The sequence below is a fragment of the Empidonax traillii genome, unplaced genomic scaffold (genome assembly GCF_003031625.1).
Source record: "Empidonax traillii isolate 1590-97213 ecotype Southwest subspecies unplaced genomic scaffold, ASM303162v1 scaffold172:size1107868, whole genome shotgun sequence".
Classification (NCBI taxonomy): domain Eukaryota; kingdom Metazoa; phylum Chordata; class Aves; order Passeriformes; family Tyrannidae; genus Empidonax; species Empidonax traillii.
Genome location: NW_020955365.1, coordinates 952566 through 1023364, shown reverse-complemented (window position 1 = coordinate 1023364; position 70799 = coordinate 952566). Strand labels below are relative to the sequence as shown.

Below are 70799 nucleotides of genomic sequence, written 5' to 3'. Positions count from 1 at the left end.
AGGGCCATGATCCATATCTATGTGTCCCTCACCTAGTACCCAGCTCATGCTAGGAAGGCTTCAGCAGAGTTGCTGAGCACTACAGTAAGGGGAAAAAACCCTATCAGCTCTGCAACAGAGCAGGGTTCCAAACCTAGGTTGCCTGGAGTATCAATTAACTGGACTCACCAATCTGGACAGCCCTTTTCAAGCTTGCTCCTGTGTTTCAGGATGGAAGTTAGTCAGCAACCACATGGTCTATGGCTTAGGAAGAGATTTCTCAATATGACAAACAAGTGCTTTTTAGAACAACTAGTTCTACAGCACATGAGAAAACAAGATTTTATTTTTACTTTTTCGTTTAGTCCTAAGTAATACCTTGGAACTGATCCAAGAGGCAAGTATAATTGAGCCATTAAGTAAGAGTGTCCAAGTATCCACAATCTAATTAAAGTCAACAACCTCATGGAATAAATCGTGCTGAAAACTAGCATACTGACACTAAGCTTTAGAAAGAGAGATGTTTTTTAAACACAGAAGCTAGTCAAAAGACTATAATATAAAAATAAACAGAACACATTTCAGGCATTTAAAGAACTTGATATACATATCTGAATGTGTGTTAGTTCTGGCAGCAAACTTACTCAGCTACCCAAAATTAACCCTAAAACTAGTTCAAATGCTAGTTCAACCTGGGAAAGACACATTTCAAAAACAGATTTAAAAATTTCCAAAGGTTAAAAGAAAGGGGAAGCACATAAACAGGATAGTTTCACAGCAGTCAAACATTATTTGCAAAATAACTGAAATGATTAGTTTCCATTTCCTTGGTGGGATGGGGAGAAGAGAGTAATTTCATAACAGGTAAGTGCTGGGGATGGGGAAAAAAGTTAATTTTTATAAAAAGTAAGTGCTGGGGGTTTTCCTCAAAAATATTTAAACACATATATTTGAAATCTGTCTTGACCTTTCCCCTGAGAAAATTTTTGCCTCCAGCATTACAACTTTTTGCAAAAATAAAAGTTTCCAATGTGAAAATACGCATTGGTTCTAACAAAGTGAATCCATGTGTAGTCTTAGGAGTGCTGTAAAAACTACCATCTAAGCTTACAGATAGTGTCAGTCTCCTGTGGGTGGGGAAGGTTCCCATACCAGCTCACAGCTATTTTCTTTCCTGCTTCCTCCAATATTTTGGGCTAGGGTGCACTTTAGAAGCTCCCCTTTCCATCTTATGTAATGACTTCCAGGGACTTTCTCCTGCTCATGGATGTGGAGCACACCTGCAGCCTGAAGGGTGTCACTCAGGGCTCTGGGACAACTGGTCACTCAGGACCCCCCTGTCAAGGAGCAGAACTTAAAATAAATACCATAAATAGGCCCAGATCCTTCCTCCCTGAAGAAAGGCTGAGGGTGAGAGGACAATTCTTCTTCCACCTGCACTGGCCTACAGATTTTGGTCCTGTCTCCACATTAGTAATGATCATAAAAAGAAATTTACAGTTGGCGAGCTGTCAGGTTTGGCTGGTTGGTTGGTTGGTAAACTGGGGACTTGTTTGGCCACTGTATTATGTTGGTGGTGGCAAATGTTTCATCTACTGAAATTCAGAGGTTAGTATCCAGACACAACCTCACAGCCGTAGTCTGTGCAGTTGTGATCCTCGAAGTTACTCCTTGTAATCTATCAGACTTCCAAAAGAAGCCAAATATTGTAGAAAAGTCACAGTCTGGGTATGAATGCAGGAGTATTTGGAGTCAGCAGTACAGTCTAATGGAAGCTCATTGCTCTCCATTTCAGCTTGCTGCAAAAGAGTGGCTGAAGCCTTCAACTCCGATACTCAGCACCCTCCATGGGATGTCACCGAGTTACTTTAAAGACTGACTATCTCTGTTTGGCCAGGACTTCCCAGAACAGCTGTGTTTGGCTGAAACAATGAAAAAAGATTACTGGTAATAGGAAGTTCATGAGCATAGAAGACTAAAATTTCATAGAAGCCAGACCAAGGTTATTCAGTTCACTGAATAAAGTAACCAAAACATTAAGGACTAAGAGCTAACTCTGCTGCTTCCTCTGGCTTCACCCACACCCACCCACACATGTTCACATACACTGATCAGCATATTTCTCTTTTGGTCTGGAAAGGAAGGAAGACACAGGATAATGTTAATATTATTTGGACGTTGAAAACATTGGCAGAGGCTCTTGTGTAGGGCTTAAATAACCCATCTAAGTAACTAGAATTGCTTATATTTCAGGTACCCCATGAAAAACCTAGCAAGCAAAAAGTTCACACTTTGTATAAACAGAGCATGCTTCTGGGTTGTACTCTTATGGGAAAGGGGAGCAGAAATCTTTCTTCCTTTTCCATTCTCATTTCCTTTGCTTCACCACATGAACACAAAAATGTCCTGACCTGATTCATTCTTTGGGATCAGATGAGATTTACCCGCCTTATTTCCTGTACAGACATGCAGAGAGATAAGAAAGCAGCTGAGGTTTCACTCTTCTTATCCATCTGGTAAATAAAAAAAATAACAATAATGCCTCTTTTTTTTCAACACAAACTTTGATAGCATCTAAGATCCCAAATCTGCCTGCCCTTGTGAAGCCAAGATTGGACTGAAACATTTGTGTTTTGTCTGTCTTGAATGCAGGATGCCACTGAAATATTTACAAGCATCCCTCTAGTATTATATATGTTTATTTCTTCTATCTCGAGTTCAGTATCTAAAGGATCATAAATTTTGTCTCTAGTAAGTAAATAACTTTTTCTGTGACACATCAAGCCCCTGGTCTTGGCCTCTGTTGTCAATATCTGATAGAGTACAAAGGAATGCTAGGGGGTGGGGGGAAATGCACAACACCCAGCTAATTGTGAAATGCTGTTTGTGGCAAGAAGAAAGACATTCTTATTTCTTGAAGCATTAAATCTGACTACTCTTATCCTCCCATGCATAACTACAAATGATATTAACATTACTAACATAACAATGTAGTCAAACCATTCAACTTGATAACCTTCCTTAGCAATGAATTTCACACACTAATTATATGCTCTTTGGATATGTACTTATTGTTTGTTTGTATTAAACTTGACAACTGATTATTTTTATCTAGAAATTTTGTGTTCTCATTAAGCAGGAAAGAATTTTAAAAAGAGAAGGAAAGATAAAAGGAACTCAAGAAGCATTCGGACAACGCTTTCAGGCACATGGTGTGATTCCTCTGGTGTCCTGTGCAGGGCCAGGAGTTGGACTTGATGATCCTGATGAGTCCTTTCCAGCTCAGTATATTCTATGATTCTATGATAAATCAGATCTTTTAGATTAGTTTTTCCGTCTTCCTAAAATGGCACTGGACTCCAGAATTCACAACTTTGCCAGGGATCTTTGTCATTAGTGATCATAAACTCCTTTAAATTATAAAGGAAATAATAAAAAAATATAAATGGAGAACAAAGAAGAGTTCTGGGTGTGGAAGCACTAGGAAGGAAGGCATAAGAAGGGATATAACAAAAGCACATATTGATAGTACCTGGATTAGCAGATCACTAAAATCCCAGCAGAGCTCTTTCCATTTTGTCTCACTGGTTTTTTAGCCAGGCAGTGGGAGGAAATGCAGGACAAATGTACAAGAAAAAGAGTAAGACTCTAGTGCTGCTAGCATGAGGTGATGCTTTTGGATTCAACATTCTCCTTCACTTGCTTGGTCAAAGCTGGTTTGGAACTGCTCTGCTGAAATTACCTTTTTTCTCCACATTCATGATAAAGGATTTCATGTTAAGACTCAATACAGGTGCCAAAAATTACATAAAAATACAGAATCCTAGAAGCTGTATAGAGCTTCTTCCACAGTAGAATCTGTTTTTAAAGATTCTTGCCAACAAAGACACTTTTGTCCTTCCTGGGTTATAACTAATGTTTTCCTCTGTTCCAGTAATAGGATCTGCTTACAATACTTCCTGGCACCAACCAGATTGTATTTTTGGGGATTTCTCTTCTCACTGTCTCCCACCTACATCCATGCCTGCACTGGAAAATGTTATTGTACATTTATCAGCAAAATACACTGCATGAGTCAGATGTTGGGTACACAACCCTGCTGGCTGGCTAAGCCTAAGATTAATGACAATGTTGTTTAATACCATACATTTTCATACAGCAGAAAATGAATAAGAATCTCTGCTGTGCATCTATTATATACCAAACGTCTGTACACATCTGTAGAACACATCCTCCCTTATGTTACTTGGCCAACCATCTATCTGTCACTTCAGCTCTTTGAGATAGGCGTCTTCTTTCTTGATGCTCATTTCACTAGTGAACTGGAGGAGAAACTAGTGAACCTGCTGGAGGACCCAGTAGATAAAACAGCAGTACTGCACAATAAATAAAACATATTCACTAGCTCCTAAAAAGACTCTTGTCAATTTTGAGACCTGAAACGAACAGCCAACTCCAGTAAGGACTCCAGTAAGTCATTTCTTTAGAGTCACCTGGCACCTCATTAGGAGTAAGGTCCTGTGCGTGCAAAGTGCTGTACAAGCCCCAGAAGGGAGACGTGTGGTTACATACCTGTCCTCATCCCTCCATAGGAGAAGAGGCCTGTCTGGCAAGAACTACTTCCTCAGCCAAGGACCCTCTTATCACTGCTTGGCCTTCCCAAGCCTGGGGCTTGGTGCTGACAGATGATACACAGGTGTCCCAAGTTCACTCTGTTTTTCAGCCCCTGGAGCTCTTCTGTATTATCTGATCTCTCCTTAGCCCAGAATGATGCCATCATTCTAATGATGATCTGTGGTTGACCCCATCCACTATTGCAGGCACTGGATTGCTAAACAGAAATCTGCTGTCATTATAACTAATCTGGGGAGATCTTGAGTTAGCAAGAACATAATAATTTATCTCAGTGGGTTTACACTTTCGTAGAGGGACGCCATAAGTAAAACAGCAGAAGTGTTACAAGGAGTGTGTACTGCCACTAAAGAGAGATCTGCAAGGCTGGGGCGACAGCTGAGGGCTTGGCTGTAGCTCCTTCTCTCTTGCCTGACCAGGAGCACCCAAAATCTCAGATCAGGCTTCTATCTCCTCCATGCAACACACAGCACTGCAGCACAAAGCTGATCTGAAGTTGCTTCTGAGAAAAAGGTTCCTGCTGTCTTGCTGCTGAGGTTGTTTCCTGCCCATCCCTGTCTGCCTGGTGGTTGCTGTCCTTTATTCTTGCAATCTGCTGAATTCTGTGAGTTCCCTGAAAAGTTCCTGGGCCCCAGGAAGGGTTTCTTCTGCACTTCTATCCTGAAGCTACTCTTTGGGTGACACAAAACCCCACTCCCCAAGCTGATGTCCAACAATTGCAGTGAAGTGCCTAAGGAGATCAGGGAAAAGGGCACAGGGACTTTCTTGACAGCCACCACACTGGTATGACCTCTGTAAGCTAACTCATACATTTATGTCTGAACTGCACTTGATTTCAGCAGGCTTTGATTTTGGGGGGTAATTTAAGCTGCTAAATAGGAATAAAATAACAAAATACACTTGCAGGCCTGAACAGGTAGCAGAAGACACAGATTTCAGTTAAGCTATATCTAAATCCCCATATCAAGCTCTCCAAGGTATCAGAGGGAAAGGAACTGTATGCAGGACACTGAGGACTGGAAGCAGCATCAGAACCAGCTAAGGCCAGCTGCATTCCCAGGGTGGAAGAAAGAAGAACAGCCCCAGAAGTACCTTGTGTTTACAGCAAATCCAAAAGTAGGTGAACCTCCAGTTCAGCAGCTCTAGGCAAGGCAAAGATGCTAATTCCAGCCACAGGGACCAGCTCACTCACACCAGCCTCCAGAAAGATGTGACCATGACCTGCCTTCAGTTGTAGGATGTGATAGGGGCCTGCCCCCTCCGTCACACTGCATGACCCATCACCACTCACTTGAGCACTCCACTTGGCCAGTGGGACACACTATGACAGCAGCCCCATCCCATTCTCCAGGCTTTCTGTCCCCTTCACCACAGATATGGCACTGCCACCTCCCAAGTGCTCCAGGCCCTGCTTGGCCCTGGGGAAGAGCCTGCAGGAGGGTGCCATGGCCAGGAAAGCTTCACAGAGAGGCGTCCCAGCTGCTGGGGAGAGGGGCAGGGGGAACATGCACAACAAAGCTCAAATGAGAGAACAAAGCAGTTACCAATAGCAGCTGCATAACCAGTGAAGAAGCAAACTGAGGTCTTGATTCCCTGGGTCCCATTTCAGGACCCTAGTGTCTCCATTTTCCATTCGGGAGCATTTTAGGACAGATAACCTTGCCTTTCCTCCCAACCCTCTCCTTCTTGCTCTCACTGGGAGCTTTTGCTGCTTTTGTCAGTGACCTGGGAATGGGTTCCCTGGGAATTGGCTAAGTGGGTGGTGGGGCTGGGGGAAAAGCAGAGGGGGATGGTGCTTGTCCAGAAACAGACTCTCCTCCCACACATGTCGCCCATCTGTGGCATGTCTGTCGGTCACAGAGAAATTCACAGAGACAGATTTAATATATTAAATATAAATAAAGCAGCGCCAAGCCTTTGGCTGATCATCATGGCTAGAAATAGAAGCCAGCTACTTCAGGGGCTTTGGCTTTGCATGCTCGATGGATTCCCAGCATAAGGACAGATGTTCAGATGAACCTATCCCAAATCAAAGTAAACAATCCTACATGAATTTTCAAGAAGGGGCACTGAAGTGATCTGGAGAACACCAGTGCCATTCAAGGCAACCGGTAAGGAGCAAGGAGCAGCTCCCAAGCAGCTCATCCTGGGTGGGTTAAGGTCCCAGCAAGGATGTGAGGGCATGTTATGACAAAGACTACAGTACCCCTTGCATAACAAAGCTAATGATGCGGATTTTGAGATTTTCCCCCTCTGCCCAACACCTAGTCTAACAAAACCAGTAGTGCCTTAATACCTTAGAGACCACTGCCCTGCTGTGGGTGTGTCTGATCATTTGAAAGTGGGGGCAGGACAAGCAGACACACAAAGCACCTCATTTACATAGGAACAACCACAGAAATAATCCCACCCTATCTTGTAAAATGCTGGTAGAGCAGTTTCTCAAGTTTGAAATGTCCTGGATACAGTTATCTTTATTATTAAAAGAAGGGGTTTATGGTCCTAGATCAAAAGGCCAGGCTTGCCAAGAAGGACTCCTCTGAAATACCAGTTTCAAGATTCAGAAGGTGAACAGGGCCCCTAAGGCAAGGCAGTTAATCCATTTGCTTGTGTTGCTGAAGTCTTGCTTCATCACCACTCTGATGGAGAGTGCCTGGTGGGTTCTCTGTATTCCCTTTGCATGGGATTTTTGTTCTTTTTAAAAAGGAGTGCCTGGGGCAGGTGCAATGTGACATCCCCTGGGAGCACCAGCTTGGGACATAGCTGCCTACAGAGCATGGGATGGGGAAAAAGAGAAATAAAATCACACCAAGGTCAGAGAGCCCTGTCACTTGCACAGAGACAGGGAGCCAGCAGGGGGGAGGAGGGTGCACTTACAGCCAGCCCTACCCTGGAGATTGAGAGGGGACATGTGGAGTATCGTGTACCATTGAGAGTCTCCAAGCTATTGATGAGAAATCAAGACAGAAAGAAGACACCCTGGTTTGGGATACTGCAGACAAGCCTAATGGGATGATTCTTAGATCCCCTTATTCCTGCCTGCTCCTCTGTGGGAGTGGTGTTTCTTTGCAGAGTGCCTTGTGTCCCTGTGCGGTGGCCGTGAGTTATCAGGTCACAGCAGAGACACCAAAGATGTGCTGTTTCCATGCTAGGGACCTGCCAGATGGAAGCAGTTGGAAGAGACATTAACTGTGGCAGCATCTGGATTCCTGAAGGACAGAATGGGTCTGTGAGAAGAAGACTAACAAACATTTAAAGAGAGTTAATCATTTGATATAAGCATTACTACTTCAGTTGTAGCATGAGAAATAGCCTTTCACTTTAACAGTACCTTCCTTTCTGCTACTGTCTTGCCAAGACTAAAACGTACCAAGCAAAGGCTCATCCACATTTTTCTCTTGCCTGCTATAGATGTGTCTTGATTACGCAAAGATATCTTCTTAATATCTTCGTAATAAAATATTTTAAATAGAATAATATTCAAATATTTGCTAATTATTTAAAATAATATTAAAACATTTACCACGCAAATCCATCTACCTAATATCTGCCTAACATAATATTTTCTTTATTGCTAGGACCTCAACAGAGGAGAAAACCTGAAAATGTTGCTATAAGATGGGGTCTGAAATCCAGAATGCCCAGGGATCCAAGAAAGCATTATAACTGCTTTGGGAAAGCCACATGGAAAGGAAGCACATTCACCATCAGCCCCCAAAAGATTAGGCCAGTTTGTCCAGGAGGACAGGTCTCACTGGCAAGCTTCAGCTGTGCCAAACTGGAGCAAGCAAACAAGGCAGCCTTTGATACATGGTAAAAGACTGCCATTTCAACTTAAGAAAATAGCCACTGAGAGTCACAGGGAGATGGAGATGGTGAAGAGAAAGTGTGGCCATATGGCTAAAGTCCAGGAGATCTGAATGCAGAAGATCTGGGCTCTTTCTCCAGCTCTGCCCACAGGCTTCATCAACAGTCTGGGGTAAGTTACTGTCTGTCTCTTCTGTTTCTCAGCCAAAGAACAGAAAAATCTCGCCAAGAAAAATAAAGTCTTGACTGCAATAGGAAGTCATGATACATCCAGGATCAACACCCACAATTAATTCCAAAATGCCAAAGAATATTTAGAGCACAATAGATTTATGCTGAAAACATCACGTCTGTATTTTAAAACACAATCTTTCAGGCCCCTATTATTTAATGGATAAGAAAGCAGACTGAACATTTTTTCTTAGGGAGATTAATTTATTCCTTCCAGTGATTAGCAGCAACAAAACAAAAACCAGGAAAACTAAGATCTTGTCCTGATAGCTGATTAGCAGACCCAAAGATCTGGCATTTGTCTGCAGTTGCCCACATAGATAAAGGAACCAGCATTGGACTGCACCAATGCTATGTCTTCTGGTACCTATGGAAGCAACAATGGACTATCCCAGGCCTGTCTGAAAGGTACAGATAGTAATACTACCAATGCCTCAGTTATGAGATAAAAGGTATGAAAATGGCATGAAAAAGGCATAAAAGGCTGGTGATGTAGACATTATACAAAATACATGACATGGGTGGCATAGAGTCACACTAAGCCCCTAACAGGGTAATAAAATGTGGGCTCTGGCCTAGGAAGAGTGGGAGGTGGGACACATGAAGAATATATAATACTCATAAAACAGGGATAGGGAGAAACCTGGAGTGCACACACAACCCATGTGTTTAGGCTGGGAAGTGGAAGGGTCTGACTTTTCAACCTGTATGTGGACAGGATATGGGGTTCTGCAGGGGCTGCTGGGATCCACGGAGGATTCAACAGCCTGAGCCCTGGGGAACGTGTGGGGAGGAGAACACAGTGCCATTTGCAGCTGTGATACAGCGGGCAACTCTGCACAGTCGCCATATGTGGAGGCCTGGTGCAGGCAGAGATGCAGTTATCCATGTGCCTTTCCTCTAACCTGAAAAAATATGCTGCTTTACAGATCATGGAACTAACCTGCCGGCCTGGATTTAGGTACATTACAAGAGAAGGGAAAAATTCAAATGGGGGAACAAGAACTCTCTTATTCAATGTGCATCTTGTGGTTTTGCAGATTTTTCCACTGAGAATGTTCCTCTGAAGTTTCCTTAGTGACTGAGCCAAAATGGGTCAAAGAGGTATTTGATTCATAGCCCTAGGAAAAACACTTCTGTGTTCTCTTCTTCATCACTATCAGTTCTCTGTGGTACCAGTCCAGCACCTTACCTCACTGACCCTTACCTGTTGCTGGCCACATCCCCCCTTGGGCAAGTCTTTTACTTCTCTCAGATCAGCCTCTGGTTCTTCGTTACCCTCCTCTTTCACGGTCCTGCAAACCACTTCCCCAGTTGAATCCTTCAGACAATATTTCCTCCGCCTGTGTCAACAGTCCCAATTTCTTTGCCAGCCCGTGGGCTGCCATTAGTGGTACTGAGAGGAACCCATCCTGTCCGAAGGTGCAGCATGCCTAAGCCCTGTGATCTGTCCACCAGCAAGAGAGGATTTGTTTCTAATATTGCTACCCAGATTTACTGGTTCAACTTCCTTCCAGACAAACTCCAGTGGGCTCAGCAGTACAAGAGAGAAATGGATCTCCTGGAACAGGTCCAGCAGAGGGCAACAAAGATGATTAGGGGACTGGAGCATCTTTCTTAATGAGGAAAGGCTGAGGGAGCTGGACCTATTCAGCCTTGAAAAGAGATGATTGAGAGGGAACCTCATCCATGTCTGTAAGTATCTGAAGGGAGGGTATCAAGAGAGCAGGGCCAGGCTCTTCTTGGTGGTGCCAAGCAATAGGACAAGAGGCAATAGGCAGAAACCGGTGCACAGGAAGTTCCTTATACCTCAGTATAAGGAAGAACTTCTTCACTGTGCAGGTTGCCACACACTCAAAGAGATTGCCCAGAGAGGTTGTGGAGTCTCCCTCGCTAGAGATATCCAAGAACTCTTTGGATGCAATCCTGTGCCATGTGCTCTAGGATGACCCTGCCTGAGCAGGGAGGTTGGATCAGATCCACTGTGCTCCCTTCCAACCTTACCCATTCTGTAATTCTGTAAACAGAGGTGTCAAACAGTCAAGTTCTTCCTCCTTTTATTATAAGGACAACAGTTCCTACCATATCTTGCACTAAATCACCCCTATTTCCTCCCACTCCTGGGAACTCAGGCCCAGCTCAGTGTTGGAGTTATGTGCATGAGATGGGATCTGACTTCATCACCATAGAGTTCATGCTGTGACAAGTATTTCAGTAAATAGAAGAGAGATTTTAAAATTTTTTATTTAAAATTGGCAGGGCTCTGGTGCCTAGCAGAGTCCCTAGAAGAAAGGAAGAAGGTTTAGTCCTGCCTTGTGTTGGTGGTTGTTTTCTGCATGCATAAGGGAGGAGGGATACATGCCCTGGGAGATGTCTCTTCCCTTCATGCTGGCAGTCAGAGGGCTCTCAGCATCTCCCAGCTACTTTCAAGAGCAGGAACAATGCTGACCAGACAATGTACAGAAACCAGTGCCCACTTCTCTTCTTCAGTGTAGGTGCAAAGGTTGTTGTGGTCCTTCTCCTGTCAGACAGATTCCCTGCAGCTCAGTAGACACTCACAGCCAGATCCAGAACTCTGTGTGAAGTGGGACTGGAGCTGAGGGCAAACATGTTCATATTGAAAGTCTTGGTTCAACCTGCAGCAGATGGGGGCTAGTTCAGAGGTCTAAACCCCTTGTATTCAGCAATGTTCAGACTTTGGTTTGGGCCCACACTACACAAAAGGGAGAAAAATTCTATGCTGAAGCACAGGAGCGAGCAGAGATGGCAGCAAACAGTTGATGCACCACATGTATCCTGTTTAAGCCCCTCTTCCCCAAATAACCTTGCTCAAGCTGATGTTGAATATGATTTATATGAAGCTGGCAGTGTATGTATGCTGGAAAAGAGAGGAATAAAGCAACAGAGAGCTGAACTCTCTGTTGGACCCCGGGACAATTTCTGTGCATCTTGGGACAGAAGAGCAGCAATTCTCAGCACCAACTCATCTCTCAGGTCCCTTGCTGCCTGCTGACATACATGACCCAGCAGACTCCTGAGGGATGTGTATATCCAGAAGAGGTGCTGATGAAATCTGAATACTTCACAGGGAAACAGCCTGCCAATCAGTAGGAAATGCTGAGGAGAGGGCTGTAACATAAACATCTGCATCTCAAGGGCATTTGCAAGTGCCAAAGGGAACTGCCCAAGAGAGCCGAATGGTTCCACTAGGACCTGGCAGCTGGTTTCTGTCTGGGGAGTGTAGGAGTGGGGAGCACCACTGGGACCCACCCCTCACCTCTAAGCAACATTTACTTATTTTATGTCACACACAGCAGTTCAGGGGAATAAAACACAAAAATGTTAGTGCTCTAGCTGAACCTCTTTGTAATATTCTGCTTCTGGAGGCGTTCAAATCCTTTCTCAGCAAAGATGAATGTGAAGTTGCGTCATCCACAGTGCAACCCAATTCCCTGTTCCCTGGGGTGAAGACTCACATGCCTCTGCAGCCTCACTTTGCTGTTAGGCAGACTCAGCTGTTTTCTTAGGTATTTTGAATGTCCCTTGAATGCAGGTGAAGCTGCAGAGCTGAGGCTCTCACACAATACTGAGGGGAAAGGGAGCCTCCTTATCCTGCCCTCTGTCAGTGTGCATCTAGCAATTCCTCCCACTGAAAACCAAACCAGCCTCCCCAGACAGCTCAAAACATCTGGGCCATGTACACCACAAATACAAGTCAGAGATAACACAACTGGACCAAAAAAAACAAAAAAAAAAAAACCCAACAAACAAAAAACCACAAACAAACAAACAAATAAAATGAAACAACAAAGAAGAGATTGTCCCGTCCACATCATTGTGCCTCTGTTTTCTCCCTCAAATGGCCCATTGCAGTGGTTAAGCCCACCAAAGTTGCACTGTAGAAGCCTTTGAGCACAGGGATTAAGGTGACTACACTACCACCACATCTGTGCCCAGGGCATCCTATGTGCAGTACTCTAGGGCTGTCCATGCTGTGCAAGTCTACACAGAACAGCTGGAGGAGGAGGAGGAGGCCTTTCCTGTGGTGTCCTTGTGGCTCCCAAGGTTCTCAGCTAGGTGCAGAGTTCTGCAAGGTGCAGAGGGAATTAAACTCCCCAGTGTACCTAATGAAGCTCCTGAAAAATTATCTCTATAATTAGCTGTGTACACAGCAAACACAGTCACTGGGGACACTGCTCTTACTCCCAGGCTTGTTTGCAGAACCAGAGCTTCATTCATGTCCTGGTTTTTTTTCCCTCTAGCACTGAGGAAGAGTCACGTCGCTGTGCCCAATTCTTGCAGCTGTTGTGTTTACACAGGGCCAAGACATGTACCTCAGACACCTGTGCAACAGGCCAGTCCCCCCACGCTGTTTGGTCTGGACCACAGACGTGCATGACACTGGAAACATCTACAACGCCAGGACTCCTTGCAGATGTTTCCGCACAAGATCTTCCCTCTTTACCATACTGCAGAGAAAGGAATATAACCCTTCCCAGGGAGGAACAAACTATAGCCATAAAAAGCAGTAGTTTTCCAACTGAGGGAAAGTGAACAGGATTCTTGGCAGGAGATACAGCCCTGCATGTTCCAGGACTGGTACAAAACCAGGAATTCAAAATCATCATACACCACCGACATGGGGATTCTGGAATGCAGGTGTGAGTTTGCTCAGTTGTTATATGAATATTACATCTATGGGTCAAACTTTATGGCCTTCTGGCTCCAGCTGATGATAGTGACATCTCCACGTCTGGGACTACATGCTAGTGACAGAAGGTTGTGAAATGGCTGCTCAGAACAGGGGACAACTAAGTAAAACAATTTCATGGGCTGAAGGCATGTACTTCCACTTTTACCAGCCTAAAGAAAGAATCAGGATGTTATAGCTAAATGAATCATCCAAGTGGAAGACACAAGAGCTAACACGGCACTTGCCTCCCTGCTGTGGCAATCACAGTGTTGGGAAGTTACTTGGCATCCCTTCCAACTCCTGACTTCTCCCTCTGCCTTGGGGACCTGTGTTTCCTTCATATGCAAGAACAACTTCTTTCTGTTCTCAGTTCTTCACATTGGCCTAATCTCTGAGAAAGGGCTGAGGTTTCTCAGCTCTACCCCTCTTAGAACTCCCTGTCCCAGGCCTAGTCTCTCAAGCCTTGAGAGACACTGCAGTCACTATTTGACAGAAGCATCCATACTTCACGCCAAAGTATGAGGCAAGCCTACTGCATGCATCTAGTACAGCAGAACAAGGATGGCTCATACACCTCACCTGCAAAGTCCCCACTCCCTATATACCAGTACTGTGACCTCTGAGGAATATTTGAGGTCAATACACAGACATTAGCCTTTCCCTCCAATGTAGCGTGGAATATCCCGTCTTGCAAGGAAACTTTCTACTGCCCTTCTGCAACATCTTAGGCTTGTTCCTTTCTGCTGCACCATCTCAGAGCTGCTGTACCCAATGCTATTCTGATCCCAAACTTTCCTAGAAATCTCTCATCCTGGCAGAATTATCTATTGATGATAGGCCCAGTTCCATGGGGAATGATTTTTAGCAGCCAACCTCACTGGTTAGGCATTACAAGCCTAAGTTAAACTCAGAGAAAGTAGATTTTTTGAGCTTACTCATAAATACAGAGACTTCATCCTCAAATGAAAGACGAGTGAGAAATAACATATTTGAGTAAAAATTCAGGCTATTCACTTTCTGCTTTATTTAGTAAAATAAATGGAAAAGTTCATGTGACATCAAGCAACCAATCTGTTTGTAGTGTCTGGAAAGGCTGACAGTGGATCCCACCATATCATCAAAAGCTAAGAGAATGAGGGAAACAGATCCTTGGGAACTACTAGCTTTACCTCTGATATTGCCATTTTGCTAGGCCACTCTTTGTTCCAACAGAGTGGCATGGAAGCACACATTGTAAGGCAATACTAGAGGTACTGGAGTACTGAAAAGAAGTGAACTGGAGCCAATGAATGAGAAGAGAGAAGAGATTTCTGGAGAGGACAGATAGCATATATATACATAGAATGGTGATGGGAATATATGACCAACTTGGCTCAGGAATTGTCGAGCTGCAGGGTGAAGTGAACTCTTCATACACCACAGATTACTCTGGGCACAGTCATCCTGTTGGCTGAGAAAGAATCAGAGTTCCTCATTGAGGGGCTTCTCAGATTCGTCTTCTTTCTAAAGCACATTAGGGGCAAGAAATCAGTTTTGACATTACTCAGTTTCTCAGTACAGTGATAAAAGGAAAATAACTCAAATGCCTCCCTCTGCTGTCTGTGCCACTGCCCTATCTCATTTCAACTTCACAACACAAAACCTCTGTGCTAATTTTAACAGAGAAAAGTCTTAACACTGAATGGACATGGAGATTAAATTGTCCCTCTCCCAGCAGAGACCTCTACTAGAGTCCTAAGCCTCCATCTGTATACCCTGTTCTGTAGCCTTCCTGATAGATTTCATTCCTACCCACGCCATTGTTTCTCTCACCCGCTCTCATATGCTGCCATCCACCATCCCATTCTCAGCATCCAAAAGCACCCTTCACTTTGTCTCCCCAGCTGCTGTTCCTATATGATAGATGCTTCACAGAAACCTTCAGAGGTCAGTGAAGTCTTCTTGTTGTAGATGAAGAAAGAGACTCTACAAAGATATCCATCTCCGTTCTGCCCTGGATCTAATGTTTTACCTATATTCAGGTGAAAATGTATATGAAAGTGAAGGTGGCAGGGATGGGAAGGAGTTCAAGGAACTGAAGTCATCTTCTTCAAGAGCCTTGTGAACAACAGCATCATCCTACAAGATCTGTTTCCCATACAGGACCCACCTTCTTCATTCTTTGTATGAAACGATTACAGAAGTCCTGCACACGCTCAGTGGAGATTTCATCCACAGTCATCACATCATGCTCATCATCTGGTGTGTGGAATATAGCCAGAGCAGGCAGCTGGGACTTCTTCAGCTGGAAGTATGACACTACTCGTTCATTGCCGTTCAAATTGATGTCTAACAGGATAAAGAGAATCTGTGATGGAAACAGGGAAGGAAATGTGAGAAAAACAGAAGGTGAGAGAGAGAACAGATCCCCAAACAGTGATCATATGAAGATTAACAGTGATTTTTTTTATAGAGAGTTTGAGAAAACTGTCTCTGTTAGAACAATACTTTCCTCTGCCACAATCTAGCAGCTTCATGCAGTGCATTTTTCTGTATTTTATCAAGTCCAGACTTACACTACCAACCAAAATGTCTTCTTTCACCTTCCTCAAAAATATATCTACAGTATGAGAGGAAGGCAGTTTCCACTTCTATTCCCTTAACAGATGAGGAAATAAGATGTCTTAGCAGCACATGTCAAAGAAGTTGACTCTTCTACTTGCAAGTTATTTGGATAAGTGCTCACATACATGCAAGACCAAAAGCGGCAGAAAATGTTTTGGTGTGTGAAGAATGAAACTCAATTGCAAAAATGTGGGAGTGAAGTGCAGGGCAGCAAGGATAAGAAGATGAAAGTACCAAACACAAAAAACGTATTTAAGTGAGCTGCAGTGAACATAAATGAAGATGCCATCATGTGGGAAACAGAAGTTGCTGACAAGACACCAATGTCCATACAGCCCAACTCAGTGAAGGGTTGTTCAGACCTGGGGAGAGAAGCCCAACAACGAATAAGCCAGGATGAGAATGACTTACAGTTTTCTCTGCTCCTAGATAGTCCTGGAGAACAAGATCAAGCCAAGGATTAAGATTATTCTGGGATGATTCAATAGTACAAATTTGCCATAATTGGTGACCAGCTCCATGATTTCAGTTTAAAAGCTAGGTTTCAACCTAGATAGTAGAGGTGCAGTAGAAATTGGCACAAACTTAAAATTATGGAATCTGAAATATTACCAATAAAAAAATACAGCTATCTCAAAAATCTTTGTTAAATTATCTATTCATACTAGATACAAACATTATGTATAAATTTTATGAAAGAAAATAAATTCATCAAGAAACAATTTAATCAGTGATCTGATTAAATAGAATCCTTCAGCAGTTGAGATCCAAGTTAATGAAATAAACACCCAGCTAGCATGTGTCATTTTATTTCCTTTTCATCCTGTGCAGTCTATTGGGCTAGCATATTCAATGTACTTATGGAAAAGGCTATGACTTGACTGACAGAAGAAAGAAGGAGAGTTTAATAAAAGAAAAGTAATGTAATGTGAAGATGATGTGCCTCGTTCCCAGGCTGTGACTCATGTTTTTCTATCAATTCAATGAAGAACACTCAAGTCAGTTCAAAACTTGTTTTCTTCTCTAAAAATAAACTTGGTAAATCTCCAATTCTTTATTTTATTAAATTTATGTTCTATTAAAAAAAAAAAAATCTGGAAACTTTCCTAGGCAACAACCTATGTAAAGGAAGGATAGTTAGGCTACTATAAGGTTTAACTGCAGTTATAGAGAGAGATACAGAAACAGGAACAATACTTGCACTGGATATGTGATATTTACCACTTGCAATTTCTCTTCCAAAAGCCAACTGTGCCCCAAGGGAAACAAGCTAGTGATCAGACAGGTTGTTGGGAACTTCTTCTAGAGTGCTTTATTCATCTTTTTTGCAGGATAAAACATCAAACTAAAGAATGGTCACGAATTTGAGGTTCACAGGTCTAAGGACTTGAGCCAAGTGGTTTTCAGATGGAACAGCAGTACTTAAAGTAAAGAGAAGCCATTGCTGGAGAGGAAGCATTTTAAGGGGGTTGTTACAGGGAATGGCACCACATTTTCAGCATTTCATTCACAAACTTTTGAGGTTCTCTGTGAAAGATTCATTAGCAACCGTATTTTTTCAATCAAATGTTAAACAAGAGGTTATTAAAAAAAGGCATTTAGAATACTTAGGTTCATAAATGGTGTCACTTTCTATACAAAACCTCCTTCACCTATAAAACCCATAAAACAGATGAATAGCATTTAAAAATAGTAATATAAATAAATGGTATTCACTATATTCTTCACTTTATCAAGTTTCCAGTCTTTGTTAAAGACCCCAAAAACTAAAAAGCTGAAAACATGAAAACAAAGAATAGAATAAGAATTAAAGAATTAAAAGGTTGGCGTTTAGAATTTCAAATACCTTCTTTTTTACAGAAGCAAATGGAAACACACAAACTGAGGAATTTATTTTGTTCTAAGATTCCCATCCATCTCTATTCATAAGGAATAAATGCAATGATCATGGAAAATTATAATGACCATGAGACAAGATTCATATTGTCCAATCTCTGCCATCCAGATCCTAGTCTTGTCTCAGTCAGTCATCTAGGTAACCTCTACGATAAACAGTGACAGGCACTTTATTCCACCTATTTTAGAAGGGAAGATATGGTTGTTCTTCTCAATCAGTGCTGAAAAGAGCCTAAAACCTTTGCACAGATGACTCACCAAAGCTATAATTCACCAAAACAATTAACCATTTAGAATGGCAACTCTCTTATCATTACTAGAAATGAGTTAGTTCCATCCCAAACAGAAGGTTCATTTTCCATTTCATACTCTACTGTATAAAAGCTGGTTGAGGTTTTTTGATTCTGAAGTGATTTCCATGATATTGTTTCATTTTATAGCAATCTTCTTGTCCTACTTCAGAGATCTTCTGCTACAGGCAATGAAGGATATCCTGCATGGATGACGAACTCCTGACACGAACCATCTACTCCACACATGATATTATCTGTGCACTGTCACCTGCAATAAGCTCTCTTTCAGAAAATTTGTATGCTGATGCTGTTTTGGTGTCTTCACAATTTGATTCCTAGCCCAGTACTTTTAGAACATCGAGTTCCTAGTAAATACTAAGATACGGAATGATGTTATTGCCCAAGGAATTAGAGTTAATTGAAAATAGCACTGCAATGGTAATAGCCAATCTAACATTGCTTAGTTTTGCCTCTAACAAAGACAAACAGGAAGGATGATCAAGCTTCATATCCAGTGTTTGACTTTGAACTTCAGAGAACTGCAGTCTTCATTCTTTGAGGAGACTGTATAAGCAAAAAGATCAAATTCTGAAGTTTGAGTAATGTCTTACATAGCTTATAAAGTATATCAAAGCAAAAGTAGAACCTCGGTCCTGAATTTGAAAAAAAAAAAAAAAAAAAAAAAAAAAAAAAAAAAAAAAAAAAAAAAAAAAAAAAAAAAAAAAAAAAAAAAAAAAAAAAAAAAAAAGCAAGCTGTAAAAACAACTTTACTGCAGATATCTATTAAGTAACATAGAAAATCCATATTTATAGGCTCCTCTCTTTATGGTTAAAGAGGTAGTTCTGGAGCCAGCAATGTCTGATAAGAAAAATAAAAAGTGTATGAATGACTGTTGGAAGATGACTGTAAGAGAAAGGGCATCATCCTTTCATTTCCAAGGAAGAAGTCCTGAAGGACACTCAGGAGTTTCTCAGAACCCATTTCTAAATGGATCTACACATAAATTAAAAGGGAGATTTGCAAACATCTCTACCCAAAAACATTTTCACATTGGAAACCAGTTGCATCAGTTGCAGCAAAAGCTGCTTTTGTTATTCCCAACATCATCTTATTGAGACTTCTGCTAACATCCATGAGATACACCAGCTGTAATTATGATGTTTTACTCTGATCCTGTGGAAAGAAAACTGAAAATTATTATGCTAGTTTGGCCCAGCAATGCAAACCCTGACATTTCCTTTCCAGTAGAAAACCTGGACTCTTGGCAGTACTTTCTTAAATAAGCACATATTTGATCCGTCTAAGAGGGCTGGTGGATTCACTCCTGCAGCTGCAGTGCTCTGAACTTTGTTGTCTGTTATCCACCCACAACAGTTTCTCAATGTCTGCAATTTCTTCTTATTGCTGTCAGTTTATGCTGGCTTAGCATCTTCTACCATTTGCTTTTTCCTCTCCAGCGTTTTATAGCACCCAGGTTCCACAATAAAATCTAAAGGAATCTAGACTGCCTTCAGGCACTCACTGCTGCTCAGCATGCAGTTCAGGCTGTTTCCAAATAACAGACCTCACCATACAGCCTCATGTCTCCTCCAGCTGAAAATCTCAGCCTCTTCTCAGACAAGAACGAGAAGATCATAAAGCAGAGATGAAAGGTCCATAATCCAGGAACTGGCAGGTGAATCACTTCTTCGTGATCCATTATTGGTTGGACTTGATCTTCAGAGTCTTTTCCAACCAAAATGATTCCATGATTTTCTTCATTATTTGAGGTCAGCCACTCAGCAGCAGCAGAAGTTCCTCTTCACCTCTCCATCAATCTGAGCAACAAGTTTCTCTTTTCCCTCCCACTGGTGATCACAATGGCAAGGACTATTCTTCCATCAGAGTGCAACAGGGATGTGTGACAGGATAGGTACCCCTTCTCCTGCTTTGGAATCCTCTCGAGGCTCTGTTTGTGTTTTGCACTGGCCTGTAGAGAAATTGCAAAGCACACCAAGCAGCCCCACTCTGTTCTGGCACCCTGGCTGTAAAGTGCTGCTGGATGCAGTGGCACATACTCACAGGGAGCTCGAACATCTCTCCACTGCACAGCAATAATTCCTTGCTCAAACTACTGACAGCACTAACCCTGCAGCACAAGCAAGCCTTCCACCACTATCCCACAGGATATGAATTATTCACTGGTAATCCCTAATAAAATTCAAGTCAAGAATCTTGCATTAATTCTCAGACAATCTACAAGCCACAAAGAGGCAAAATATATTCAATTCTTTACTTGTTTTAAGCAAACCTCAGTTAACTTGGTAGTCCTGACAATAGATAACTCCATTTAGGAAAATTAGCTAGCAGAGATTATCATGGTATTATGCAGTGGCTGCTTCTGATACCCAAACTAATTCATGTTTGAAATACATGACAGAACAATGGAGACAAACCTAAATGGGCATACGACCCTGCTTACTCCTTGCTGTCCAGATCTAAAAGCCAAACAGAGAGATCCTAGCTCTCTCTTGTTGTTTTCTAAGAGTGCCATTCCTTCGGGAAAAAACAACTTATTAGACTCTAAATCTCTTCATCTCTGTGTCCTGCAGTAACACTGCAGTAAAGCGGAAATAATTAGTCAAATTCCCACATCTTTATTCTTTATATTTTACCCTGGTGAACTTCTAGACTGATTTGGTGGGAAACGTGCCCGCACAAACAAAATAAAAAGATTTGGCTTGCTGAAAATTCATAAACTATCTGGACTTCAGTACAACATTTTATACAATGTTTTTTGAAGTATTTCTAGGAAAATTATTCCCATTTTCTCAGATCTAGGCGTATCACAAGAAAACTAGATGCAGCTGCATCAGCAAAGGAGAGCAGTGCTAAACAGCAATTTGTTAGAAGACCTAGCTACTTGGGGGAGACCAGTATCAGACTCTGCTGCTCATGAAGGACAGTGATAATAGTGTTAATATAACACACATCTCACATGAGATGAATAGAATTTTTCAGATAAATGAAGGGGTTTTATCACGACATACTCATCAAAGCAAAACACTTCCGAAGGAACCTTTTGACTTTGATGCACACTTTCTGCCTAGTCTCTTGCCAGTGGGTAGGGAAGATGGCAAGGTCCAAAGCAGCATAAACGGGCATAAACGTGTCTCAAGACTTTTGGGAGTGCACAGTCCTGAGAGGGCCCCAGAATTTGAAGTTTGGATATACTTGATTTCAAATCTGTCCCTTTAGTGCCAAAAACAGAGGCATGCAGATGTTCTAGTTATCAAACTCCAACTCTTTCCAGCTCCACACTTCTCAGAGGAAGATCTCTTCCTGCCTCTCAGTTCAGTCGTCCCCACTGCTGGGATCTTCTGCCTACTCCCAACTGCCCCAAATGCCTTCCTGTTGCTCTGAATTCTCCTTTTCTTGCCAATTCACTCCTCTGTTCCCCAGCCACAAATTCCCCTGTAATCCAGCTGCCTGGCAGAGAATCAGCCATGGGTTGATTTACTGTTTGGGGAGCTCTGTACACAAGGGATGGGAACTAAGCAAAATTTCTCTCAAACACCCCATCTATCTCATCACCTCAGTGTGGAAAATCCAAGAAACTCACTTCCAACTCCTTTAAAATAGCCATTTCCCCAGGATCCAACCAGAAGTCTAAGGGTTAAGAAGCACTGACATTATTTGTTATCTGATCACTTATATAAGGCTCCTTGGCATCTTGCATGCTGTATATACAAATTAATCTCTCACATCAATGGAATGCAACCGTTGCCAGACTGAAGTAGAGCAGCTGTTTGTCATCTTCCAGTACAAGGGAACAAAACTGGACCAGAAGCAATGAAATACACAGTGTTCCACCAAGAGAGCAGAGGAGCAGGATAGAGAGGATATTTTCCCCAAAGGGAGGCAAACTGGCAAAAGGTGAACAGAAACAACCCCTCCACTTAATTACCCATCTAATCTTCTTTTTTTGCTACTTGACCTTTGCTCTCATAATGCACAGAGGAGATTATGCCCTCCCCATTCATGGCAGAAATTACTGTAATGTTTTCTCCCTAACGGCTCCTCTTTCTCTCTGCTTAGACTCACCTTTCCCTTGAAGAGCTCTGCTGAGGCCCGAAACTTGCGCATTCGCTCAGGATGCTTTGGAGACATCTTGTCTGTGATCAGGAGGAGGTTGAACTGGAGCGAACTCTGCATCACACCTATTGCTGTCTGCCCAGCACAGAGAGAAAAACACACACAGACAAGGAGATTGAGAACATTCAACTTGTAGTGGATGCAGTGTCAGAGGGACATCAGTCCTCCTGACTTGGCTGAGATTTCTTTGCAAATCAGCATCATGAGCAGGAGGGTTCCAATCTGGGTTCTTCGTTGAAGCACTCAACTCCCTGACTTTGCTTGTTCCTAAGATGAGTATCTGAGGTTGACAAGGGTTCACCACTGTCCTTAAGATAGTGATTAGGCAGGGGGACTGCCTATATAAAGCAAACTGACGACTAGAGCACGGATGTGGAGAGCAAAGGTCAGGAAACAGTGGATATAAGGGTGCTCTAAATCACTGAGGTTCAGCATCCAGCTGAAATGGGAGCAAGAAAGTGGGAAGGATTTGTTGTGTCAAGGTCGGTGTCTCCTCTTCCTTCCTTTCTTTAGTGTTAGGTTGTGCATAGCATGAGAATCAGTCCAGAGTTTCAGCAACCCCAGGGCGTGGGCACTCCAGAGTGCTGAGGGTTAAAATTGCCTTGGCAGTGCCTCAGTGAGAGAAGACCTGGAGCCTGCAGGCAATACACACTGGCCCTCTGTGAGGAGACAGGGCTGGCACTGCCCAAGAAGCCACCACACCATCTCGATGAACTCACTCATCATCTCACTTCTGTCTGCTTCCTGCAGCCCTGCAGCCTCTCCCTCAAGTTAAACACTATCCAGGCCAGACCTGCTGCCTCCCCCGTGCCACCGAAACCACAGAGGCACAGACTGTACAGCTCCCAGCCAGCGGGAGCAGAAAGTTTCCACAGGCTCCAGGAGTAACAAGGAAGGGGTCAGGGAGTGCATGCTGGCAAAGGCAGTGCACTACAGAGCATCTAATTTTTGGCAGATGAGATTCTGCTGTTAGCCTAATGTTTATCAGACATTTTGTATCCCTTCACTTCTCTGGTGGTGCACAGCTGAGGCAGGGGAGAGTAAAAGAGATGCAAACTAAGGCTGGAGAACATTAGAGAACCTCAGGGGAGAGGACAAGGGGGAAGGTGAAGGTGAAGTCAGCCAGCACCAAGGGCCATTACAAGGCTGGGCTGTGAGTGGATAGGGCTGCAGCAGCAGTTCCTCCAGCAGCTCCACACAAAGGTGTGCTTGTCCACACAACTTTGTGCAAGAGCAATCAGCAGAGCCCATCAACATGGTCAGGTCACATCTGACTCTCCTGGTAAGCCCACAGGGTAAGCATTGCCTAAAAATGCCTCAAGTATGGAGGAGAAACACTAAGGGCCCCAGGGTGGGGAGAGAAACTCCTGGCAGCACTCAGTGCAATCCACGTGACCCCATCCTCTGCTGACCAGCAGCATTCTTGGATGCAAACAGCATATGCACTGGGAATAAATATTTACAAAAAAACAAGCTACCTTAGGGGAGCTAGGAGGGCTTTGGGCCAGAGACTGCAGGAGGCACTGTTAATTGCATCACCTTGATAGCACTCCAGAGTGCCCAGAAAAAAAACCTAACAACTTGTGTACTGACAGTCAGGGTGGAGGGGACCAGCTGAACAGCTCAGGACTTCTTGGTGAGGGACACAGCCTGGGTGCCAAACAGGACATCATGTGGTGAGAACCCAAAGCATCAGCAGAAACGCGTGAAGAAAGAGCTATGATCTAATGAGTTGCAAAAGGATGCAATGGAGGTTCCAAAAGTTAAGAAGGCCTGGGCAATTACAGAGCTAGCAAGAACATCCCTGCTGACGTGACCTGGGTGCTCTCAAAGGGCTGTGAGGAGAGTGAGGCAGGATATCGCAGTTCCCAGAAATATTTTGTTATTTTAAAATGCATTTTTCACATCCCTTATGAAGATGAGAAAACAAATCCACTTCTTTGGGGGTTGTTTTGGTTTGGGTTTTTTGGTTTTGTTTGGGTTTTTTGTTTCATTTGGGGTTTTTTGTTTTCTTTTTTTTGTTGTTGCTGGTTTTTTGTTTTGTTTTGGGCATTTTTTTATTAAAGAAAAAAGACAAACTTCAACAGTATTTCATTGTGGAAACAAAAATTTTATATTTTCCAAGAAAAAAAACTCTCCTAGTTGCAGGCTGTGACTGAAATGGGGATTGTGTCAGTTCTCTTAGATGATCCTTGGGATCAACTTGAAAGGTATAGCTCTGAAACAGGTTGGGCCATTCTCCTTCGATTAAAATGGGCCTGGTCAGCACTATTATAGCTATCCAGAAGGCCACAAAATATGCCATCAGCAATGATAAACTCTCAGCCTTGCAGCCAATGGGGCTTCTAAGACCTACTGACCACACAGCAGTGAGCCCAGTGAATTGCTGAGATTTCAGAGGAGCCTAAATCCTCGGTCACCCTCTACAGCAGGGAAGAGCACTGTGACCCTGCCAGTGCCAGTCAGATAGGTGAGCCAGTGAAGATGGCCAACATGGAAGCATCCTAAGCCTGACTGTGGGGGAGGTGGGGGGAGGGGGAGGCAGGGAGGGTGGTTGTTGTTGTTAAACAGATGAATTCTGGAATAAGGAATGGAGGGGATGGGAAAAATTTTGCTTGGGAAGATCCCAACCTACTCTTGAATATGCAGTCAAATATCTAGGCTTACATCAAACCCTGTCCAGTGAGTGATGAAGAAAAGCCTTCCTTCTGAGACTGTGTCATTTGAGTTTCCATGTTTGTCAAGGCTTCTAAGCCAAAGAGAGCAGATTCTGGTTCAGCTGGGTCTGCAGGCATGGCACAACATGGCAAATGTCCATGTGAGGAAGCAGCACTGCCTGCAGGAGTGGTAAGAAATGGAGCTCTCTGCCCAACAGCATCCCAAATTTCCTGGAAAGCTAAAGGAACAGCCATGACTCCCTTCCTCTCCCACCCCACTCACACACCCCAGCAAAGCATCTGCTTCCAGGCAGATATGGTGTAGCAGTAAAGAGCTGCATGGCTCCCTCAACCCCATCCACCCTCACACACACGTGGGTATGCAAACTCTTGGGCCCAGGGACACACACAGGAAGGTCAAGTGCAAAGGTGAGCGCTGCAGGGAGCTGGTAATTACCACAGGATTGTACTCTGTCACCAGGCGGAGCTCATTCATCCGAACGAAACGAGTCATCTTCTCAGTATCAACTTCTCTGTTGTTCATATCCAGATCCCTCCGGTCATTGTCTACCTGAAGACATGCAAAGACACCTACAGTCACAGCTGTCCTCTCACCTCAGCACCCCTTCCAGAGGCACTGATGGCACTCACACCACTACACACAGACACACACAACCTCTGGGACATTGCCATCCTCTCTCCATCACGACATAATTCCCAGTTCTCACCACCACCACTTCTGGAGGTCTAGAACCTACAGAGGCCAGCCTGCACTTTAAGATCCTCTACCCTTTTTCAGTGTCCCAAGTACAGGGCAAACTCACAAAATAGAAATCACTTAGGACTCCAGCCATCCCTACAGTATCAGCTTCTGCTGCACTGGAGACAGGGAGAATTAGCTGACAAAGTACTCTAGGTATTGTGGAAAAGGGTCATTAAATAGCCTAACTCCTCACATCGATTTTGGCTTTACATCCCTTTTAAAAAGTCTTCATCTGCTTATTCTGTTTTTTCTACAAGTAATAAACATTGGCATGGACCTGTATGGAATTCCTGGAAACACTGTGCAAGTAAGAAATCTCTCCAATAAAAAGAGGATTTTTCTTACAGTATAGCGGGGGGGGAATCAAGCCCAGCACATTTTAGCTTTAGAGGAAAATCCATCCTGCCACATACCTCCCCACACTCCTTTTCCCCAAAATTATGTGATTTTATTGAGGTTTTATGACCTGGTAAACAGAAAACAAGCAGGCAACCATTGAATGATAGCTAAACCAACTGAGTTTAGGGCAGAATTCCTGTGCAGTACCAGCACAGGATGTGACTGAATTAAGCCACTGGGCCCTGGCATGAAATAGGATCAAAGTTTGGGATTTGATAGCCATTGATACATATGTTGAATGAGGTTCTTGGGGCTAAGGAGTGGCCCACATGCACTCTCCAGATTTTACTCCCCGCATCTGTGCAACCTCTGAAAGTGCCTGTGTTAGTTTTTCCTGTGAGGTGCAGACATCTAAAGTAATTCTTGCTGTTCTGTGGTCACTGGCAAGGCTTTTTATACCAATCACCTATCCTGTCTGACAACCCAAGCTAGTGCTTTTCAGACTGTATGGCCTGATTGCTCCATTAGATTTTCCTCCTGCATAAAATGAAATTGTAGTTCTGCTTAAGTAAGTAACATCAGGACAGAGGAACACCTGGGCAGGTGAAATCAGACAGGCCTTGGGAACCAATCTAAAGCACCCTGGACTCTACAGAAAGTCTTTTCTTGACTTTCATGGCCTTCTGAAAACATTTGATTTCCATTTTGGGATAAAAACATCTTGAATCTGCACCCAACATTTATGTTCTTAATTAAATAAGGATGGAAAATAGCCTGCATCTAATAGTTGAAGCTGTAGTCAAAATGTCTTTATCACTCCATATAATTAGGTTGTTAGCATCTGTTAATTATGTTCTTTTTAGGTCCATCAGGCCAGATTCCTCACTAGAATAAATCAGTTTCCTTACACTATATGCAGAGAAGTCTCACCAGTTGACAGCAGTCCCTCCTACTCCTGTAATTATGGTTTAAACTTCAAAGCATTATAAGTGTTTCGTACTCTGCAAAGGCAAAGAAAAAATTAATTTACGCCTCTGATTCACTTCTGTCCTGGTCACGCATCTTTGTATTCTTCAAATGAGTATTTGATTCCAAGTTCCTGTACCCATTCTTTTAAAATTCCTTTTTATCTCTGACCGCTAACTCCTACACATTATCCAACACAGGATGAAATGAAAAAATAAGTCTGATAATTTAAGAAAAACTGACAATCAGACAAGTGAATTGTCAACCACACTTAAACCTGACTAGTGTATTATTTTCCTGGCTGGTTTTTTTCCCCTATTAAACAAGAGTTCAGTCACAAAAGCTGGATTCCAAACAAAGAGTATTCAATATAATCCAAATTCCAAGAATCCAAACACTTTCTTTTATCAAACACTCTCCCAATGCAGTCATCCTCACTATCTGCCACAGCACAAAAACAAAGGATGTTTTCAGTACTTTTGGAAGAAAACCACCATGACTAAAAACCAAAACTGAAAAGGGTGTTGCTTTGAAATTGCAACATCTACACATAGCAAATAAATGGTTAAATAAAAGGAGCTGCCCACCTATTGCTCACTCTTAGATCATTCTTCTTGAATTATTTGGATAATGTCAGTGGTAAACACAGTGCAGGAAATGATGCGAAAGAACAGAGAACAAACTGTCCAATCTTTGTACAGCCTGGATCTAGAACATGGCCAAGCTGACATATTTAGTTTCCCTAGAACATGTAGTGTTTCCCCATTTCTCCCCACCCCATGCACTTAGAGCTCTGGTGACACAACACTTCACTGGTTCTTAGGACTTCTTGTGCTACTTGGGGCCCCTTTCCTCTTCAGATACACTCTCCTCAAGTGCCATACTTGTGTGAAAAGGGGCAACACAAGGAAACTGATATAACCAGTAGAACGTTTGCTCTTAGCTTTTCTTAGCATTCTTGAAGTAAGTACACGGCCATTTCCAGTATCATATGTTTAAATTTCAGCAAACATAGCTACAGGGAGGCACCCGCACGTACAGTGGAGTCAACAAAAATTTGATCTTGCACAGTCTCCATACCTAAGAAACTCCAAAGTGACGTTTCTAATGGCTCCATGACCAAAGCTTATTTAGGGAATAAGTCTGCAAACCACAGTGTAGGAGACAGAAAAGAGCATTTGGGATTTCTTTTGGTAGCAGAGCATCTGTAACTGCAGAGACCCAGCTGGATCTGTTTTCAGTCATGATGGAAAAGTTCTGTATGCTGGGAGGCAGCTTTGCCTGTCTGAAGTGACACTTGGCAAGATTTGATATCAAGCCTGATATGTTGATCCACTGTAACATGGAGTCTAGACACCTTTCATATGTCTCAAGACACTTTCCAAAACTATGGAAACCCCATCCAAGTTAATGCCAAGCTCCAAGCAGGTCATGCAGAAACACAGACACTGCTCTTTGCAGAGCACTGGGTGCTGAACCAGATCCATAGGGCAAACACTTAAAAGCCAAATCTCATCAGATACGATAAATGTTCCATGTCTCAGTGACGGGCACTCTGCAAACAAAAAGCAAAAGCCCTCTTTGGGGCAGGAAGCTATACCGATGTGCTTTGAGGTGGGCAGGCAGCCTGACTGCCAATAACAACCCTTTTTTTTTTTTTTTTTTTTTGGCTTGGTCTAAGGACAGGTGAGAAGCTTCAAAGTTTTTACCACTGCTTCCCAGAGATCTCCTTTCTGTACCGTGACTGCGGGCAAGTTGAAAGTGCTTGTCTTGGAGCCCCTCTCACCCACGCCACCGTAAGTGGGACCCAGAGTGCTCACGCTGGAGATACAGTTTTTTGCCTGGCAGCGCGTTCCCCGGGAGCTGCTCGTGGTTGTGTGTGCCCCCCGCCCCACGCCACGCCGCGGTGCCCACGCACCCTGCGGAACAGCGTGACGGTGTTCGCCGAGACGCCGTAGTGGGACAGGACGGCGGGGCTGGTGCTGAGGCCGAAGGGCACCTCCGGGATCCGTCCGGCCGCCAGGCGAAACTGCGACGCTTCGGCGCTCTCCGGTTCCTGCGGGGGCAGAAGGGAGGGCAGTGAAGGGGCGGGCGGTGACGAGCGGAGCCGCCGCGGGGACCCCCCGGCAGCGCCGCCTGAGCGGCGCGGGGGCGACCCCTGCCGCCCGCCGCGGGCACCACGGCCGGCACGGAGACCCACGCACAGCCCCCCCCGCCCCGCCGAGCCACGGCCGCGCTCGGCCGGGACCGTCAGCAGGCGGCGGTGCCCAGCGCCCCTCCGACCCGAGCTACGGCCGGCGGGTAATTGTGGCAGGGTGTGCGCCCTGCCCCGCGTTCCTCCCAAACCTCGCTGCCCACGCTCACGGTGAACACACCAGGGTGGTGCAGAGCCCTTGGGCTCTCAAAGGGAAGAGGACAAACCCAGAATCTGGATGTAGCGCATTTAATTTTATATATATATATGTGTGTGTGTCTGTGTGTGTGTGCATAAAATAAATATATAACCCCCATAGTTTTTAAGCTAACCTTGGTTCTAGAGTCAGGTGTTTACAATTTTTTGAATGCCTTGCATTATCGGTATCCTGTCTCCTTTTAAAAGATATCTTAAATATAACCTTTCAAAAGTAGCTAATTCAGATATATCAAAGGATAGAAATGTGCAATTTCTCAGCAATTTGAGGTCCATTCTCTTTCTTGCAGTGAGAGCATTAACTACAGCCCTAGCCTACATTAAAGCCTCCCTTGCTATTCCTATTCCCAACTTTTCAGTCATGTATTTTTATTATTGGACATAAATTCTCAAGACACGGTCTCTGCTTGGAAATTGGTTTGTTTTTCTTTTTAGTTTGAACTGTCAGCTCAGCTGTTTGTGAGCCCAGAGAGAATGGAAAACAAAATTCTTTGTTCATTCCAAAGAAAATCATCTCTCGCGACCTGTTTTGGAAATGCCAGCACATCAACACTGCTCTGGTAAGAGCGCTAAAGCCGAGGGTGGGAATAATCTCACAGAGTTTTGGAGCATTCCTGGGAAAGCTGGGGTTTAATGAGGCCAAGCATGGCCCTTTCTCGCAGACACGCAGGGTTTTTGGAGCAGTGTGCTGTTTTTCCACCATGGCATGCTGTTCCCAGTCAGGGAGGCCATGCTCATTATACGGGAAGCTTGCCGAGCCGCGTACTGCAGTGAATTGAAAGGCTGCAGCAGAGAAATAATTTATGGTGAACAGAGAACATGGACATTATTTGGATGAATATACCCTCAGGCAGAGGGCCAAGCCCTCACGGTACACATACGTCTTTATCTGCTGTTCAAATGCAGCTCTGTCGTGCTTCAGGCATTGAATGCCCGACACGTCCCTGGCGGCTGCAGCCTCATGCTCCTGGCAGCTGGGCCCGCACGGCAGCAGCCTCCTGTCTGGCTCTGAAGAATAAAACCCTGCAGCGGGAGGGAGGTCACCGTGGCACAAGACAAAAGAAGCCATGTCCCTGCTGTAGCTCAGGAGGAGGCTCTGGGTACAGCCCTGTCACAAGCTACCCTGGGGGAAGTAGGCGTCTCAGCACTTTCATTCTGCGTGTGCAGATTGCCTCGCTGGTTTGCACAGCTTTAGCGCTGCAAGAGCAACCCCCAAGGAGCTCCAAATGCCTGCAGGCACTGAACTCGAGGCAGCTGGTGCTCTGTGATCAGTGCTTATAAGACCCCTGGGGCATAAGCCTCCAGCACTCACACACTTGTTGCTGCTTACAGTGCACAGGCAGCACTATCCGTCCTCACTCTGTGCTGGGATGTGAGATGCCAGTGCCCTATTCCGAGGGCATGATGCCCTTCCTAGTTGCCCTCCAGAGCAGAGCTGTCCTCTGGCACAGGGCAGAAATAGGAAGGCGCTTGCAGAAGTAGGTTTTTTTTAAAGCCTCAAGTCTTCTCTGGCATGAGGCAGTATGTGGGCAGCAGAAGAGCAGAGCTCAAAGAAAAGGCAGAAAAAGGTGCAGTTTGAGGACCTTAAAAGTAATAAGGATCCTGTCAAAGAGGCCTCTGTTTTGGAGTGCTCTAACTCAGTAAATAATTTTGTTTTATTTCCTGAGGAAAAATATGCATGCTGTTTTGGGGGCAAGGGGCTTGTACCCTTGACTCACCTTTGAATTCAATTGAATTTAGATAAAAAAAGAGACAGAGATCTGAAGGATATCAACGCTGGGGAACAAAGCAGTGAGACAAAGATCATGCCTTCACCCTCCCTAGGAGGAGGCCGTAGCCTGAGCCCAAGCCATCTTGGACTTCAGAGGACCCACACCAACACTGCTCCAAGACAGCTTCCTCAGCCCCATCACACAGGCAGTGCCTTACTCTGTCTTTGCTGACTACAGCAAAAAACTGTTGTTCACACTCACCTCTTACCAACACTGTTTCTATGCTACCCACATTCCTGCTTTGCTTCCCCCTGCAGCATTTCCCTTTCTCCTGCTCCAAGGCTCCTGCAACCTCCTTCACCTTCCTCACCTTCCTCCCTTGCTCCATTTCCCTTTCCACACAGAGGCCAAGTTCCCGTATTCTCTTCATGAGAGAGAATGCCTTTCACCTAATCCCTCCACGTGCCTGTCACAGCTCCAGCACCTTTCGGGACAATAGCTGCCTTTGACAGGTGTTTACACCACATCCAGCCCCAGACTGTCATCAGTGTGGGGTAGGGATCACAACTGGCAGAGGGGAGGTGCTGTGAACACACCTGGAAGAATCCGATGACCGCCACCTCTGCACCACTGACAAAGGCTTCAGCATCTGCAATGTTGTTTAACAGGATGGGTTTCTTTGTGGTGCTGGATGTGCCTGGAGAGGAAAGATCAGGGTTGGGCAGAGGGTACACCAAGAGCAGCTCAAAGAGGCTCCCCCAACATACACACAAGCATCCCAACCTTACAAGCTCACCCAAACACCTCTCCTGCAAGCTCCACACAATGTTTGTGCAGCATACCTTGGAGAAGGAGGATTCCTTGCAGCAGACCCAGTGTTTCCCTGAGCCTGGAAGAAAGCTCACTTACTGTGGGATGCAGAGTCAACATCTCCAGCACATCCAGATGGGGAGCATGTAGTAAGTAGGATTACAAAGAGACACGGGAAGACGAACATGCCCATCGTACCAGCTTGTTTTCTCCTCGCCATGCCACCCTGCTCTGGTCCTCCCCTCAGCAAGAGACACGTCAGCTGCTACAGGGGCCCACAGCCACTCCTGGGGTTAGTGGGAAAGGAGCAGCTGGCCCAGGGCAAAACCTTTCGCTCCTGGGATAACCGCCTGGCTGGAGAAAGCCCCTCCCTGCTGTGTGGGCACCAGCCTTGGAGAGCTTCCCTGGCACTGCTGCTGGTGCGTCCTCACCCACAGCACTGGACATCTCGGCTGCCCCACACCTTTGTGACCGGGCACCCCAGCTGGGTAAGAACAACCCTCTCCAAGTGCTGTGTCCCAGCAGGCCAGCCACAGGGACATGCAGCTCTTGCGTTAGCTCTGGGGAACAGCTGCTACGGTAGGTGTTAAATATGAGAAGGCTATTTTATAGCTCCCTGGCTCATTCAAGTTTCCATCTGGGATGAGAGGTGGGGCCTGTCTAACCCTGGAGTCTACTCCTAATCACAGACCAGACTTTGGGCTTCAAAGGATTCATGAAATCCCTGAAGGAAAGAGTTCTGAAATAATTTGCTTACAGTGTAAGGCTGATGTTTTGAAGGAGGAGGACTATTTCCCTGCTGAAATATGCTCTTAAGCCTTCCTATAATGCATTCTTCATATACATATCAGTGAAAAACATGCTCTAGAAAAGAAGTTACACTCACGCAAAAAGGAAGAAAGAAACTGGTTTTATTCTTGGGACACCGAAGTCTTATTACAGCAACTAGCTGCATTCCCCCTGACTGGTTTTGCCTGCACAAGGATGGATTTTAACAGGGTAGGGCACCAGATACAGACCAGGAGACCATCACGGGAGGTAAGTAACCATTTACAATGAGTCAGAGCACAATGGCAAGTGTAACTCAAGATAGGGATTTTCCAGGGACTAGTCTGCCCTGCCAGGTGATCTTGTTTCCTAGAAAAGGCACTTCCGGGACCGGAGTTGGTACAGGAGGGATGGTGGCAACAGGAAGAAGTATTGGGAGAGAGGGAGGGAGATTCTTCCCAATTTAACCCATTATGTGTCATGATGGGGCGGTGGTGAGTGGGGTTGGGTTGTTTTCAGTGTATCAGAAGAAGCAGCAAAGGCCGCCTGCAGGGCTATGCATCAACCAAGGCTGGCACAGAGCCCCAGCACTCATGTGAAGGGCTGCCAAGGCTGTGGCCAGCCGTGGTGGCAGGAAGGAGCAGCGTGGTGGGCATGGCCCACCTGGAGACTGGTGCAGGAGGCAAGGGGACGGGAAGGGGGAAGGCAAACTGGGTGAACTTATTCTGTCCATTCCTTCTTGATGGACAGGTTCCACTCCCAGGTGAGATGGTCATGCTTGTCATCATCCGTGAAGAAGGATTTGTTGTGATAGGTGCCTCGAGCCAGCATACCCTTAGGAGCCTCTTCAATAGGTGTCAGGAACTCATACTCCTCTGGCCGCGGCCCATAGCTGCCAACCATGAACGTGGCTTTGTCCACTAGGAGAAAACAATCCACAGGGGATGAGTCCCTCAGATGGAGAATGGTAAAGAGAGAAGAAGCCATGAGCGTAAGTGCAGATCACAGACAGAGAGGAGATGAGAGAGAAAGGGACAGTCCATGTCAGCAAAGGGGAGCAGAATTGGTGGAAACAGTGAGTTAGTGAAGCATGAGGACAGCTGAAAGGATCAGATGGGTGGATGGGCAGGTGAACAGGCAACTCAGTCTATACCCTGTCACATCTATGTGCTGCTAGAAGGGAGTGAGTACACACAGCATATGGCTCAAGGTCTACCTTGATTCCCCATTACTTCTCTTTCCTGGTGAGAAGACACCACTTATTTATTGTTGCTGAACAGGATGCTGAAGCCTTAGAAGTGGTTACATGCAAAAATGCCTGTAGGATGTGTGTGTGCAAAATGGGGCTTTCCTCTGCCTTGTCCAAGCAGACCAGCGCTACACAAGGAGGAGAACTCATCGGCAAATACAGGACCCTGCACACAGCAGGAAGCTTTGTAGAGCAGGTCTAAATTTTACCAAGTGCTTCTGAAGAGCTTTCAGGGGATGGGAAGCTTCACACAGGCTGAGCCACTCTATAGGGGGAGGAGGGGAGGTGGAGGGGAGGTGAAGAGCTCATATGGAGAAGAAATCTGAGACAAGCACTGTCTAAGCAGAGTCTGTGCAGACTTTGCTGCTGCAGATAGTGTAGCATACAGATAGCAGAGCTGGCTCATACTGAGTTCACAAGGGGCAAGAAACAATTGCCCTGGCTAACAGAGGCTTATGCACCCTGCTGAGAAGTCACTTCCTGCATGGCAGTGCAGGGAGGGACTTGGGACCAAGGGAGCCTCTGTCCCAGCCAAGAGCTGCAGGAATACTTCTTTGAGCAGAGGGAACACAGAGGTAGGAGCACTGGTGTGCAGGGCATGGAGGACTCTTACTCACCCTTCACCCCTGTCCGGTAGGTGTGCTGCACATATTTCAGTCCTGACACAATGTCCCTGTTTACCTGCAAGAAATGACCAGAAATAAGCTTCAAGAGAAGGGTTTTGGTTCTGTATCTGCTGATTTTCTCTCTCATTAGAGACATACCCATCTTGACTCCCTATAGCAGGGAGGCTCAGAACAGGACACATTGGAGAGAGCACTAATACAACTTTTCCATGGGCACCTGGAGACCAACAGCATCCTCTGTGCATCTCCTGCACTTCTCCATCCTTTGCCTGACTTTGAAGCTGACTGGAGCACATCAGTCATGTTCTCAAGACAGGCTGATGAGGACAAAGAAAAATGAAGCAGGGATTTCCCAGTTAACAATTTTCATATTGAAAACCAGATGTGGGTAACTAGTCATCCCTCCAATACAAATGGGTGGGCAAGATTAGCTGAGCACTGCCAGCTGTCCTCTAAGGTCCATAGGGAGCTGGCAAGTTTCTCCTCAAGAGACAGAGGGACACAGTTTTGGTCATAATTATTCCTCAAATCTCCCATCAATAGCTTGGATGTATTCTTTGCTGTTCCCTTCCAGCATACACTGCCTTCTTGCAGTGTACACTACTTAATCTGAAAACAAGATGGACAGATCCTTTTATATCACAGGGGAGAATTCACATGATGCCAGCTCTTACCAACCATGGGACAGAGGGAGTTACAATAACCTGTCTGGCTCCAGATATCTCCTGTCAACAGGGCTCAGATACAGATGGAAACATTTCATAGCAAAAAGAGAGGAGGAGGTGTCTCCTCTGAGAAAGCAACCCTCAGAGAAGAAGGGAAATCTGCCCTACAGAATCCAAAATATTAACACCTTCCTTTGTCTGCCTCAGAACTACCTTCCTTCCATTTTTGTCTTCTCTGCTAAGCCTAGCTTTGTCTGAAACAAACATCTGTGGAGATGATCAGCTCAGTGCTGGATGCCACGCTACAACGTGGCCAAATTTTGTTTTTAGCTGCAAACATAAGAAATGGCTGACACACTGGTTAATGGGAAAAGAGGAAGAAATGAGCCTGTTTGGGTATAGCATGACTCAGAAGAACTCAGCTATCTTCAGCCAGATGTTACAATATTAAAAATCCTTTTAATGTGTACATGAAGCCCAGTAATACCGACTGAACAAGCCGTTCATGAAAAGCCATTATCTCTTGTCTTCTCCTCCCTGTCCATTTCCACTTTGTGTGAAGTAAAGGTTTTCTGGTGGCTAAAAAGCCAAACCAAACTCAGCCAAAACTACCCATCTGGCTTTCAAACCACCTATTGTTCACCAGTGTGAGTGGACAGAAATCAATTTCCTCCAAGGGGCAAGCAAACAGAGGTAATTCCCTGGAAACAGCTGCTCCCTTGTTGGGTAGAACAACACCTGAAGCTAGGAGAGCTTTACAAGGGCCCACCTACTTGGCAGGCATGCTGCCTGGCACTAGTTATCTGATAGACTGCTGCTGACTGGCTTCAGCAACTGATGAGAAGCAACAGGAAGGAAGACAACTCACTCTGAAGTGGATTTTAACTCTGTATTCCACTCCTTCCTTTAATACAAAGGTCTCTTTCTTGAGTGCTTCAAGGTCACCTGTAAGGAGAGGATCAAGCCATTAGCTAAAGTTGTCACAGAGAGGAGAGACCATGCATGGGGGAGAGAACGGGGCTGGGATTGGTGTTGGAGGTGAGCATCTGTTTGAAGGATGGCAACACCTGCAAAATGAGTACACGGAGGTCTGTATAAGCAATTGCACCATGAGACCAAATACACAGAAATGCCTGGCTGTACCTAGGTGTCTGTGCCCACATCTCTGAAGATAATTCCTAAACTAACACAGGTCTGGGCACATATAAATAAAGATGTTTACGCATAGACTTGTTGTTGGGCATCTGCAGGAGTGTGTGCATGCTTCCATCCATGCCTAGCCCTGGCTTGGGTGAGTGGAGCGTGTTTCACAGCTCCTGCCCAGCTTGGAAGGCTGCCTGGGCTCTGCAGGGATCTGCGTGGTTTTGGTTGAACAGGAAGCCTCTCTGCCTCTCTGGGCCCAGCTTCCTCTCTCTTCAGAAAAGCCCATATAAGGTGAAGCCTGGTTCTCTCCCCATGTCCTAAGGAGCCGGAACTGCAGTATTGCTTGATTGTGAAGTTTCAAAACAGCCTGTTGCCGAATGCATGCACATCCCTTGTGCTTGTGAGGTCTCACTGAAAGGAAGTAAGCAGAGATGGCAGAAGAAACCCAGAAACCCAGGAGCACCTAGAGCAGTCTAATTGAAGAAAAAGACCCTTGATATTTTCCTGTGTTACATCTCCTTCTTTTTTATTCATATGTGGATACCTTAAAGTAAGAAATAAGGCTAAGATGCCCTCAGAGTTCCTCTAAAACCCACTGTAACATCCCAAGGACAAACTTCCTTTTAACTTAAAGCATGCCAGGGCCTTTGCTTGTTCCCCTTTGTGACCAAGGACAGACCCTGTGCCTACCTGTAAGGTCCATAGTGATCGGTCCTGGAGCAGAGTCACATACCAGAGTGAGTCGAGTGACCACCACATTGGGAGCTGTTGGGTCTGCAGGTAGGAAAGTCAGGGGAAGCTGTCAGCTTGCAAAATTAAATGCAATCAGAGGGGAATGACACTGAAGAAACAGGGATGCCTTCCCACACAGAAACTGCATTTCATGAAACACCCAGTAACGCCAGGCTTCTCTTAGCACAACAGGACCACACGTTTACCCCAGTCCTTCAACATGGATCCCTCTGGCCTCCATCCCAATACCTAGAGGAGGTCTTTCCACTACAGAAGACTTCCTTCTTAAGATCATTCTGAGAAACAAGACTCCCTTTCAGCATAGGCTGTCTCCCTCATGTTCCTAACCCCACAGGAGTCCTCCAAGACCGACACACCTCCCACCACAAGTCAATTTCTGAAGCCAGCACTCCCCAGTAATTCTACTCCTAATGCTCAGAGCATCTTCCGTGCTTCCTTTACATGCATCTCTCCACCTGGACATCCCCAGTCCTTCAGCAGAAGCAGTGCATGTCCCTGGTCAAACAAGATCTCTCTTCTTTGAGGCAACCTTGCCTCATCCCCACAACACACTGTTGTGATACATCTCCCCAGTCCCTCCCTATCAGTGTGCCCCAGCCTACCTACTACCACAGGTCCATCTCCCAGCAGGGACTTCTTGTACTTAGCAAGGCTTTCATCATCCTTGTCCAACTCTTGCAGCTCCTGCAGGGTTTTCTGGGGAGGAGGTTTGTAATTGAGTTTCCCATCCAGCTCATCATCATCTTCGTCCACATGAGGTTCTTGGGTCTTCTCAGTCATGGTCACTTGGTCTGGGTAACAGAGGAGGGGGCAGTCAATGAAATTGCTCTGGACGGGGTAGTGTCCCCGGGGGCAGTCACTCTGGGCACAGTGTGGCTCAGTCTCCGGGACAGGCAGGCACACACCCAGTGCCAAAGGCAGCAGGGTTGTTACAGGCAAATGGCGACGGTGATCAGCTGCAATCCCGACACTGCTGTGCTGATATTCTGGCTTGAACACAACCCCCCTCTACCCCCGCTCCTCTCTCCCTGCAGGCACCATGCGCACACGCAGACTTACACCATTCTTCCCTCCCAGGGAGGAGGTGCAGGAGCAGAGGCTGAAACCAGAGTGATTTACAGCCACTCTGCAGCACGGTTGTGGCCAGCAACCCCGCAATTACAAGCCACTGTACAAGGCTTCAGTGCTCCCCAGCTATCTCGCACAAAGAGTCACTGCCACACACTGGAGCACAGAGATATACAAATAAAGTCAGGGACAGATGTTTCATTCAACCCCTCATAATGGATTAAAAGCCACATTTCACAGAAAGATCAAATACCTGACAGCTACTCCCTTAGATTAGCAAGTCAGCTGAAGCTCTCAAGGAAGCAGACCCACTAGTCTATCTGCTGGCATTCCCTGTGCTCCCAGGAACAGTTCCCTTCAGGCACTGATCGGGACTCCTTCCCACTGAGGAAGAAAGCCTGATGGTGACCACAGAACAACCATGCATACCTGTGCTGTTTCAGTGGGGCTTCTTGGGAAGGAGAGGCAGGAGAGCTGGAGCCTGCAACCATGCAGCCAGCATGGTTGTTACATGCACCACTGAACACAGAAGGGCAGCAAAACTGCTTGGGTGGCATCCCAAATAGGAGCCACAGCAGGGAAAGATCAACGGATGGACAGCAAGGGCATGGGATGGGGGAACAGGAGACAGGCAGGAGAGGTAAGCAGTGCCATGGCAGGTTCCCCTTAGTCAGCTGCCTGCCTCATGGAGCCAGCCACATGGTCCTAGCCACCTTCCCACTCTTCAGACAAAGGCTGAAAAACAAAGCAGTGCCCCACTACAGTGGCAGTTGTCACAAATGGCCAAGCCATTCCTTGTTCTTTTGCAGCAAGAGGATTTAGTCAAGCTACACAGATCATTCAGTTCACATCCACTTATATTAACTTTTCCTTTGAGGCTGTCCCTACCAAAAATTCCCCTTTTGCCTGCTTATTTGCAATTTTCCAAACAAACCCTTTATCCTTCTCTGCAGCTGTGGTCTTAACATTTGCCCTGCTCCCAAAAGTTAAATTGAGAGCTAATGGGATAGTTTTCTCCTTCGTTAAAACTGAAAGGAAATATTAAAAAAAAAAAAAAAAAAACCACACCTGTCCAGGGTGAATCAGCAAGTGGTATCAGGCAATAATGAGTAACATGCACACCTCCCAGAGCAATTGCAGTGGGGGAAAAAATAATCAAGGAGTGATACATATTGGCGTGTTACAAAGGGACAGAGGCATGTTACAAAGATTGAGCAGCACAGGACCAAGAAGACTCAGGCATGCTAATGGGAAATGCTCATTGCAAGGCAACTTTGCAATTTTGTAGTGAGTGCAAAACTAGTGCAGAGTGGGCTGGTGGGAAATAAAAGGCAATCTCAACTCAAATGGGCAGGAAAGAAAGCAGGTCCTAGCAGCTGAATAACCTGGACTGACTTCACACCCAACCCTACCTAGGAGTGTGAAGTACCCAAATACTGTAGGAAAGGCCCTTGAGCTTGTCCTCATGAGAAAGGAAACCCAAAGCTCTCTCATGAAAGCAATAATTACACATGCCCCACCACTCTACGGCCCCAGGGCAGTCACCTTAGAAAGCCTCACAGTCCCCTCAGTGCCATTCCATACTCAGCACAGGAAGAGGATGTGACAAGCCATGACAGCCACTGCCAGGTGTCACCTTCCACTTGGGCTCCAGCTGCTGGTCTCAGTAATTTCGACTCTCCCAAGCTCTCTCATGATATCAGGATGCATCTGCCACTACTGCAAGCACACAGCAGAGGTGCCTGCCTGCCTGCCCTTATCCTCCCCCATCCACCTCTTGTGGTTTACCACAGGAGAGGGACAGACCCAAGAGATGGAAAGAGAGATCTCTTGCTATATGCAGGGAAAAGGCAGAGAGTCAGGACTGGACCAGCTGATTGCTCCTCATCCCTCAGACCCTCCCTTTGCATCATATATGCCATAGAGACTCTCCCTGCCACCCTCTGGGGGTGGCTCACTTGAGAGGGAATGCTTTTAGACTCTGAAAACTCCCAGAAAGATGGACAGACAACCTGCAATGCCAACAGTAAGATCCTGCAGGGAACAGGACCAGCCAGGCTGTTTGGGATGAAGAACCCCTGGCTCGCAGGCATCTCAGAATGGCTCTGATCAGACCTCGTTCTGGCATTTCCCCCCAGGTCATGGACCTGACCCTGTCTTCCTGCCAAGGTGGCCAAGAGGAAAGCTCCCATCTCAACTGCTCCTGCCTCTACTTGCTCCAGCTCTGGAGCTGGTCCCCTCTGCAAGCTAAGACACGTGCCTGGCCTCAGGCACCAGCGCCTCCCAAGAGAAAGCATGTTCCTGCCGCAGTCCCTGAGCTTCTGTGCCACTGCCCAGGCCAAGGACTAAGATAGAGCCCCCCATTCAGGCCAGGAGCCTCATTAAAAGAGAAAATTAACCCTATATTGCTCCATGCAAGGAGAAATCTTTGTGATTTGTGTCTTGCCCTGCCACATTTTTCTTGCGTTCCTGCAGCCCCAACCCACAGTCCTGCGTCACCTGCAATTCCAAGGCCTGGCAGGACCCATGAAACAGTAGGGAGAGGGTAAGGGTTAGGGATGCTTGCCAGAGAGAGTAGGCTGCAGGAGGTGAAGGAATCATGCCATGAGGAGGGGTGCAAGCGTCTCGCAGCTGAGTTCTGCTTGTGCCGTGGGTAGGTGGCTGCCCTCGCACCTGCAGCAGGAGGGGGCAATGACAAGGTGGATGGTGGGCACCTCCTCGCTCCCCCATGCCACCATGGGGCACAAAAAGGGGTGTCACAGGAGCAGCATTTCACTTGCCTTCCCTCTGCGCATCACTCCTCCAAACCATCCCCTGACCGAGAGCTTATCTCCAGGAAGCGGGCTTAGCGGGGAGGAAGTAATTTTCCGCGATGGGGGAAAAACACACCGGACTCAGCAGCGCCCCCAGCCCTGGCCTGCCCATCCCACCCCCTCTGGGGTGCGGGGACGTAAAGAGCGCCCACTGCCCGGGGACCGCGGGTACCACCCCGCAGTGATGCACCCGCCGCCACCGCGGTGGCGCCGGGACCGCTTCCCCTGCCCCTGCCCCTCCACCACAACGCCGTGCAGAGCCTCGGGTGGACAGGCTTTCCCCTCGGGTCCTAGCAGGGCCCTGCCAGTCTCCCCGGGCAGGACAGGGCATCGGCGCCAGCCACCGGGAACAAAGGCGCAAAGTTGCGCGGCGCCAGCGGGGAGCGAGCCGGGGGTGCGCCCGCCGCGCTGTCCCTGCGCGGCTCCCCCCTGCCCGCCCCTCGTACTCACCGGCTGAGCGGCGCCTGCGGCCGGGGTCCTCCTCTGCTGTCAGCGCTCAGCCTCGAGCCTTGGCAGTTGGAGCAGGAAGGAAGTTGGTGAAGAGAGGAAAAAAAAAAATAACACTCACACGCAGAAAGAAAAAAAAAAAAAAAAAAAAAGGAGCGCGGCAGCAGCAGCCCACTCGCAGAGGAAGCCCTGCGCGGCCCCGCATGCTGCGGCGCCTGCCCCGCTTTGTCTGCGCTCCCGCCCGCTCGGCGCCGCGCTGCGCTCTTTTTGCGCAGAGGTGCACAGGGCTTTGTCTGCGGAGCTGAGCCCGGCCAGGGACGCGGGAGTGCTCCCCGTGCACGGCTCCGGGCTCTCGGGGAGGGCTTCTGTGCCTGGGAGCGAGAGGGGGGATGTCTTTGTTTTTCGCCGCAGGCTTTTGTTTTATTTATTTTCCTGGTGTAATTAAGGTCGATTTCAAAAGCTGACCCTGATTTATACCGAATGAAATATGCGGAGAATCAGGTTATGTATTCCTGCGTACATGGGAAGATAAGGGGTAGTGCAAATGGAGGTTATTATGAACCTCATTTTTCCTGTGCTACCTGCTGCACTTAATCAGCTTATTGTTCCCAACTCCCAGCCATTCTCACACAAGCAGTTTCAAAGATCAGCTACCTTAGGAAGAACAAGCTCTCATTTCCCAGAGTTGCTTAAATGATCCAAAAGATTCTACAGTGCTTCCTTTCTGAAATATCAGCAGATTTCTTTTTTCTTTTCCACTCACGCAGTGCCCACTTAGTTAGTTCTTCAGTCACATAAATCCTTCGCGTACGCAGTCCTCAGTGTACAACAAATTAGATCAATGGTTTGCAACCGACAAATCTGTACCTGCAATGACTGATACGCTGCTCTTAATGCACTTACGGAAGCAAAGTAAGCGAAGCAAATCTATTGTCCATGGGCTTAAATTCACATCCACATGTCCATTAGAAAACATTTATTGTACACAAATTTTTAAAGGTTGCAAACAACCGAGTAAAAGGGCTCTTCTTCGGGGTTAAACAGATCTCAGAAGAAGGGGACTGATTCTCCCAGCCTGACATTCCCTTGATTTAGGCTATGGGTTGCACAGTGATTCTTAGATCATGCATTTCAAGGGACAAACAGAGCAAATGTCTGTCTGACAGTGGATTTCCATTTAGCAGAGGCTATAGCCGCAGAAACGTTTTAAGCTTCCATGAATTAGTTTCATGACCAAGAGAAATGATTTTGTTCTCTTCTGCTCTTTTTCACTCCTACACTAACCCTCCCCATGGGCCAGCACAAGAGATCTGAGTTGAATACAGCAGTGAGATAAGTTTAAACGGTACCAGACAAAAATATGTAAGCAAATGCATAAGTATATACCAGTGAGTTTTCAATCCAGATAGGTTTCCCAATATTTGTTCATAACATACAAATGTGGCTAAACCTTTATGCCAGCACCAGGGAAATGTCTGTGTGGGACAGGGATGGGGAAAGGACAGAGCAAATTCTTTCAACTACAATGCCACTTTATGGTGGCTCATATTGTTCATGTGAACAGTCCTGGCCCGGAAAAGCTGTGAAGAGTTGAATATAACTGTGGGGAGCTTTGAGGACGCCACTGAGTCTTGTACATCAACTGCTTGTCTTGCTGTCTGGACTAACTCTGATTTTATCAAACTTCCCAGTCCGTACTGGGAGATCAGAAAATGGTTTAGATGGGAGGAGGTGTGGCTTGGCTTGAAGTTTCCTTGGCTTTAGCAGCTGTGCAGAGAGAAACCAGTACAATCATAATTAGCACTATGGCGATCATTCTTGCTGAGGCATAGTTGAGATTAGCTTGGTCTCTTTTGTGGGTTTCTTTTGAATTAAACACTAGACTGCATGTACCTTTGTGTTGCTATTTACACACTATTTCTAAACACATGTGAGCATAAATCACAACCAATATATCCACAAATGTGCATAAAGGTAGAGGGGTGTTTAGCTGTGTGCCACCGTATGTATGTACACTCAGCCTATATATGCACGTCTGCCTACCATGCAGGGGAAGGAGATTTGAGTCCTAGATTAGAAATTAGCCAGTATGTAATCATGGGCAAATCATGCCAGTGCTCTGTGCTTCATCTTCCTCTTGGTAAGCAGTGTGAGAAGGAGCTGTAGATGTTGGATACGCACCGTGCCGAGCAGATGGGAACTTAGAAACCAGTCATCATCCTATGGGTCAGCATATCCAGCATCCTGCTGGGGAACCACGTCACAGCTCTGCTGGAAGAAAGGAAGGTTTTGAACCATGCTGGAGCAGAACATCACTGAAAGCAAATCTCTACAAATTAGTATTTAATCTCTGACAAACTGATGCCTTGCAATGAAGATCATCTCTTGGCAGACATTGTCCAACTGCAGACAACTCCTTTTTCTGTGACAGAAGGAGGCAAGGACAACAGCTAGAGTGTACCTGCTTTATTGTAAAAAAAATGGTAAAATCTCAAATATGTTCTTAATTGGAAAATGATATGTTCTACTTAAAATATTATGATTCAGCCTTACTTACTTTTACCCCACTGATCACAATTAGTTGACCTAATTAATATGTGTGATCAACCACTAATGTCTAAGCTTCTTTCAAAAAGCTTATGCAAATTTTTAAAAACATATCCTTCAATTATGTAGCCTTTATTCTCAGCAGTCATATGTGTCTGTAGCAACTTACTGGAAACACCAAATATTGACATTTTTTTTTAAATTGTAAGATTAAAAAAACCTAAGTATGGCATTTTTTTCCTCTTTGAATTTGGATTGCAGCCATAATCAGTCCAGTATTTCTGGATTTGAATTTTTTACAGTGGTGGTATATTGCAGCTTTGTGATGCTAAATGTCCTTGCCATCTTCTGTGGAACAGGTGGTTGCATTTGTGGAATAGAACTATTTTACAGCGTTTAGAAATGACTAATTCAGAAAAACTTCACCTGTTAGAATCTTTTATTTTCACTTACTTCTAATTTCCAAAGCTGTCTAATTTGGAGTGAAATTTCCCAGGCTGGAAACTCTGAGGGGAAAAATCAAAAAGAGACAGCTAGTGAATTCATTTTTATAATTTTAAGAGGATCGATAGTGTAATATTTTTTAATGCTGTTCTTGTAAACTGGTTTGTTTTAGAACTACTAATTTGCATTTTCACTGAACTTGGTACATAGTGTTATTAACTTAGATTTCTCTTTAATGAATAATGTTGCTGAATCCTGACACTGTCACGAGTCTTGCCTCCTCCTCAAGCTTTTTATAGTGTCCGGGAAGGCTACAGGTGATACGCTGGGAAGACAACCTCACAGTGCAGCAAATTCACGTCAACAGGTGCTGCAAGGTAAGTGTCAATTTTGGCTGCGGGTGTCCCCTAGATGCTGTCCCCAGATGGTGTCCCTCACTACACACAGAGATCCTCCTCCCTGCAGAGATGGGAGGAGGTAATCCGGTCCTGAGACAGTCACGAGGCGATGAGAACGGGGAAGGTGACAGATCAGGGAGCTCAGACACAAAATCTTTCTCTGCCTCATGAGGGGGCATTCACTGCATCACGAGGTGCCACCCAACTCCTTGGTAATCCCAGCACTACCTTCTCTGACTCCCATTTAAGTGAGATAAACAGGGGGATGCAGACAACGTAGCATGAATTCATTCCATTTAAATAGCAGAGACACAAGTTGTCCCATGATTCACTTTAAAAGTCAGCATCCTAAGGTTGATCCTGCTGTGCCTAGAATAAATGGTGCCCATTTTCTTCTTACTCTGTGCCACTCACTCCTCCTAAAATGCTGCGAAGGAGTGTGCAGCTGATGGGGTGAGGAGGGAGGAAAGGGATGGGGGCTAGACACAGTGCCAGGCAAAGGAGCCAATATTCAGCATGGAGAGGAAGGAGGGAGAAGGCACTTTGAGGTGCCAACACAGAGCCCCTGGTAAGGGTTTATCTGGGCTACCCAACCCCAATCCAGTGGGAATCCCTTCAAACCGCTCAGCCACAGTACTTGAGGGGTCTCAGATGGATGAAGAGCTGACCCATGAAAAAATAACTGTATGCTCCATCTCTCCAGCTCCTCTAGAAGTGATTCCGTTGAAAGATGGGGGAAGATTGGAGATTTAATACTTGTCTAAGCAGCTTTCAGGCCTGTTAAAGTGCTAATCCCGTAACTCCCATCTCAAGCCTGAAGGTGTGCAGAGACTTCACATGTCACTTCTGGGGAAGCAAGGAAACAAGAAGACAGAGGAAGGAAAAGGATTTAGTTGGGGATGAAAGGGTAGGGACAAAACAGAGCCAGTTTCCTCAAGGGGCTAGCCTGAGAAAGGCTGAGGATGGACAGAGAAGCTCAGTGAAGGAGAGGGAGAGCTAAGCAGCTGGAAGGGGGTGAGTGAGACAACAGGGGAAGAAAGTCCCTGACACTGGGTAGCATGGGTGTCTTCTCTGTGTCCCCTGCACTCCAGAGCCCTGCAGAGGGGAAAGCAGCTTTTGCTCTCCATCCTTCAGTAGATGCTGTGGCAGAAGTCAGCGTTCTCCAGGGGACGTGTCCTAGAGAAGTCACCCACCAGAGGTGGATTTGAAAGAGGACTGGATTATTTAAGGACCTCTCAGAAAACAGGTGGTTATGTAAGGTCAAATCTCAGCAAGTGTAATCAAATCTCATTTCTAAGCTGATCACCAGGCAGGGTGTTAAGAAGTAGTTATTCAAGCACTCTTCCCTGCATCATGACTTTTCTCTGAAACAGCCAGAGCCAAAGCTGGGACTAAATTAGGAGGAGAGCTGTTCCATCCTCTCCTCCTCTGCTGACCTTAGGAAATCTCCCTTGCCAGCTTCACTATGCCATTCCTGTGCTAAACACTACTCTTGACAGGGAACTTGATTTTATACTGGAATTCATGTCTTCTTTTCAGGCTGTGTCCAGACTCCAGCTGGCTCATGGGTGCCTTAAGTGCCTTGGTGCTTTACCTGTAGCAGTGCTCAGGGCGTGCTGCTTGCAGCTATATAACCTCTCTCTGAAGCCATGAGACAGTAATTACCAGAGTCTCTGTGGCAACATTTTTCTTTTATTGCACTTGTACTGTTCCCATATTATTACTCTCACAGCCTTGCCTCTGTAAACCCCCACAGCCTTATTATGGCGGATTCTCATGGAAGAGCTGGTGAGAGAATTGCTCTTCCTCCCACTCCTTTTTTTTTTTCTTGTTTTGTGGGTTTTAGTATATAAAAGAGAAAAAAAATGTGCTGCACAACAAAAGAGCCAATGGCTATTTAAATTCTCAGTAAATATTATCCAGTATTACATATTCACAGAAGCTTAACAAGCAATGAATGTACAGCATTTACACATGATGAGCGTTCTCCTCCCAGAGCTAATAGAATCACAACCAGGGATAACCAATAGGAGTTTAAGTGGGTCTTGATGAAAAGTATGTCATGCTAAGGGAAAGCATGGCCAGAAATCATCATACTCGTCATTTTCACTGTCATAGCCTGCTTCATTGGAGAGAGCCCTCAGAGGACGGTGCTCCTGTTGGACTCCATCATTGCCCTTCCCAGACGGCCAGTGGGGAAATTTCCCCCTTTTCTCTCTGTCCTCTTCCTTTGTTTTCATTTTTCTCTAGAAGTAACTTTCACCATTACACTCACACCGTTACATGCCCTCAGCTATCAGTGTGCCACAAATAAATCTTTGTTTATATGAAACTGTCAGAACATCCTTTGTGCAACACGTGCATGCCCCACATGCAATGATGGCTACTAAACAGTTCAGTTAGTCTGTGGTGGGTTTTTGATGCTTGACTGGACCAGGAAGCAAGCTGCAGTTCAAGGTTCTTGACACAGAAATATTGTTAGTGGCCTCCCAGTAAGAAGCTTGAATGCATTTTATAGAGATATGTACCTCCAGTGGAAAGCAAGAGTGTAGAGGATCTAAATTTAAAAAAAGGCTGGAATCTGCCAGTGAAAGGCCATTAAAAACAAAACCAAAAACAAACAAATAAGCAAACAAACAAACAACATTAAGCTCTACACATTTGCAAGATCCTGAGGGAAGAACGGAAGGGTTAGTACTTGCAGTACACCTGAACAATAAAAGGAGAAAATAAATTTTTAAAAAAATTGATTCAGATTTTCATCCTCTGGCTTTTCTCCTTCCACAGTTATTTCCACTGGGGATCTGCTATCGCATGGCAACTAGAGCATTTAGCATCCATGTGTCTGGGAGGTGAGCAGCCACCCAAGAGACAAGATAATGGAGCAGGAAGAGCTGCCTCCTCTGCCCATTAGTCAAATGTTCCCAAGGAGAGTGCGAGATGCTCCCCAGAAGCAATCGTTTCTTTTTGAAAGCCTCAGCTGTTACGTGAAAAAAATCGTAATAATGGTGACAAAGAGCTGAACTGGATGAGATTGCACGGCAGTGCTTTTATGTGGTAGGAGGAGGAAAGATGTTTCATGATGTGAAAGTCATAGGAAAATATGTGTCCTCTTAAGAAGAAGAAAGAAACATTTTACCAAAATGTTTAGAAGAGTCTCCCTTTATTGGGCTGCTGGTTGCCAAGGAGAAAGAATTGATCATTCAAAGAAAAAAAGAAAAAAAAGATGAGAAAAGAAGCTGTCAGGAAGGAGGACATCTGGAGCTGATTTGTGTACAGTTTCTTCTTCTTAACCCAGAAGAAGAAAGAAAGATCTAGAAGAAAGATCTAGAATTATCTGATTTCTATTTAAATGAAAACACACTCTTGAAGTCTGTTTTTTTTTTTTAATAAGGCAGGATTGCTTGTCTGTTTTGTTCAATGTATGATCATTTTAGAGAGTGCTAATGGATTATTTAATCACTGTTTGCAGGTATATGGTATGTCATTCATACAGAAGAATCAATTATGGAAAAAGAAAAATCTAAATAGGACCCTTGAGACAATACTGTGAAAACTGTGTGATTTGGGTACATTTTTAAGAGCAACCACATGCTCTGATTTATGGCAGTCATATAGATAACAAAATTAACTGCCAGGGTTTGATAAAAGAAGGGAAAATGCTAAGTTTTGGTTCAGTATAATAATGTTGAGCTTGTTCTGTAAATGTCATTCAGGAGCAAAATTAATCTTATAAAAGAAAAAAAAGATATTTTAATTGTGGGCAGAGTAAAAACAGGAAAGAAAGCGTGCTTTCTAAAATGTTCTAACAAACTCAGTCCCACTGTGTCATTACCAACAGCCTGGATGCAAACATTAAGCAAAGTTAATGCATGGAAAGGATGCTCACTAATGATACTGCTTTCTCATGGGACAACTCTGCAGTGAGCGGGGGGATGCTCTTAAATGATGAATCACAAATCAGTTATAAAGGACTGAGCTTTTTGTGCTGCACGGACAAGCACACCAGTCCCCACAGCAGATGTCTGGATGTCTGAGTCTCATCTGCAGGTCTGTCAACTTTCTGTGAATCAGCTTCTGTATTTACAAATAAGGATGATGAAAGCTTAATTCTCTCTTTCAAGATCTGAGGGTGAAAAGTGTTATCTAAGAAAAAAAAAAAAAAACAAAGAAAAAACCCCCACAAAACAAAACAAACAAACTTTCTGATTTTCATTTTATTTATCCCATCAGGGAAAAGTTCCTGTAAATTAATCAAATCATACTAACATAGCAGTCTTGTGAGTGTGAGATAAGTCTCAGTTATCTGTTCCAGGAAAGGCCAGATCACTACTCAAAAGAAAATGTAACTCTCTGGTAACTAATGAAGTGTATGACAGACTAACCAGTTTTATATCATCTGCTATAAAAAGCCTTAGAATGTCCTAAAGCATGCGGGCCTGAAAGCCTGGGTCCTGTAATGATGTTATGACATGCACAGATAGAGAACCCTTGATTGAATCAGAAAATCAGGGACTTCATTTTTCTTGAAGAAACCTAGGCAATGGCCATTTGGCTTGAGGACTTAGTCATCCCTAGTGCTGCCTAGTTTCTAACACAGACAGGGCCGTCGCTGATAGTTCAGCAAAACCTTATGGCTTGATTTTTATTTCCTCAAAGGACCCTTTTCTCCAGGTTGATCATGGAAATCTCTCTCTAGAGCCCTGGAAGTGGAAAAACAGACATCAGCCTCTTTAATCTCTGCCCCACTGCCAGAGCAGCCTCCAGAGCATGAGTAGATATGAATATGGCTCTTCTGCAATCTCAGCTCTGGGACAGCAAACATAACTTTTTATTCAGCAGCAGGCACAGACTCCCAAAGTCAGCACAACTAGTTTATTGTAGGCTGTTACAGATACTTAATGCTGACACCAAAATAACTGTGTATGATTTCCTGAAGGAGAAACAATAAACCTCTCAATGAGGATGCCTTCTCTGCATCTTTGATGGGCTGATTTGCATGTATTCCAACAACTAAATATCTGTGCTAGGCAAAGCCCAATCCTCTGTATCTATTTCTCTTTTTTTCACTAGCACAAATGGCATACAGTTTAGGAACATGGTCGGCATTGGGGGAAGAGGATTACAGCGTGCAAGTCTTCTTCTGCAGGTACCTTACTACACCAGCTTTCTCACAGAACTGCTGTTGATGTGACAACCTCTGATCTCCTACAAGACCAATAGACAATCTAACTCTAAATCCAGGTCCTACCATGGTCCTTTCACCAGAGATCCAGAAGCACTTGGTATGCTGCCTGTCTGCAGGAGAGAAACCAAGGTTTAATTGCAGATGCCTGGTTAATTCTCTGCTCATTTCCAGTCAGGTGTATCTGTGTGGCAAGTGATAAAGCTCTATCAATAAGACACAAAGTCTCCCAAGTATCTTGCACAAGCTTGCAGACATACGTTTCAAAAGAGTTATTGTGGCCCACGCCAGCCACAGACCTCATCAGCTGCATCCCTGATTCTGTGCCTCAGTTGGGATTTCCTCCCACAGTCCCATGAGCTCAGCCAGCCTCTGGAAAAATCACTGTCTTGTAAACTTGTGTTTTCTTTGTCATTCAAGTGAGCTGCTATTTCTGGTATAACTACAGTTTCCATGGCTACACCAGCTCATAAATAGCGTCAGAAACCTTGGAGATGTTTTTTTAAGTGATTCCTTGGAATAGGGAATAATCTGGCCAGAGGTGACAAAGCTCATGAGTTTTCCTTTGAGACCACAAGGACTGTACTCCTGCTACCCCTTGGACTCCATGGCTTCTGGTGCAGCTCTGGTCTGAATCAGATGGCAACTGTTGTGGCCAAAAACATCAGCACTGGCTTTCCTGGGGCCAAGGGAGGAAAAGTCTCAGCACGGAGGGACAGGGATCAGGTACTCAGTCCCTGAGTAGGATTTGTCATCCATCTGGTGTGGCAGCCAGGCATGAGCATGAAGCAGGTGCCTGTTGCTCTGAAAAGAAGCTGGGCACCCCCTTTGCAAAGCAAATGCCACCTGCTTTGTGAGCGGAAGGGAGAGAGAGAGGATGTATGGAGAGAGGCTTGATAATAAGAACATGGTAAGTGGGGCCCTTTAGGGAGTTTCTGTCATGTTTTGTCAGTGGCAAAAAAATAGCTTCATGTGACACCATGGAAATTTTTTTCCCACACATCCACTTTTGTTAAAGAGAAATGAGACAGATTTCACTGGGAAAACAGGAGAACAAAGGGAGTGTTCTGAAAGCAAACAGTCTGAACACGTGTAAATTTTTAAGATTCCGAGAAGAGGAGTAGAGGGCTGTAGAGCTGATTTCCCCAGCAACTTTACCTACATAGAAGGCAGAAGGGGAGGGGGACCACCCGGAAACCTGTCTGCAGCAGATGGAGGCATGGGAATGAGCAGCGGGAATGGAAGTGCAGTCTGCTGCCAGCAGGCTGCACCTCTTTATATCCACACAAGCAGGTCCCTGCCCACAGTAATCACTTCTGCTGTCAGAAGAGGCTGAGTGCAATCAATCTCCACACATTTGTATACAAGCTGTAGTCATCACAGGGAAGAGAGGATGCCAAAACGATGCTGCCCCCGTCCTCTTTCCTGTGCCCAGAAATTACTGCACAGGCTTCTGAAAGCTCTGTAATCATCTTCAAACACGTGGGAATGTAAGTGTGTTTGCTCCTTCTCTGCTAGATTGAAAGCTCCCAGCTGCATCTAGGATTTACTTCCCAGCTTCTCAGTTCCCACTCAAGGGCTAGGACCTTATCGATTTTTTTAATGTAAGCTAAGAGTCTCACTGAACGATTTATCTTGTCTAACTTCAGCCATCTGAAAGGCCAGAGGCCTCAGCTCAGCACCAGCACAGTGCTGGACTGCTGCCCACTGCCGGGGTCTGTCACATCAGAGAGAGACTGTTCCTTCTTGGTCACACACAGTCACACCCCTGGCTGGCATGGCTGCTCCAAAATCCCCTCCTCCAGCCTCATCCAAAGACAAATCCCATCCATCCTACACAAACCCTCTCTTTGGTTTCCTTCTGCCCCATGTGGCTCTGATGCTACTAGTGCTACTCCCTTTTCTGGGACCATTTTCAACCCTGCCAGCCCTGATCTCATGCTGTGAGCTGGATGGTCAGCAAGGGTAAGTGAGAGGTGCTTCCCCAGAACCAAAGGCCCCAAAGGATTGTTAAGCCTGTCACTATGCCTCAAGCCAGACAGTTACAGTCCATGACTCAGATGCTGCTACAGCTGAGGATGAGTATGATCTTCCAGCACCTTTTTGCTGCACTCTGGACCTTCTCTTTTCATTCCAAGACTTCGCTGACTCTTTCCGCATCTCTGACACTGATCTCCCAGGCAGTTACAGAAGGCTATTAAAATACATTGGAGATACAAAGCACTCAATAAAATAGTGTGCATTACCACGCATGGGTGTTTGTTGGGTTGGAGTATGGGCTGAGGCACCAGCTTTTCCCTTTCTCAGTGGCATCTTCACAGTAGAAATGCAACTGGTACCCAGATGTGACCTAGCTGTTACCCTCAGCCCAGCATCTTGGGTCTCAGAGGTGACCACCCATGAGCAACACAAAGTTTCCCACTTCTTCCCCTGCCTTTCCAGCTGCTTCACCAGGGTGCTGCATAGCATCTCAGCAGCATTCCCTATGACTCCCTTGAGCAGACTCAGCACTGTTGACATTGGGTTGATTGCATAAGTTGCTCTGTAAGGTGTGTCTTCACCTTTGTAGCATTGCTGAGAAATTTTCTGGAAACCTCTCCAGGCATTTACCAGCACAGGGGAGGGATAGGGGGTGATTAGGACCAAATCCTTCGTGCCCTGACACGTGCAGACACAAGTCTGTGTGTGTGTTTTCCCAAGCAGCAGCATTGCTCAAAGGGCAGCTTATTTCTTTATTTCTCTTTGCTTCTCCAGAGATCTCACCCCAGGAGCTCCAGAGAGGCCGCTTTTCTTGCAGAAAGCGGTACATCACCCCTCAGGAGCGTGCCAAGGCTCTGTTACTCCCCTAGACCTTGCTGCAGCTGTGCCTGCACAGTGCTGGTCTCCCAGTGCTCCCCCCACCTCCTTGCGCCATGTAATCGCCCGCCCACGACTGGTGTCCTGATGTCACCTGGTGGCAGGGTATATCTGGAGGAGAAAGGACACATCGAGACTCTTTCTACACAGGCTGCAGGACAGGAGTTGAATGATTTGGAAGAGGAGCCTTTGGTAATGTAAGTGTTCTCCAGGAGCTCAAATCAATAGAGGGGGCAGGGGGATGAAAAAGGAACTGGCTACAAAACTGAAGGGAGAGAAAAGCCCATATAAAACTCTATGGGGAAAAAAATCTGGATGTTTGAACTTGGAGAGTGCAAACAGGTCCGGTAGCTAGGAGAGGAAATTGTGGTTCTTGCGTGTTTGTTTTCTGTTTCCTCTAACATTAGGGCAGATGCTGGAGCTCAAAGCTCCCTGGCTGTACAAGCAGCTCTGCTGTCTGCAGGCTGCTCAGTTTCCCATTCTGGGCACCCCTTGGTCAGTGTTCCCTGGAACCCCCTGGGCTTGTGTCTGAGCAACTTGCTGAGCCTGCATGTAAGCAGCACAGGGGAGCTTCTGAGGAGCAGCTGGGACAGGCAGCTGGTGTTTCCTGCTCTGCTGCCCAGCTGTACATGCAGGAAATGTCAGTGGGGAGTTTGTAACCTGTGATGCTGTACCTCTGGTGTTACTGAATCCCTTCTTTCTCCTGGGATAGTCTTTCCGGTTATTTGCGTTTGGGAATATAGTTCTACTTTAAATGAGTTTCTGTCTTCCAGAGTGCATTCTCTTTCACCTGCTCTTGGTCTTAAAACAGCTGCTAGATGAAGGGTTTGAGACCCTGTGTAAAACACAGGAGCAGAAAGGGCTGGACCTTTGTGGACTTTTTCCATCACTATGATTAGCCAGCTCAAGCAACTGAGACTGGAGCTGTGAGACTCCTCAAAGGCACCTTACACTGGATACAATACTCCCTGTTGAAAGTCTGTCTCCAAGGATGGTGCTAGTGGCTCTTATGAGTTTGGGAGCTGAGCATGCAAGAAGCCCAACAAAAAGAATGTGAAAACAAGGGTGTTTCCTCCTGATTGCTGTCTGCTTCCCATGTATCCCTGAATGGAGTGCCATGGCTCATGGAGGTTCTGTGTCTGACACCCCTGAGACAGCATAAGACAAGTGCATATGGAGAAGTCTGTATTTTTGAATGTTTTGGACAGGGGAAGATGAGTTCCTACACCAAAACTGTCTGAAGAAGATCAAGTGATGCATCTACATTATCTGCCAGGGACATCTTCCACAGAGAATCAGAGATTAAGGACAGGGTAGATTAAAGAGTCAGCATTTGTCAGTAGTATTCAAGCCCTTTAAATTCAAAGAAAACTAAAATAAGGATGATTAACCTGGTCAACAACCTGGAGGTGGGATTTCTGACGCAACTGAGATAAACCCATTAATGTGTATTAGGTATAATTAGCATTCCCACGCAAGCAAAGCTCTTACCCAGAGGATTAAACCCTGGTCTGGGCAGAAATGCTGTCAGGGGCAATTAATTAACACTTTGTCAGGGGAGAGGGCAGGGGAAGTGCATGGCAGAGGATCTTATGCCTCAACAGCCTTTGCATCCACAGCCATCAGCTCTTGCACGGGAGCTGCACCCCCGTGCTGGCAGAAGCAGAAGAGCTTTGGCAGACCAGGAAGCACTGGGAGGAAGCATCATAGCACTTGCAGAGATCTAAAGGAGACTCAAAACGTTTGCCAATCCGCCTCTTTCATCTGCTACCAAATACTATCCAAGTAACCAGGTATGGTAAGACAAAAGGCTGTGAAGAAGCTGCTATTGGTATTTCTTTCATAGCTGTGATCCTGGGGTGCTGGTCTGGCTGTGTGTAGGGGCAGTTGGTTTCCAAGATGTGGGAACTGGGGCAGGTTCCATGTTGTGGGTCAGGGCCATTCCAGCATGAATGGAGAAATCTTTGACTGTGCATGATGGCAAGTGAGTCCCACCAGCTCAATGGTGAGAGAGCAGCTTGATTCCTACTGCAAAATGTGGTTGTTGTGTGGCATTAAGGTTGCTTTCCATCCTCGGTCAAATCTTTTAGTGATGCATGGAGAGAATGGGTAGAGGGAGGTTAGGAAGGGAGAAATTAGAATTGTCCCTCACTAAAAGTTTCATCAAGTGCTCTTTTTTGAATTCATGCTGGTGAGAGAGGATGAAGTATGATTTGGGCAGATAATTTTTCCTACCAAATCCTGGGTTATTGAGTAGCTGGTAGATGGATACAGCTACTTTGTACTGGGGAAAAAGGAAAACTCCCAGTACTGAATCTTCCCCTTAGCTATTCCTCTGTTGAGTCGAAGTCAGGGACAAGGTGTGGACCCTCAAAGACATTTTTGTCGTTAAGGTATCATGCCAGCAACTATCTATTAAGGTAGCATGACAGCAGGGTTGGTGAAGCAGGGCAGGAACTCAGTTGGAGATGGAGCTCAAATGCATCCTACAAATTTTGGAAGTCAGTCCTAAGGGATGGAAATCTGTTAGCTGCTTTGTTTTTCCTGTTGTACTTTTGGGAGTAGCCCTTGAGAGGGGTGCTAGGTATCTTCGATGTCAGATTGACATGGTGCTTAAAACTGGACGTGTGTCCCTTGTAGTTCAGGAAGGGTATCTAACACAGACAGACAACCTGCAGAGGAGAACTGCACCTGAGGCAGCGTCATAAGAATATACTTTGGGGCATTAGCAGACATGCTATGAAACAGTATTTTGATGCAAATCATTTTGTTGTGGGGAAGTACCATCTGAATTCCTTCCATCCTGAATAACAGTGAGGCACCAAATTCTGTGTTTGTTTTGGAGCCAAAGTGCCTTCATCTCTCAATTTGGCCCTAGAAAACTGTGAGTCAAAAGATTTCATCACCAGCAAGGATGAAATCCAGCAGTGCAGTCCAGGTCATACCTACCACTGCACCCCCAGTCTCATTCGGTAAAAGATAAAGGTGGCAGTGTTTGCCTGTCCTACCATCATGCTGTGGGAATAAAGCTGTAAATACTGGGAGACTGTTCAGGTGCTTCAGAGATGGCAGGCAAAGAAGTAACTTCTACAGTTCAAGCTGATCCCTGTGTTTGTGGGCACAGTGTGTGCTTAGGAAGCGTTGTGTTACTTGCGGAGGAATAGCATCTGTGCATACTTCAGCTGCAGACACAACCATCTGCTGCTCCATTTGGGGCTGCTGGAACCTGTCCAGTCTCTTGCTTGGGATATTACAGCTGAGACAGAAGCCTGACCACAAGCGACAGAAGAACTACCATTTGGAACCATCCTACTGCTGCCACAGATGGAAAGATGTCCTGGGTGAAGTATTCCTAAACTGCCACAAATACAGAAATATGGCTCTTCACCTTGCACTGGTGTGCAAGTGACACAGGAAGATTGCTCAGATGATCTTTCTCCTTGTATCCCAGGCTTTGCTTTCCAGCACTCTGGCTATTTCTGGACAGTCAAATACATGAACCCTCTTTAGACTAAGGAAAAGAAAATCTTTGATGGCGTTTATAGTTCTGAGATTAAAAGTCCCAAGTGTCACGGCAGGTGATGTTGGGGATTAAACTAGAGTACTATGGTGACATAATGAGATTAGTCTTTAGTACCAAATCCTGAAGTTAATTCCATCAGCGATTACATCAGCCTGGATGCACAGGGATAAACACCTGGAGATAGGAGATATGTAGCAGTCATGGGGAAAAACGTGACTTCAAGGAAGGGAGAAAAAAAATTGCATTTATTTTTATCAATAAATACACTTGCTCAGACCATTCTACCATACTAATTAGCACAAAATTTAATGGAGGGCTGGAAGCTCCCCTTTGGGCACTACTGAGACTTACTGCAGCAGTTCTGTCCTCTAAGGAAGGAGAGATGTCTCCCAAACAAAAATTGTTCCCTGATAACTGTTTAGCCCCTGTGAAGTGGAGCTGGGCTCATGTACAGTGTGGTGAAGAGAGGTTAGCATATGTAATATAATTTTCAAAAATACCAAAATGGCCACATCCTGGAGAAAGTTACTCTTCTAAATACTGTTCTAAATCCTGAGAAATTAACTTCTGCATAAAAGACTGTCTCCAAGCCTTAGCCTTCTCTGTAATCTTTCAACATGCTGTGCTATTTCCTGTAAGTTTGGTATTGACAATCATGAAGCCCTAACAGCAGCTCCACCCAGACAAACGGCCCATCTAGCTCAACAACCCATGTCCATCAGTGTTCATCAGATAATGCTTAGGCACAGGTGAACTATATCATGATCATTCCTAAGGACAGGATATTTCAATAAACCATACGTGTGTCTTTGTGGTTCCTAGTAGTCAGGTCCTGAAACAGTCAGTAAAAACATCAGCACTGCTATTCCAAGGCTAACTAGAAAACAAACAACATCAGCATTTACTTTTCTATTTTATCAAAACTGTAAGGCAAACTGCTGCATCAACCTGTCTCCAAGAGTCCATCTGTGTCTGAGACAAAAGAAGGTGTGAGTCCCCATGACTTTGGAAGTCATTGCCACATGGGGTTAAGTGTCCTTCTGGCCTTAGCTCAAGTGTCCTTCATTTGACATCTTAATTCTAGCATACCAGATGAAAGGCAGTGTTACCCTGCTTAATTTGTATGCATTACAATCTTTCTTTATCTTTAATATAATTATCTTTAATCCTCTCACAATTATATTTTTCCATAATTCTGTCAACTGACTACTGATACCTAGAAGAGATAAGCAGAGTGTTGTGTCAGTCCTTGCTGTTATCTTGCAGACAGAGAGATCTGAGAGAGGTGCGTGCCTGCTGCACACAGCCCAGCGATGAGTGAGACCCCAGCGGCCACTCTCAACACTGGAGATGCTCCAGCTGGTTCCACCACACCACGCAAGGGGCCTCCTAAGTTCAAGCAGAGACAGACAAGGCAGTTCAAGAGCAAGCCTCCCAAAAAAGGAGTAAGAGGGTAAGGGAATTTTGGAAAGAGAATAAACCATGCTAGTTGGGTGGCTCCCCACTCTTAAGCTGGGCTTCCGCAATACCATCTTTGCTTGGGCAAGGAGCCAGAAGGCTTCCTCCTGCCCCCTGGTACCATCAGCTCTCCAACCTGGAGCTGCTTCCCTTCTTTTGCTGCCTACCCACAATTCTGCTTCCTTGGCTGGGGGGTTCAGGGCAACTCCCCTTTCCTTGCTGCTGGCCCAAACTCACTCCTTACCTGCTCTTTTCTCTCCTAGGTTTGGAGATGACATCCCAGGCATGGAGGGACTCGGCACAGGTAAGCTCTGCAGGATGTTGTTGTCATTCCCTGCTTTAACACAAGTGCAGAGAAACTTCATGATGGGAGAGGATTCTGGGGAGACCTCTTTTTTCCCCTGGTCTCTCTGCAGCTCTCAGGGTCACCAGGGAAGGCTAGTACTACCTCTGCAAGCTGCCACGTTCATGCTTATGCTTTCATACAGGACAAGACAGAAGGGCCATTTAGACATGCTTCAATTTCTCAATACTCACATTTGGCTGCTAAAGTGCTTGTTTGTTTTCTGATAATTATCTGGCTAAGAATTTCAGCAGCATGAGGTTCTCAAAGAAATGCTAAATGCCAAGCTATTAATATCAAAAATCACAGGAACTAAATCCCAGATGGTTAAGTATTTGTGTTGTCATCAGAATCCTAATTTTAAGAATTTTATGTACCCGTCTGGGATTGAGAAACATGCACTGGATGAGCTGTAGCCAGTCAGAGCTTTGTAGGTACTGATAACAAGAGAGCTACAGAACCTGTAGACTAAATTAGTTAACATCAAATTTAAAATTGCACATCTTCAAGGAGATAACATTTTGGTTACAGGTAGTTTGTAGGAACAGGAGAGACCACATAACCGGAATGAATTTTTACACCAGTTTGCATAGTCACTGAAGAGACTGTAGGAAATGCCGGCTTGCTTTTACTCACAGAGAGAAAATACACTGATCTGGTTTGGTCTGACAGGTAATACCAGATCTGAAATGCTCAGCTGCTCATTTAACCTTCAGGTGGAGTCTCATTCTTCTTAATGTTTCCTGAGTAAATCAGCCTTTCCATTAATAAAAAATAAATACAAGGAATACAGGGACCAGAAGCTATTTCTCGTTTTCTCTCTTTTGCAGATATCACAGTGATTTGCCCATGGGAAGCTTTCAGCCATCTGGAACTGCACGAGCTGGCCCAGTTTGGGATCATCTAATGTGTCAGCATCTCTACTGGTGTCACCACAGATTTCAGCATGGTCTTCACCACCTTTGACACTTATTTTTGGCCATTGCATCCAACCGCTTATGGGCAGGGTGGTTTTGTAAGAGCTAGTTATGAGAAAGTCCTTTGCAGATTAATTTGGCAAAGAAGTTATTTGGGACCCTGAGCAGACCTCATGTTCCATGTGATGAAAACTACTGAAAAATGTCTTAATGTCTCCCTGCACTATATTATTTTCTCTCTCACTGTTATAGCTATTCAATATTTATGGAGATACAGGGAGGCTGAATTTGAACTTCATCCCTGCTTAGCTGAGATATTGTGTGCATGTATGTCCAGACCTAATTATATCAAGCCCATTCTGTTTTCTTCCCTCCTTTCCCAGCAGCTTTCTATATAGAATTTCCATGGGTCCCCATGTTATTTTGGCTACCAATTATTTGCTGAGAGTACATCTGCAGAGAACAGCTTTAGAGTCACCAGTCCAGACATTAGGCAATCTTTCCATAGGAGAACCTTCTCCAGGGGTTCACCATAAGGAATGTGCTGATAGGATTTACCTCATCAGCAACTGGGGAAAAGGGCTTGCAAATTCTGTATCTGCTGTACTGCCCACAAGCCATGAGCCATGAGAGTCTGGCTGTTATAATAACGTTAAGTGAAAATGTGTGTGTCTGAAATCAATAGCTAAGTGAATTAATCCTATTATTCGTTCCTTTATCGTTGCAATTCCAATGAAGCAGCACTCCAAATGATGCTGTGTTTCCTCTCCTTTGATGGGATGCCCTGTATGACACTTGCACTGTCCCCATGCCCATAGATATTTAGATGAGACATTTGCTCCCCAGGACTTGCTTGCTGCCGGTTAAGAACAGAGAGAAGCATTATAATCTGTCACCAGACTGTTCCAGCAGTCCCGTCACATCCAGCAGAAGATGCTAATGCATTGATTGCTCCCTCTTCCCTGTATTTAGCATGGGGCAAGTCTCCCTTCACACTGCCCCCCATAAGCAGGAAGGCTTTTCTCTCTTCTCCCTCTTGCAACTTCAAGCTCTGGAGCTTGTCTGGACAAGCAAGCAAACGGTGTCCCCAGAGAGAGGTAACAGCAGAGCAAGCAGGGAGGCAAGAGAAGGGTATAGGATGAGTATATGCAGGCAAGCACAGAGTGAATCCACTTAACCCTATTGATCTGTGTCTCCTGGTCTCTGGTAGCCTGAATGCTGAGGAGTGGTGAGAGACCCATAACCGCTTAAATGTCTGGGGAGACACCAAGATTCCCTACTGCCCTACCGTTCAGGAAAGGCTTTTGGTTTGTTTGTAGGCAAGGAGCAGGTTTGTTGCACCTGCATAATATTCATAAAAAGGAGGTAGAATTTTTAATCATTGCCTTTAGCTTGACAAGCCTCATTGCATAAGAACTGCCTCCCCCATCTTATCTTTCCTATGCTGAACATGTTCATGGGAGCAAGCAGTGATTGTGGAGAGGAGAGCAAATCCTGTCTAAACGATTGATCCCCACACATAAAGCATCACTACAAATCCATGCAAGTGCTATAGTTATCTGCTACTGTTATTCCAGAAATAAAAGCTAGCAGTTTTTGGTTAAAATATAGCTTCAGCACCAAAAGCTAAAGGAAATTAATTCCTGTTGGCAGTCAAGAGTACAGCTTTTATTATTCAGCACTCCTGCCATTAGAAACAGCAGTAAACCGCAGAGTAGTTCAGAACTGCAGCACTCTCACAGCACAGAAGTCATGTACCATTTAGCTAATTGCAGCCCACAGCTATTTTCTTGGACAGAAGCAGTCCGTCCTTTCCACTTACTTCAAATTTCTCCTGCCTTTCTCACCTTTTAATGTTTTTCTCCTTTCCCTAAGTGTTCTTTATGTAGATTATGTTTTATTTGGCTTTTACTGTAGGGGACCGATTTAATTTTTTTTGAGCTCATGTGCAAGCCTGCTCTTTCTGTAGTTAAATGTAGTTCCTATGGCAATGCTCTCATGCTTTCCCTCACATTATGCCATCCTGTATCATATTATCCTTAGTCCACCTTCTCAGTCTGTCCTCTCCTCTCTGGGAAAAGACCCATTGGATCCAGTTTTGGATCCTGCAGGCTGGTTGCCTCTCTTATCATTGAGTTTTCCCCCTTTTTAAAGTTTTTAAAGCAGGAGAACAACAAGAGGAGAAAATTTTACTCCATTTTCATCTCAGGCCTTGGGAAAACACTCCAAAGATAGTGAAATACTCTGTCAGAAAATACTGGAGTAAAAGCAAATTTATCCTTAGTCCAGGAACTGAAGCATTTGAGCCAATGGGAGGGTCCTGGTGTAGTTCCACATCTAATTGCCATATCCCTAGTTCCCATCAGAGAACTACTCTATTCTCCTTCCTAGAGGAGTCCAACAGGAATTCACACACACCCTAGTTCTCATGCCTGGCTGTTGAGCTGTATCAGAAGATGGATGCTTTGAGTCAACACAATTTGTTAGTTATTTTAAAAATAATTTCTATTTATTAATAGGGATTGCATTCATTCCTTTACTTGTAAGGGATTTTGAGACTTAGAAGAGGAGACCTAAAACACCCTCACTGTTGTTTTGTCTGAGGTTCTAAGTTTTTTCTAATGAGCTATAATTCCTGAAAATTCCATTTTTCAGTGAGAGATGGCTATGGTGCAAAAAAGCAAATGTGTTAAAGTAGCTTGTTGAAGGACTTCAGTCTATATACATTGTAATATGTTATTCTCTGTTATTTTACTATAAAAAACATGTCAAAAGGAATAAAAAATAATTAAAAATGGTTTAAAAATCCTAGGAATATAGTCTGACTTGCTTAAAAAATATATGCAGAGAAAAGCAGATGACTTAGCTTTTCACTCTGAAAGTCACTCACCACTTCTCATTAGAGAAAACCAGCTATTTATCTCCAAACAACAGACAATAAAGACTGACTTTGATATCATCTGAGAAACTGTTTTTCTCTAAGTGATGACTGGTGTATTCTCCCAGAAGTGGTGGACATGGTTTCCTTAGGGCTGAAATCTTTTGGCCAGTTTCTGGGACTCTTTATGCAACTGAACATCAGCATGTTTCTACACTATAGCAAAAATGACAGATGTGAATGCAAGCAGTCATCTCCTCTTGATTCTTGCTGTTGCTGAACTTTCTAAGTGTTCATAGGGGTTTCAGGTTTGTCAGGTTCAACTGCCTCCTGGTGTTACGCTGTCAAGTCTCAGCTTTCGAAATGTTTTCTTTTGTGCCATCTTTGGAGTTTTTTTCTTGAAACTCATCACTGAGTGTCCAATTGAAAATCTTGTCTTTGAGTGTTCTCTATCCTATAAGATACAAATATGAGCTGTCCAGGAGTCACTTTTTGGGGTCTTTTTATAAATCCCTTCCCAACAGCACTTTGAAAGCCAGAAAAACATCTTCTCATGACTTTAAAGACAAATCCCCATCCTCACTGACCTCAGTTTCTGACTCTAGTGAGAAAGTTAATTAAACCCAAATCTCTGCAAGAAAAGAAGAATTAATCTTTGCAAAAGTGAGAAGCCCTTGTCTTGCTTTCACACTCCCCCCCTCTCCACTTAATATCTAAATCACCTCAGGAATCTCAATTAAAAATAAATAAATTAGAAAATAAATAAACTAAAAAAAAAATCCAAACCTTCAGTATAAGTTGGATTCTTCAGGAGATCTGAAGATGCTTAGTGCAAAATTCCCATCCTACAACAGTTTTCAAGTCAGCACATCACTCAATATCAATCCACTCTTGCATTTTCCTGTAGTATTGATCAATATCTCTCTGTGTTTTGTAGGGCATTTTTCCAGTTTAAAAATGGGATTTTGAGAGTTAGAAAAATTAATGTCAAGAGTGCCCACCACCTTTAGGTCTCCAATACCCCATCTTTCAGACTACTTAACATTTTATCTTGGTGTTTACAATACAGCTGTCATTGGTTGTGGTTGCAGCTATAAGTTTTCATCAGGGAATCTCATTCTCTCTGAGTCTGGTCTTAGACAGTAAGATCCAGGGCCTCAGCTTGGAGATCTGAGGAACAACAAGTCTGTATTTTCGAGAGCATTTAATGTAAAGCCTCATAGGATGGGGAGGTTATACCAGCCAACAGTCTGTTTCAGCAGTACCACACCACTGTGATGCAAATCTAGACAGATTTGGAAAAAAAGAACAGAAGATCTTGCAATTAAAATAAAAAATACTATCACATGCTTATAAACGTGCTCAACCGTGGAATTTGCTCAGGGTTTTGCTGCAAAGTTAACCAGACTGTTTAACTTTGAAACTTTACTCCCAGCCCTCACAGTGCTGTCAGGGCTGTTAAAGCTGGGATCAGCTTGGTACCCTAATGTTGAGTACCTGCACCTCCAAAGTCTGTCCTGACAGACCAAGGCAGGGAGGTCTTGTGGCTTTGAGCTTTCCCCACACCGTGATCCACCTGGAGGGAGTGGGATGGCTGAAGCCTCTGTGCTGGGAGCACGTAAGGATTTAATTCTGTCAGTTGCAGCTTTTTTCCTTACATTTAACAAATGCTCTCACTTTTTATGTGGTTCCTCTTGAAGCTGAGCATAACTGTGGTGAAAATTTTGATCCTTGCTGCTCCTGCTGGGAGAAAAGAATGCCTTCACTAAGAAGGCTCGTTGCCTTCAGGAATTTTCAAACACTTTGGCATTTTTCTGAGGGCCTCTCAGATTCCTGAGGCTGTAAATGAAGTAGCTGAACATAACAATCACCAGCGCATATGAAACATACACCAGACTGTACATATGGCAGAGAAGACCAGGGATATGACAGAAATAAATGAACTATGCTGCCCTATGAAGAGCAGTACTTTAGTTAGAGGGACAATGGGAGTGAAGAATGCTTTTGGTACCCTGAGAGCTTGGTCAGAACAGTGGTCAGCACAGGAAAAGTGCACAGGAAGGAAAGATTCCTTCAAGAACATCGAGAAGCAATGTGGTGAAGCCCCAGCTCTGTAAGCTTCCTGCCAAAGCAGTACACTGGTGTCTGCCCTGCAGACTGTGCCCAAAAGGGTAGAGCAGATGGCCAGGGCGTCCTTGCAGGAGCTCTGAGCCTATTATGATACTGAAGAAAAGCATCTGCACAAAGCACAAACTATCTACAAAAGCCATCCACTGAGCAAGCTGAACTTGGTCCCTTACAAGAGACCTTGCTCTCTCTGGGAGGCACTGGCTGCACAACCATACAGGAAGAAAGAGAGCTTAGTGAAAAACACACCAAAATGTGGGAGCTCCAAACTACCAGCACAATGCCCATGTAATCATGGGTGACAGAGTAGGTAAGTATGAATAACATCAGTGGGAGAATCTCTGTCTTGTGCTATTAGGAGAACTCAATTAGCTGTGGGGTTTTTTCCCTTCAACTCTGGTTAGGACATTGGGAGCAAGAGCTGGAAATCCCAGGACTGTTAACATGCCCTCCAATGTAGGCTGCTGGAACACATCCCTTGGAAGCGTGACCTGTGCAGGCTTACAGGGGGTGAAAAGGGGCACTGCAGATGGGAGACAAGGCCAATTCCTCACCTATACAGAGGTTTCTGCCCCAGAAGTAACCTGAGGTACAAACTCCCATTTGCTTCATCAAAACACCATATTGGTTTTTGTAGGCACGAGGAGAAGGCAAACTCGTTTCCACATCTCACAAAAGCTATCCAGATCCAAGGCAGCCCAAATCTGTACATCAGACAGTCACCTTACCATCCAGGCAGCTGCTGGCATGGGCATAGCAGGCTTGCATCTCTCTGCACCAGGGGTACTGGCTGCAAGTCTGAAAGTAAGGGAAGAAAAATAACAACAGGCCAACTACATGCAAAACAACAAGTTGTATTAGATCTGGCTTTAGCAACTGCAGTTTTTACCAGAAACACTCTCTGGGATCAAGGTTTTTCCATGGTAGGTTCTTTGTAAGTACAACACTGGGTACTAATAAATTAGTAATAATCCTGGACTCCAAGCCAATGTGTTGCTACAGCCTGCGGATGCTGAACTTTACTAAAAAGGGGCCACAGTACGGATGCAGCACAGTCAGTCTTGAAAATGTCAGTACCTGGCCAGGTCACATATAGACAGCTGGGATGAGGAACACGCAGATGGAGGGGAAAGTCCTTTCACTCAAAAGTCTTAAACTAGAAGATCTGGTAAGCACCAGTCTCAGACAAGAACAAGGGGAAAGCAAGTCATCTATTACACTGGAATTAAATATGGTCAGCAAATTTTGGACTAAAGCTGCCTATACCTAAATAGTACCTCAAGGAGCTATATTATGAGAAATCTGAGAGGATCTTAACACCATTGCATCCTCAACAAGAAGGCTACGTTCAGTTCTAGGCATTTTGAGGACAGAAGCTGATAAACTGTTCAGCATTTCGAACTCCTGTAGGAAGGGGATGAAGAGAAAGTAAAAATTAAGAAAGGGGATGAAGAGAAAATAAAAAGGAAGTAAGGACTCCGCAGTCAGCAGGGAAGTTGTTCCAGCATGCACAGCCCCCTGAAACAGCCAAGTGAAGTTGTGATTCCCACCTGGAGGTAGCTGTAAGGTATAGATAACAAAGGAGGACAAATATTAGCTAGGATGAAACAAGGAAAAACTGTTTGAAAATAACATCAAAATTTCAAGTAGCTGTTATCAAGAAGTCCTAACAAATACCTTCCTTGGGAAAGCTGGCCCCTTGTCCCATGGGAACTGGGAAGGCTCTGATACTTAGTACATTTGTGACTGCACTGTAGAAGGCATCCAAGAATCCCCTGCAGAGAACATCTGGTACAGATCAGGCATAGTTCCTATAGGAGTCAGGGCAGTCACACTGGGCCACCTCCGTTGCTGCTGTCTCTCAAGCTATACAACAATGATACATAGAAAGTAAGATTGTTTTTCATATGAAATTCATACACAGTCTTTACAACATCAAGGCTAAATACAAAGCAAGCTCTGTTTAGCAGCCATCTGTAAGTTTCCAATAACAAGGCATGAACAAACCAGCGAAGAAATAAAAACACATGATGGAGGAAAAATGGAGGAAAAATATTTGAGCTGACATTTACCCCTTCTGCCTGATAGCTGTCAGGAGTTATTATTTCTCTGTGGGGACTCAAAAAAATGAAGATGGCAAGTAGGAACCACTCACACCCCCTTTGTGCCCCAGTGATTCCTCTGGGAAAGGTGGTTGTACCTGCTCTTCACCCTCAGCAAAAGCCAGGCAGCCCAAGTGACCTCCTGCTGCCACAGGATTGTTCCACCATCAGAGAGCAAAGTCAGCAGCAAGGGCTTCCCACTCTCCACGTGCTGCAACAGTGTGGTGTGGAGATGTCTGCAGTGTCAGTCCTCAGCAACCCTTCCCCAAGCTGAGGCATGGGGGACATGATCCCCACCCATCATCTGTGTGCCTCCATTCATGGTCCCCAGCTCTACATGCTCTGCTCCCCTCCCTGTCATCCTCCCTGCCCCTCTCTCCTCCCACTTCTCCCTCTTCCCTTATGTGCTTTGCCTTTCTTTTCCGCCAGAAAATGCACTTCAGGAAAACCTTTTGCCTCCCTCATCTGCTCACACTGACAGCAGCTGCTTCAGGTGTCCTCTCTTCTCCTCTCTTTTCCATGCTTCTTCCCTGCAGCACCAGGAGTCCTTTGCAGATTCTCTAGGGGCTAATGGAGCAACCACAACCAAAAATTCATTTGTAAAAATAAATATGAAAAAAAAAAATCAAAAATCCAAAGCTCAAAACAAAGAGCATACGAATACATGAGACATTTTCATTTCACTGTTCAGTGAGAACTGCTTCTTTGGAAAATACAGTAAGATCTATTTCTACATCCTACCGTTAGTGCCAGATTTCTCCACTTTGGAAGACACAAAATGCACCTCAGTGAGTGTAATGCTGTGATATGTAATTTTTTTTCTTTTCTCCATTTCCCTGAAAGGTGGAATAAAGATTTGCAGCTTTATCCCAGCCATGTAAACTCTTTGCATTCATTCATGGTAATACCTAATCCCACTTTTAATCTTAATAAGCTCTTTAGTGCAATAATATCCTATGGCATTAAGACATACAACTTAATTCCTTGAATTAAAGCCAAGATTCTCTTTGGAGTTTTTGCACTGACTTCTATAGGCTTTGGGTCAGGTCAGGCTCCAAAACAAAACAACCTGCTGGAAACCACAGAACTACCCGACTGAAAAAGCACTATGGGTTTATATCCTCTTAACACAAAGTTTTTTCATGTATATAAAATCTGCATTCACAGGAACTTAAGAACTTCAAGCAGTGTTTAACCTGAATAGTTAGCTCCCCTGATCCCAAGATGCTCTTGATAAACAGTTTAGGAAGGAATATTACCCTGCCTTGGCCCAGGGCTGATACAGTGATTTAACATGGGAAGTTTGGAACCTGTTGGTGCCTACTCCTCGAAGAATATTATCTCTTGATCTATCTAAATTGGTCAATTAAGAACAAGATTCACAAGTTCATGCAGACAGAAATGACATAGAGAAATTTAATTTGAACTAAATTGCAAACAAGAGGAAGCTGTTGCTAATTATAATAAATTAACTACAGAGCAAAATTTAAATCACCTCTTTGGAAGGTCTGAGAAAATTCATACTGTGAGGACCACCTGAAGTTTCCCTCTGAGCCCCAAATAAAGTTCCAAAGTGGTCCCAGGGGCACAAATGCTCTGTCTTGCTCTCAGGCTGGAATTGTGGCCAGGAGCTATACAACAGTGTAAAAACCATTCTCTGCCCTTCATGTGTCTTGACTTTGACACTACTTAAAAATGGAAGAGAAGTCTGTCTCCATGGCCCCTTCAGTCTCTTGAGCTTTGTGACGAGGCACTGAATGTACACAATGAGGGTACATTAGCCCAAGGCTCATAAACAAATCCAAAGCAAGGTGATTGCTACAGCTTTAAAAGTAACTGCTCACTGACTGGGTTGAGAAAGCGACCTTTTTGGCAGCTCCAAGTGTGAACTAAACTGGAGTTCACGGTGGCTTATGCTTGCACATATCCTCTCTGCTTGCAGGAAGCTCAGAGCACAAGCACAACTCATTGCTGCAGCTCAGCTGCTGAGCAGTACTCAGTAACCCAAAACAACTTCATTATTTTGTGTCAGGGGTCCCTAACCCCTTTGGGGTTTACTACAGAGATAGCCAAAAGGCCATTTGATCAGACCCGATAATGTCTTCATGGGAAAGCATTTCTAAGAGGAGATGAATCTTACTTTCAAGCAGCAAAAGTAAAATCATATCTGGTGGCTGGAAACTAGTGTTTGACAAATTCAGATAAGAACCACATTGCTAATTTCTGACAGAGGAAATAATGAAACTCAAAACCAACTTTCCACGTGATCTGTGCCCTGTAGGTCTTCAAACCAAGTCTGTGTGACAGGATGGAGGACAGATATGCAGAGGGTAATATCTGTGTCCCAGACAATTCAAAGCTTTTTTTAACAATCACTGATGAACTTTTCAAGTCAGAACTGTACAGGATGTCATTAGGATAATCCCAGCTGGGTTTGAGAATCTAACACCCATTCTTAACCCCTGGTGCACGGTTGGGATTCCATGAGCAAGAGCTGTGTTTAAACATGATAACTTTTATATTCATACAAAAGTATTTGAAAGAATTAGCATGTATGTTAAACTAATGCCACCGTGCTTGACACATGCATTGCAAAATTTCCAGCCTATTGCCATGGGACAGGCAAAATAAGACTTCATTGCTGCCTTCTGAGTGTCTAATTTAACTGAGAAATGTTCAGAAAAGCATAAGAATTAAAAGTCTCTACCAAATCAGACAAAAAGTCCCTCAGATACAATACTTCATCTCCAGCTGTGGCCAATAATGGATGCAAAGGACAAGATACAAGAAGATGAACATATGTAATAGCACAATACTAACATATCTAATATTTTCAGTGATTTGCCCTCAAGGACATCCTGAGCCAGAGCTGATGTATTATAGTACTTGGTAAATTTTTCCTTCATGACATAGTAGACACACTTTCTGAACTTACAGAGACCTTTACTATCTATGGTACCCTTAGTCAAGGAGTTTACACAACAAACCCATTCATACCTAATGAAGAAATAAACAGAAGCATTTTCCTCTCAGAGTATGTAAAAAACTCCCCTCATTTTGCTTGCTGTCATGTGCAAGTTTCCTCAGTATTTCCCTCGGAAGAGACAGAAGTACTATCCTGACAAAAGTGAAGCTATCCTACTGCTCTTGGTGTTCCAAAGCAGAGGATGCTGTGGTCATTCATTGTTTGGCCAATTATAATCAACTACAAATCAGGTGTTCGAGTTTAGAACATTGTTACTTGAAAACTATTAAAAACTCCACATTCTTTCTAATCTAGAGAGATCTGTATTTAAATATAGTTACAAAACACAGTGGGAGGGTGTTGTTTCTTTTAAGTCAGTGTTACATAAGAGCAGCATTTCAAGAATTCAGATAGGGCATGGCCAAGATTCGTAGAGGTTACTGAAAGTTGATAGTAAAACAAAGTAAATTTCCTGTGGGCAGGTGAAATAATCTTTACAATTACTGTGTTCTACCAGTAGTTACAAGATTAAAAAAATATACTTCACAGTCACCCCCTACACACAAGGTCAGAACCTCTGCTGTTGAAAATTAAACTGATCCTGTAAGTCACCATACATTTATGGCAGTTGTTTGCAAAACCATCTTTCTGGGTCCTTGGGAGAAGCGCAGGTGCTCTTGTGGCTCCAAAGCACTAGCAGCTGATCCCTAGAGTAAAACCCCACTAAGCTCATTGAAACAATGAGTCTGAGGGCTTTACTATGGAAAGACATGTAAAGTTCTTAGCCTTCATGAAGTAATTAGCAAGGAGGAACATTGCAGAGAAGACAAGGTAGTTTGTTGGTTCAACACTTTAGCCAGGTATGTGAAACCAGGAGACACTGCCTCATGCTAACTAATATCTTAAGTGAGGAGATATTACATTTCATGGGTTACTCAAAGCAAGGTTATGGTGGGGAATTATTGCCTCAGAAAGGCTGGCATGACAGCTAGAACAGCAACTGAAAGATTAACTTTCAGATGGAGCAAATGTTTCCAGCAGGCAGGGTCTCCTGACATAGCAAAAGCAGAAGGAGAACAGCAGATTCCCATGAGGATCAAAATAGAGAGATGCTAATAATTTATTTGTACCAAATAAGGCTTAATTAAAAGTAGGTATCCAGGACACCCCTATTCTCTCAGTGCAAAGTCCATCTGGAGAAGCAAGGCCACTCCTTGAACTTGCTGTCTGTACCAGTGATCGCAGACTGTGACTGACCTGGCATTGCTTTTGTTCCAGTGCTAGAGGCAGCAAGGCTGCAGGCATGTGAGTGGGCACCCTCTCCAATCCTCACTCTCCATGCACCGTACTCAACTACCTCCTTTAAGCTCCCTCTGGAGGATGGTGATAGTGGTTGCCAAACACATCCTGCTCTCTCGGGGCTCTCCACGTGCTTGTACTGGTCCTAACTGCTGTTCCTCCAATGGTCACTGTGCCCAGCATCCCCTCTGCACACAGTGCTGGGCACTCAGTTCTTGGCCATGCCAAACTCAAGGAGAAATTCCATAACATAGAGATGTCCTAATTGAGGACGCAGCCTTGTATGGTTAGACAGTAA

General features: G+C 44.8%; 3 protein-coding genes across 4 annotated transcripts; 1 reads left to right on the top strand and 2 right to left on the bottom strand.

The window, feature by feature from the left end:
- Positions 1-14330: 14330 nt before the first annotated feature.
- Positions 14331-32120, bottom strand: ERP27 (endoplasmic reticulum protein 27). Its single transcript, XM_027885802.1, has 7 exons — positions 32027-32120; positions 31714-31814; positions 28914-29393; positions 25385-25498; positions 22220-22345; positions 15492-15689; positions 14331-14845 (listed from the first exon to the last, which is right to left on the bottom strand). The coding sequence occupies exons 1-7, from the start codon at positions 32118-32120 to the stop codon at positions 14804-14806; spliced, it is 1155 nt and encodes a 384-aa protein (XP_027741603.1). The 3' UTR covers positions 14331-14803.
- A 701-nt stretch (positions 32121-32821) lies between these two features.
- Positions 32822-41786, bottom strand: ARHGDIB (Rho GDP dissociation inhibitor beta). Its single transcript, XM_027885794.1, has 6 exons — positions 41463-41786; positions 37734-37922; positions 37069-37152; positions 36104-36180; positions 34562-34625; positions 32822-33615 (listed from the first exon to the last, which is right to left on the bottom strand). The coding sequence occupies exons 2-6, from the start codon at positions 37909-37911 to the stop codon at positions 33416-33418; spliced, it is 603 nt and encodes a 200-aa protein (XP_027741595.1). The 5' UTR covers positions 37912-37922; positions 41463-41786; the 3' UTR covers positions 32822-33415.
- Positions 41787-53025: 11239 nt separating this feature from the next.
- Positions 53026-59989, top strand: PDE6H (phosphodiesterase 6H). Of its 2 annotated transcripts, none has more exons than XM_027885796.1 (4): positions 53026-53086; positions 57679-57865; positions 58134-58174; positions 59044-59989. In XM_027885796.1, the coding sequence occupies exons 2-4, from the start codon at positions 57726-57728 to the stop codon at positions 59118-59120; spliced, it is 258 nt and encodes an 85-aa protein (XP_027741597.1). In that variant the 5' UTR covers positions 53026-53086; positions 57679-57725; the 3' UTR covers positions 59121-59989. The 2 variants fall into 2 exon arrangements, with proteins under 2 accessions (XP_027741597.1, XP_027741596.1); XM_027885795.1 differs by lacking the exon at positions 53026-53086 and adding an exon at positions 54373-54682.
- Positions 59990-70799: the final 10810 nt, after the last annotated feature.

Coding starts and splice junctions, on each gene's coding strand:
- ERP27 (XM_027885802.1), bottom strand. CDS start 32,120: ATGGGCATGTTCGTCTTCCCGTGTCTCTTTGTAATCCTACTTACTACA. Junction 31,815..32,026: donor TGTTGACTCTGCATCCCACA/GTAAGTGAGCTT, acceptor TTTCCTCTCCAG/GCACATCCAGCACCACAAAG. Junction 14,846..15,491: donor TCATACAAAGAATGAAGAAG/GTGGGTCCTGTA, acceptor AATGTGCTTTAG/AAAGAAGACGAATCTGAGAA.
- ARHGDIB (XM_027885794.1), bottom strand. CDS start 37,911: ATGACTGAGAAGACCCAAGAACCTCATGTGGACGAAGATGATGATGAG. Junction 37,153..37,733: donor AGATGGACCTGTGGTAGTAG/GTAGGCTGGGGC, acceptor TCCTACCTGCAG/ACCCAACAGCTCCCAATGTG. Junction 34,626..36,103: donor GAGTTAAAATCCACTTCAGA/GTGAGTTGTCTT, acceptor CATTTCTTGCAG/GTAAACAGGGACATTGTGTC.
- PDE6H (XM_027885796.1), top strand. CDS start 57,726: ATGAGTGAGACCCCAGCGGCCACTCTCAACACTGGAGATGCTCCAGCT. Junction 57,866..58,133: donor CCCAAAAAAGGAGTAAGAGG/GTAAGGGAATTT, acceptor TTTCTCTCCTAG/GTTTGGAGATGACATCCCAG. Junction 58,175..59,043: donor CATGGAGGGACTCGGCACAG/GTAAGCTCTGCA, acceptor TCTCTTTTGCAG/ATATCACAGTGATTTGCCCA.